General features: G+C 35.9%; 1 pseudogene; it reads left to right on the forward strand.

The window, feature by feature from the left end:
* Positions 33,313-36,050, forward strand: LOC100621466 (annotated as a pseudogene).

Here is a 72,089-nt window from a genome sequence, read left to right on the forward strand (position 1 = left end):
CACGACGGGAACTCCTGTGATTGTCTTTTAATGTTAATCAGACATATTTATGACTGTTATAATAATTTGTTGGCACTTTCCTTGGAAGATGGAGTATTTAATGCCTCTTTCTTTATCCTTGAATCTTATTTATCAAAAGTAAGGCAACCGGAAAAGGTAACATTCAAGATTATATCTCATAGGTATTAGAAGTTGAATCATTAGAGAGGAAAGGCCAGCTGGAAATAGAGCATTCAAATCAAAGGAATAAGTACAGTAAAATTCAGAGTCATAGAAGGACATTGCATGCTGAACAACACAAAATGCTCAGAATTTGGAATGTATGGATGAAAAAGAAGGAAGAAAGTAAACAGAGAAAAATTCTTGGGAAACAGATAAAGAAGTATCTTACATGCATATTTAATGTTTTAAAAAGTATCTATGTTTTAAATTTGCTTTATTAAAACACATTCTAATAACATATAGAAATATTCACGATATGCCTTAAAATATTTTTATACAAATTTTATCAAAATTGAGCCCATTGTCTTTATTGTGATGAACCAATGAGCTTCATATGCATAAAGGGTTAAGTTTATACAGTTTTTTCTTATATTTTATAAATGATTACTTTAAATAGAAAACATTCTCAACATGATTTTTATATATTTTAAATGTCAGCACCAGAATTTGAATAGAGATGTTGAGCACAGTTTAGTTTACAGCTCTGTGGGAAATTCTTGAAAACTGGACCACTGAAACAAATATCTATTCAGGAAGTATTAAAGATGGCTTAACAAAGGCAGACTACTGAACTGTAAATCAGTTACACACACACATATACACACACAGCAATGTAAGTATACTGGGTGTTCTTGAAGCTATAAATTACCCTGAGTTACTCACCTATCTGAAGAATATAATCTCTGTAGGTTTTTAAATGGATATTAAAGGAAGTCTTATTATGCAAAGAGCAGATTTTTATAGCTCTGGAAAGAATATGCCAAATAGTATAAAAATCTGGATGCCTCGTTGAATAACATTATCAGTTTCAAAGGTAAAATAGGAAATTCTAAGAATAAAAGTGTTGTCCATTTTTATGCTGTGAACTCCCATAAAAACAGCCAATGTTTCAAGTGATGACAATAAGTAGAGGCTGAGAAGTCCAGCTTTACTCCATAAATAAACTATATCACATTTTCAAAACCAAGAGTGTATATCAATGAAAATGGACAAATATGTATAAACATGAAAGTGATTCTCTTTAATGATTTAGATTTTGAAATCTAAACATAGTCTAAGAATAGATGTGATTCTTTTTAATGATACATATTCTCAGATGAGAAAAGTCTATTGCCATTTTTGGACTTTTTAGAAAAATATTTTCATTTCAAATTAAATAGATATTATATAAGTGTAAATATTTTAAATACTAAATTAAAAAAGTATTTTGTGGGCTTCAATGTTATTTCCAGAAGGGATGCTAAAAATAATACTTTGGCAGGAAAATGATCAAGGCTCATTTCTTATTTTATAATTTAAAATAAAGGGTTATGTAAAAGATAAGAAACACTAATTTGCAGGTAGGTTTTTCAAGAAAGATGGGTTAATATAAATATGTATATTGATAAAATCTACTCTGAAGACATTGGATTTTCAAATTTTAATATAATAATCCTTTTTCTTTAGGAGGAAGACATGTTTAGGCAAAGACTACAATACTTAATCAATTCTCAAAGAGTCGACAGAAAGCTAGCCTTAATGCTGCCACTAAAGTATAATTTCTGAGTGTATTATACTTTAAGTGAGACTAAGAACATTATTTCTTGGTGGAGAATAACAAAAATGGATAGTCAGTGAAAGGGAGGTGTTTTAAACGAAAAAAACAAAAAGAGGCAAAGTCAAGTCTCTTGGCCATTACGTCACTCAGAAGTCATGCTCTACGGATCTCAAAATTCCTAGTAATGATACAAATCGCTTTTTTTTTTTTTTAAATGATCTCACCTGGGGCCTATGGAAGTTCCCAGGCTAGGGGTTGAATCTGAGCTGTGGCTGCTGGCCATTGCCATGCCACAGCAACACCAGATCCAAGCCACATCTGTGACCTACACCAGTTTGTGGCAACACCAGATCCTTAACCCTCTGAGTGAGGCCAGAGATTGAACCCACATCCTCAGAGACGTCGGGTCCTTAACCCACTGAGCTACAATGGAGACTCCTATACAACACTTTTACTATCACAGAGTTCTCTGTCTCTGCTTTGAGTCTGTGTTGTGTTGATATGAAACTTTCCCCAAAATTGAGTTTTTAATATAACTTTACACACTGAATGTCAACATTTCTAATTATCAAAAATTGCAACTACTTCATTTTGCTCTGTGAACATCTACTAATATTCAGGTCTTTCACTAGCTTGAAACACTTAGGGTAATTCATATAAAGCTACTTCATTGATAAGTTGTATGTATAATCATGGAAAAAGTTTCCAGTAGTGAAAAAATATCTATAATTGCTCCAGTTCTCCACTTTTATTTCCAAGTGGACTTCTGAATACGTAACTTGCCAATGCAATGTGTGCTCTACCTTAACAGAGTATAGTGATATTTTCAATGATTTATTCCCCACAGATACTCACTTTATTTAATTTTAGTTATGACTCAATGTAACTGTCTTTATTGAATCATCCAGCTTGTTGATGTAGAATTTGTTTATAATATATCATATTTTGAGACTATGATGTAAGATAGACATGTGAAAGAATTAAGATTCCAAAATTAATATAAAAACTAATTACTTTCCACAGTGTTATGAGGAAGACAGACACTTATCAGATCATTTTAATAACATGTGAAAAGCACAAGAACGGAGATATTCAAGTAGCATTGTGGATTCACAATGAAAATACTTTACTCAGACTTGGGACATAAGAGATGGTTTTCTAGGTAAGGTGTCCACTAAGCTGGGTCTAAAAGTAGAGCTGGTAGAATAATCTAGTGTTAAGCTGGAAAAATGGGGGGGAAGGGTTTCTATCTGTGAAAACCACATGAACCAAAAGACAGACAGACAGACAGAAAGAAAGAAAAAGAAAATTAGCATAGTATAAGGTGTTCAGTGAATTAAAAGCAGAAGTAGAAAAATAAATTCTAGAGGCAGAAGATTAAGATAATAAAGGAGGAAAGGTGCAGGCATGGAAGTCCTCTCAACTAAAGTGGTTTGGGAAACTGAAGGGAGGGCATGAATTGGTATCTAGGAATCCAGGAATACAGCGAGTGTGAAGAGGGAAATTTTAATCCAAGATTTACCTACTGAGTGCCTGGGTGGCCCATGGAGGTACCAAAAAATACAGCAATATAGGAGAAGGGTAATACTGATGTAGTAGAGACAAGAGCTACAAGCAATAGCAGGCAAACTTGGCTATCCTAGGTGGAAAGGAAATGTACTAAAAGGTGTGGTAGACGGCCTCTAAGATGCTGCAGATGATCTCCTCCCCTTTGCGTCATTCATCCTCTTGAGTGCAGGCTGGATTTGTTGATTCACTTGTCATAAGTACAATAAAGCAGAAATGATGAGAGATTAGGCTATAAAAAGACTATAGTTTTCACCCTAGATACTCTCTCTCTTGCTCCATCTTGGATGATGATCAGTTTCCCCCTGGCAAAAACAAATTGCCATGTTGTGAGAAGATCCCAAGGAGAGATTTGTGGAGCAAGCTTAGAAACAGACATTAAGAGGTCCATCAATAGCCACATGCCTGAACTGGGAATTGGATTTACCTGTCCCAGTTAAGCTTTATGATACACACCCCCTACCCACTGCCAACAACATTATTTGCAATAGGAGACATGCAAATTGGACAGAAACCAGGGAAGGAACTGAGACTGGCAGAATACACAATCATGAAAGAAGGATACAACCATTTATAAATATAGACTTTGGGTTTTCAGTCCTTCCATTACAACTTTCAAAATCAAAGAGAGATAATTCAATTGTCTATTATTTTGGCCATGTACTCATTCTTAAACCACACATGATGGTAAAAGAAATGATCTAGCAAAGACAGCCTTTTATAGTCTCCAAAAATTCCTTTGCCTTCTGCAGAGAGAGAGGGCAGAACCCCTGGCCTGACAAGAACTCACTCAAATGAAACTGAGTATTTCTCCATAGTAAAACTGATATGCTGTCAAGAAGGGCAAATTCATTTTGGGCAGTCAAGATAAATGAATGCTCACTGTCTGAGAAAAGAGGAATTTGGTATTGAACATAATGTTTTTGTGATCTCCAAGTGAAGATGTGCATGTGGTTCAATAGGTGAATATGAAGCTGAAATGAGAGAGCCAGAGACATAGTTGAAAGGTGTCAGCATTTCATGTGTGAGTTCAGGTAATTTTACACAGTCAGCTATGGAGAACAAGATGAATAAAGCCTTTAATTGAAGGAAGAATGCTATGAAATATTAATATTGCAATGAAATTTCAATATTGCAAAGAAAAAGAAGTGCTCATAAAGCTGGATGAGAAATGATGGTCAAAGAGATTTGAGGAGAATAAGCCAAATCCTGGGCACCAAAAATAAGAGACAGAGCATTTCAAAGAGGAAATGACGGACAGGATCTACTGTATTTAATATTTCAGTGAATATCACTGCAAAATGGTCCTCACATTTGAAAATTGAAGTTTATAGATTCTTTTTTCAAAAATCAATCAGTTTAATTGCCATCCTGTTCTAAGCGTTGATGGCCCTCTTTTGCCCTAAGAATCAAGTTCAAAATTCTAAGCCTAAATTTCAAGATTCTCACATAATCTGTCTACTGAATTTATCTACAAATATGGCTTACCTTCCTGACAAGACTATATTTTCCTTGAAGACAAAGATTATATCTTAGTTTTCTGTATATTATCCAGCACATAATATACATAATATATAATAATATAATATAGTGGGCTACCAATAAATCTATTTTAGACAAAAGGAGTGTTTTCATCTATTATTCGATTTAATTTATATCAAATATCCAGAATAAGGAAATACATAGAAACAAAGTGCATTGTTGGTTGTTAGGGGCTGGGGAAAGAGGGCTGAATTCAGAGTAACAGCTAATTAGATAAAAGAAGTTTTTATTGCTCTCATTATATCTATATCTGTCTAAGTATGTATGTATCTATGTATCTATTATCTATACATCTATCTATCATCAATGTATCCATTTATTTTTATGAAACCTAGATTGTTAGTACACTACCTTGGTTATAGTTTAAATTAGAAGGCTGACACTGGACTCTCTTTCTCTCCTGAATATTAGGTTTAGTCACTAAAACAGAATTCCCTACATCTTCCCTCTTTTCACCTTTTTTCTACTAATTAGCAAAGAGGACAGACTAAGTTCAGATACTGAGTTACAGTTCTATCCATATTTTCTTGAAAATTTATCCTTTTCATTATAGAACATAAGCAAATGAAGAAAAATAAAACCAACTAATTGCCACTGTATGGTTTACTCCCTAATTTTTCTTAACCTATATTCAGCACCCTCTTCAAAAAGACAGCTTGTGTCATAAACACAAGAGGTTTTTGTGTAGTCCCCATTATGTGTTTGAAAACAAGCTTTAATACCTGAACAAAGAAAAAGGAAAAAGGAAGCCTGAAATAAAAGTTGATAATATGCTCTCTACACCATCCCATCATTTTATTTATTTATTTATTTATTTATTTATTTATTTACTTACTTATTTTTTAGGGCCACACATATGGCATATGAAGGTTCTCAGGCCAGGGATCAAATTTGAGCTTCTGAGCTATACTACAGTCACAGCAAAGCCAGATCTGAGCCATATCCGCAAACCACATCACACATCCTGGTGATGCCAGATCCTTAACCCACCAAGCGAGGCCAGTGATTGAACCCGCATCCTCTACTAGTAAGGCTCTTAACCCACTGAGCTACAAAGAGAACTCCCATCACATCCTTTTTAAATTTGGGAGTTGTTTACTGCCTGAAGATTTCCCAATCCGTGGTTACAAGAAAGCAAAGTGCAGGAAGAGTTCCTGGAAAACATACAAGCTTCATATTTTTCTCTATTGTTTGAGTCACGTTCCTAATAATGATATAAAGTTTAGGAAAACATTTCATAAACTTGGTTTTAAAACTAAAACTTTTGTTCAGTTTTACTTTGTTTAGTTCAGATATATACTTGGAAGATCTTCTCTGAGGTTAATGGTAATCCTGATTTGTTTCAATGTCTCCTGGCATTAATATTTTATAAGGCTTCCATGCGATTTGTGACATGACTTATTTAGAGTTAGCAGGAGAGCAGCCATCCTCCTTTGGCAATTCCAGTTTGCATACTAAATGCAGGTTTTCTCATGCAGTACAACACCTGCATAAATTTGAAAAATTGAGAATCATGAAAATAGTATTTCAGTAGCAATTCAGTTCAGCAAAGGGACAAAATTTACCATTCAGTATGACACTGTGAACAAGGTTAATGCCCTGTGGAAACTACATTTCCCTGAAGATTTGTTGTTGTTGATGGTGATTTTAAATAAACACATACATAATCCTTCTATTACACGTGCTTTTCTGTGGAATGGATATCAAAATACTGCTAGAATATGTCTGTATCATGAAAAGGAAAATCTAGAGCTACAGCAAAAATAATGCACAAGACACACATAAACAAAAGCACACATACACAACCAAGTGGGAACAAGTCAACATTGATTTTTAAATAATGAGCATCTGATGTAATTTTATTTTATTGAAGGAATAAATATCTGTTAATTTTTAAATTCTCCTTATCCATTCCCAAATTCAAAGGTAACAACAATTTTGAAAAAACAGAAATTTGTGTATGTTTACCTGCATTACACAACAAACTATCATTTTATGGTCTTTCACTTTAACCCAGGAAAACTGTCTCATTGTAGCCCCCCCACCACACCAAAATCATACAGAAAGGGAAAGAGAATACAACAATCTGTCCCCTGTGGTCAAGTTATGAATCATTATAATGGTGAGGAATTTGGAACAGTCAGAGGTTTCTAAAACTTGGATGTTTTATTAAAACTTGAAAAGGTACCATAAATCAAAAAATTTTGTTTGTCCATTATAAATGAATCTTTGAACCAGCTCATGGTTACCACACACATTCCCTCTGTCTCTGCCTCTTGTCTCTGTCTCTCCCTCAATACATATTCACACACACACACACTTTTTTCCCCCACAAGTAATAAAAGCTAATTACTGAAATTCCTTAAAGATCTAGTTTTGTAGCACAGGAAAATAACAAATATTGACAGAAAATCTTAAAGGAAAAACCCTAGGACAACAAATAAATATAGAATAACTTGGTCAATAAAGGTTTGTTAAGTTTCTGTTTTGTTTTATGAAGGTGTTCATATGCTTTAGCTGGCCCACAAGTTTAAGTTCGCAATACACAAAACTACAATCTAAAAATAATTGATGTAATATTCCTCAATTCCTATTTCTAAAATGAGTTTTTCAAGACACATGTTTTAAAAAATGGGCTAGGAGTCCCTGCTGTGGCTCAGCTGGTTAAGAACACAGCTAGAATCCATGAGGATGCATATTTGATCCCTAGCCTCACTCAGTGGGCTGAGGATTCTGGTGCTGTCTCAAGCTGTGATATAGATCACAGATATGGCTTGGTTCCCACATTGCTGTGGCTGTGGCATAGGCTTGCAACTTTAGCTCCCATTTGATCCCTAACCGGGAACTTCCAAATGCCATGGGTGAGTCCATAAGGAGGAAAAAAAAAAAGAAACATAATCAGCTAAAACTACCAGTTTTCAAAGGAAAAGACAATGTTCTTTAAGAGGCTATTACACTATAGTTTTCCAGTTGGAAAATTACCATTTTTCAGCTTGAGAACCAGAAAGAAGGAAAAGAAAAGTCTGAGAAAGTTTTCTGTGGCTCAGATTCAATTTGATTACACAATTATTTAAATCTCCAGAAGTGCTTTTGGAAATATTTTAGGAAATTATAATTGAATTAAAATCCTTTTTTCAAATATTTATCCTTGATAATATACATATTATTAATTAATAATTATACATTTTATTTTAAGAGTTTAAATTTCCTATGGAATCTTGCTTAAGGAATTTCGTGGCATAATTTTCACACATTAAAATGACATTAGAGGAGTTCCCACTGTGGCACAGTGGGTTAAGAACCTGACTGTATTGACTTGGGTCACTGTGGAGGTGCAGGTTTTAATCCCCGGCCAGGCTCAGTGGGTTAAAGGAACAGGCATTGATTACTGCAACTGTGTTGTTGGTCGCAACTGAGGTACAGATTCTATGCCCGGCTTAGGAACTTTCATATGCTGGGAGTGCAGCCATAAAATGAAAAAATATGGCATTAGATTTTCTTTTTAAAAATTTTAGTTGAATATTGTGATATAGAGAGTGTCAGAAGATAATAACATGTTTTTCATATTCAAGCACTAATAAAATAATGGATAATTTTACTACCAGAGCAAAACTGAATATCTATGACACACTAAGAGGTAAATGCATTATTGCTATGAAAGTCTCTATATAGCTATTTATTCTAGTAATGTATAACTAATGTAAGTAAAATCTTAAAGTTGATAGATGTGGAAAAATAATATTTTGCATTGGCAGTACTAAGAAATATGAAAGTCAACAGTAACCTTTTTTAGGGTATCTGTTTCTGGGTCAGACTCTAGGAATACAAAAATCATCAAAACTTTACCTCAAGAAATTCAGTCTTACTTTCACATTCCCTATGCTAATGTCCTTCCCTTACAAACATATATTCCCTACTTGCCACATTTTCACTCTTCTTCCTGGCAACTCACACTGATAGACACACACGCAAACACTTTCTCATACATGTGACATGGTAGGATGCTTATAGAACAATATTCATTGTACCAAGCATGTGAAAGCCAATATGTCCATGGTAGTCCCTTTGATTCTAAGTAATCTAGGTCATTCATTTATAAGAATGAGGGAATTTTTTTTTTTGTCTTTTTTTTTTTGTCTTTTTGCCACATGGAGGTTCCCAGGATTGGGGTCTAGTCAGAGCTGTTGCTGCTGGCCTTCGTCACAGCCACAGCAACACAGGATCCAAGCCTGTCTGCAACATATACCACAGCTCATGGCAAAGCCGGATCCTAACCCACTGAGCAAGGCCAGGGATCGAACCCGCAACCTCATAGTTCCTAGTCGGATTCCTTAACCACTGAGCCATGACAGGAAGTCCAGAATGAGGGAATGTTAACTGATACAAAGAAAAAAAAAAAAAAAGGTTAGAAAACCAGTATAAGAAAATGAAAGGAATTTTGCTGTGGTGCAGTGGAAACAAATCCAACTAGTATCTGGGAAGATGAGGGTTCAATTCCTGGCCTTGCTCAGTGGGTTGGGGATCCTCGTTGCCATGAGCTCTAGTGTAGTTCTCAGACATGGCTAGGATCCTGCTGTGGCTGCGGCTGTGGCTGGCAGCTGTAGCTCCAATTCAACTCAACTTAGCCTGGGAACTTCCATATGCAGCAAAAGGAAAAAAAAAAAGTAGATGAAGAAAAAGAAAATGAAAGAAGAAAAATAGGAGGATATGGCAATCCTTTCTGCAGTGTTGCAAAAAGCTTCTATGAGAGATCAAAACTGAGTTGATTATTTTAGATTGAGTCATAAATTACCAGCTGGTTCTAGGAACTGGGGATAGAAGAAAAGGAACAACTTTTACTAGAGAATATATCGTATGACAAAATGTAGAAGAGAGAAGAGTAAAATTTTGTAGATTTGAAGTATAAAAGTAAAAAGAGGTCATATCAGGAAAAGAGATGTGTTAATAGTAAGATATTCAAATCTTTGAAAATGAGAAGTAGAAAAATATCATCCTTAATTTTAATTTTATATTTAAAATTTAAGTATTTGAATGAACTTCTTAAATTTCCTATCTGTAGTTTGATTCCTTACACCTTGTAGGAACAACACTTAGACTCTAATAAGAACTGTGATCCTCCTGCATGTTATCATAATACACTAATTTAGGTCTATCTTATAATTTGTCACATTTATGATTTAATCCTTATAGTCCTATAATATTCATGCTTTAAGGATAAGAACCATATTTCTGATTCACTTAGGTGGTCCCTAACACTTCAAATAAAATTAAATTTTAACAATTATTTGGAGAATAAATAAATGGATTCTTCACTCTTCCTCTCCTCTTGCTCCTGGGAAATATTTGTTCCTTATCCATTATCTCCTATCTCAGTAAATGTCACCACAGGACATTTGCCTGGGAATTTTCTTTACTCTAATCTCATACAATCAATCTTAATCATGGGAAAATACTCTCAGTTTTTAATTATATCATGAATTTGACACCTTTCCACAACTGAAACATTGTCTGAACTATTGCAATATACTGCTGACTTATTTTTTGAGTTTCTACTTGACAGTTTCCATAAAGCAGCACAAGATGTCTTTTAACAAAGATAAATCAGAACCTGTCACTACAATGCTCAAAATGGCTTTCTCATTCAACATCTTCTAGGATGTGGAAAGCTGGGAAGATCATCACCCCCACTTAGACAACAATAAAAATCCAGATATAGTAAAAAAGCAAAGCTTTTCTTAAGCCTGTAACTCAACTTCCACTGTTCAGCATGAAAAGTTCAAAGACTGAATCACAAGCTATAAAACTCATGAAAGAAATAAGGGGAAAAATAATACCAAAAGACAAAGCATTCAATAGGACCAGACTGTGATGACCCAGAGAGATGATATGAAACAATGATCATTAATATGGTAAACTGCCTAGTGGAATGTGGAAAATAAATGCAGAATTTGGACAGAGGTAGAGAAAAGATAACATGGAAACACTAGGGGGGAAAGAAACACTACTATAGATAGCACTATGGGACAAGAATATATAGTCAACATACATGGAATTCAAATTCAGCTGCATTAATAAAGACAGTGTGGTACTGGTACCAAAACAGATATACAGACCAAAGGAACAGAATAGAGAACCCAGGAATAATCCAGACACCTATAGTCAATTAATCTTCGACAAAGGGAGGCAAGAATATAAAATGGGAAAAAGTCTTTTCAGCACTAGTGCTGGGAAAACTGGACAGCCACATGTAAATCAATGAAACTCAAACCCTCACACCATGCACAAAAATTAAACTCAAAATGGCTTAAAAACTTAAACATAAGATACCATCAAACTCCTAGAAGAGAACATAGGCAAGACATTCTCTGACATCAATCTTAAGAATGTTTTCTCACATCAGTCTCCCAAGGCAACAGAAATAAAAGCAAAAATAAACCAATGGGACCTATTCAAACTGACAAGCTTTTGCACAGCAAAGGAAACCATAAAAAAAAGACAACTTACAGAATGGGAGAAAATAGTTTCAAATGATGCAACTGACAAGGGCTTAATCTCTAGAATATACAAGCAACTTACACAACTCAACAGCAAAAAAAAGCCAACAACCCAATGGAAAAAATGGGTGAAAGACCTGAACAGACATTTCTCCAAGGAAGATATACAGATGGCCAACAAGCACATGAAAAAAAAATGTTCAACATCACTGGTTATTAGATAAATGTAAATCAAAATTACTATGAGGTACCATCTCACACCAGTCAGAATGGCCATCATGAAAAAGTCCACAAATAACAAATTCTGAAGAGGGTATAGAGAAAAGGGAGCCCTCCTGCACTGCTGGTGAGAATGTAAACTGGTACAACCACTATGGAAAACAGCATGGAGGTACCTTAGAAAACTATGCATAGAACTACCATAGGACCCAGCAATCCCACTCTTGGACATATATCTGGACAAAACTTTCCTTGAAAAAGACACATGCACTGGCATGTTCATTGCATCACTATTCACAACAGTCAAGATATGGGAACAACCTAAATGTCCACTGACAGATGAATGGATTAAGAAGATGTGGTACATACACACAATGGAATATTCTCAGTCACAAAAAAGAACAAAACAATGTCATGTGCAACAAAATGAATGTAACTAGAGACTCTCATACTAAGTGAAGTAAGTCAGAAAGAGAAAGACAAATACTGTATGATATCACTTATATCTGTAATCTAATATATGGCACAAATGAACCTTTCCACAGAAAAGAAAATCAAGGACATGGAGAACAGACTTGTTTTTGCCAAGGTGGAGGTGGAGGGCGTGGGATGGACTGGGAATTTTGGGTTAATAGATGAAAACTATTGCCTTTGGAATGGATAAGCAATGAGATCCTGCTCTATAGAACTGGGAACTATATCTAGTCACTTATGATGAAGCATGATAATGTGAGAAAAAAGAATGTATATATGTATGTGTGACTGAGTCAATTTGCTGCACAGTAGAAAATTGATAGAACACTGTAAACCAACTATCATGGAAAAAATAAAAATCATTAAAAGGAAAAAAAAAAGAAATGGACAAATATGCAATTATAGTTGAAGACTTGAATACCTCTCCTTCAGTAATTGATAGAACAAGTAGAAAAAACATCAGTAAGAATACAGAAGATCCACCAAAATTCTCAACCAGTTTGACCTAATGAATATTTATTAAACACTCACTGAAAACATCAAAATATATATTCATTTTAGGTGCACAGATCAGTTTCAACAAGGTAGATGTATTCTTGGCCAAATATTAAGAAGCTTCTAAAATTTGAAAATAATTAAAATAATGTCAAGTAGTAGTCTAATTATAACAGAATTAAACTTGAGATTAAAATCAGAAAGATCTGAAAATTCTTGAAAAAAAATATAAATTGAACAATTCATTGTTAAATTACATGGGTCAGAAAGACAATACTTAGGTTTATATCATTAAGGCCACATAGTTAGAATTTAAATAAAGATTTTTATGTCCACTGTAAGAAATTTTAAGAAGAAAAAATTAAATCTGAATCAAGTGGAAGTATTAAAATAATGTAGAAAAAAGAAGAAATAAAAAAATAGGAAAATAAAAATAGAGAAATGAAAACAAAATTTAGTTATTTGTAAAGAGCAATAAAATTAATAATCATATAATCCAACCGAGAGAAAAGAACATACATAAATTACCAATATCAGGTGTAAAAGAAGCCATTATTACAGGTCATCAAGACATCTAAAGGATTAAAAATAGACTATTAGAATAATTGTTTGGCCCTAACTTTGACAACTAAGGTGGAATGGCAAATTAATTGAAAGGCAAACATTATTCAAGAAGCATATTCAAGAAGAAATAGATGTGGCTGAGTAGTCCTAAATCTATTACAAAATGTGAATAATTATTAACCATTATCTCTAACAAAGATATCTCTAGGCCCAGATGGAATATAAATGCCAAAAAACCCTCCAGAAAATAAAAGCAAAGGAGCCACTGTTCAATTAATTTTTTAATGCCAGAATTAATTTAATAAAAAGCCAAAAGAGTCTACCACAAACATACAACTTACATTACATCTAACAATGAAAGACTAAATCCCTCCCTACAAAGATCAGGAAAAAAGCAAATATTTCCATGCCTAGTGCTCTTATTTAGAAATCATACAGTACAAAATACAGATGAGAGAAATCAAAGAATATCTAAGTAAAACCTTGTTATAGATTGGAAGATTCAATAATGTTAAGAGAGCGATTCTATAGATTAAATGCAAATCCAATAAAAATACAGGTTTGTTCCATTTATTTTTTTCTTTGTTTTTTGAAATCAAAAAAAAAATTTTAACTTTGATCTAGAAAAGGAATGGAACAAGAACAAGCAAAACAAATTTGAAGAGAATAAATATCCTGTCATGACACAGTGGTTAATGAATCTGACTAGGAACCATGATGTTGCAGGTTCGATCCCTGGCCTTGTTCAGTGGTTTAGGGATCTGGTGTAGGTCACAGATGCGGCTCAGATCCTGCATTGCTGTGGCTCTGGTAGGCCAGCGGCTATAGCTCCAATTAGACCCCTAGCCTGGGAACCTCCATATGCCGCAGGAAGCTGCCCTAGAAAAGGCAAAAAGACAAAAATTAAAATAAAATAAAATAAAATAAAATAAAATAAAATAAAATAAAATAAAATAAATAAAATAAAATAAAATGACAGATCATTGACTGGAGGAAAAATACTTATAAAACACTAATCTCATCATGGACTTATATCCAAAATATATCAAATATTCTCAAAACTCTATAATAAGATACAAAATGATCCAGTTTAAAATGGACAAAAGTCTTGAACAGACAATTGATGAAAGAAGACATATAAATGGCAAATGAGTTATAAAAGGAAGTTCAGTCACATTAGCCATAGGAAATTGCAAGTTAAAATTGCAATGATATCATTATACATGCAAATGCACAAAGATTATATCATATGTTTTCTTTTAAAAATTTTAAACTTTCACCATTTAAATTTGTCTATGACCTACTTTGGATTAATGGTTTTATATTTATTTTATTTTATTGTATATGGTATCGAATTGTCTTAGCTCCCTCTGTTGAAAAGATATTGTTTCTCCATTTGCATTGCTTTGTAAAATTGTTGGCTCTGTATGGATGGGCCTATTTATAGAATCTTTATTCTGTTCCATTAATCTAAGTTTTAGTCTTTTTGATAATTCCATGTCTTAATTATTGCAGCTTTATAAGAGTTGGAGTCAATTAATGTGAGTCCAACTTTATTATAGTATTTTTGTTTCTTATACTAAAATACAAAAATCAGAATTGCAAAGTCAATAGAGTCTGTGTCTATTTTGTTCACCATAATTTTTTTCTAGACACTAGAACCATGCTAGACAATTGGCAGATGCCTAATGAATATTTATGGAATGAATAACAACAAATAAAAAGTTTTTCTTCAAGTTCCTGCTGTGGCACGATGGGTTAATTCCAGTGCAAGTCTGCAGGGGCTTGGTGGCTCTGGAGGAGCAGATTCAATCCCCAACCTAGCGCAGTGGGTTAAAGGATCCAGTGTTGCTGCAGTTGGATTCAATCCCTGGCCCAGGAACGTCTATATGCTATGGATGGGGCATTTAAAAAAAAAAAAAAAAAGAGAGAGAGAGAGAGAAAAGTCTTTCGGAACTGGATTCACTATACAAAAAATTGTAATTTACACTACACCTTTTTAAAAGAATATCAAGAATCTAAGTTAGATTCCTTAGACTTTCAAAGTTTTTCCTGGGTGATCATATTTATTTATTTATTTACTTATTTACTTATTTATGAGATCTTTTAAATTGTATGACACTTTCCATTTCTTTCTCAGGACATTTTTAAATCCTTAAAGTAAAATGTTCCAAGCAAAAAGAAACACAGATATGCAGAAATAAAGTTATAAAAGACTTAAAATTGGTGTGCTAAGATGAGTGCCTCATTATTAAATGCATTAATATGTTTTAGCAGGAAGGAATCTAATAATTATGATTACGAAGTAGTGCTGAATGTAAAATTAAACATGTATACAATATCTCTAATGGGAAAGGAAAAGAAAATCATTTGTGATTTCTGTGGATAACAAAGTACTTCAAATACTGCTGTGATTTTTTATCCACACTTCTAAATTAAAAAATAATAATAATAAAGGCTAAATTTCAGTAAAAGACTGATGAAAACAAATGTGTAATATTTTTTATAAGCTCATGGATTTCATATTTCCATGAAGCTCTGGACTGACTGAAGATACAAACTTAAGGATCTCTGCTTTAATAGAAATATATATTTTTTCAAATGCTCCTCATATTTAATAGCAGAGAATATTTTTTTTAAAAAATTAGTCATCAACAATGAATAAATACCTTGACTCTGTCTCTCTGTCTCCCTGTCTCCGTCTCTGTCTCTGTTTTCCTCTGTCACTTTGCAAAAGAATACCAATTAAGAAGAGTAAAATTTATAGAAAAAATTCTTATCATGAGTGAATCAAAGAGGGTTTTCTGCTTTTACACAATGATGCTTGCTTTTCAAATAGGTATCCTGGGAATTTTAGCTATTTCACAGAAAAAAAAAAAAAAAGAAAAGATCTGAAACCATCTAGTGCTCAGGTTCTGAGAGCTGGCTGCAGAATAGTTCTCTTGAAAGCATTTGATAGAATCCAGAGATAAAGAGCCAAAGGTAACAGGGAGGTCTGCTAGAAGAGTCTATAGAATTGTGAGTATTTGCCGAGAAGTGCCCCTCAGGTAATTGATAAAAAGTAGAGGTATAGTCCACCGAGATAAGAAACTACCAAACAAGAGAATAAAAAATTTCTGCTGGGAAATACTGAGCTAATCCATCAAGTTTATTTTTTTTTTTTTTAGTCCTTTTCTATTTCACTTTCCTTCAATAAAGTCTTCATTTTGACAATGGGGAAGGGTTTACACAAAGAGCTTGTAATGGAAAAAGTATAATAATCCCTAAACTCACTTTCTAGGACAAGTTTATTGCAACAAAAGAAGGTAGAAAGTTGGCAATTTTTAGCACATTCGGACTACCTGTAAGCAAACAAGGATTTATAAAAACATCTTGGAAATTTAATTAGTTTGGTTAGCTGAATAGAAATCTGGCTTTTAGTGGGAAAATGTAGAGGTTATATTAAACAGCCAAGATTTATTTCTGCCTCTCACCCCAAATGTATATTATATAATATAAAAACTCCTGTCAATAAAAATTGGCACTTTAAACTATTTTCCTGCTTTTACTGAATGAGTTATGGAATTGTCAGGGAAGAAACCAGCATTTCATGATAACAATATTTTGGTGTAAAAAAAATGTGCCCTAAACCTATTAGCTGAAGGATCACAGAAAAGGCATTTGAATAGTTCGTCCCTCGTTTCTTCGATCACTGGATGTTACCCACCAAAGATAAAAGCCTTAGGTCATTATCTTCCTTGTGATTCTTGGAATCCCCAAAGTAGAAGTGTTTTGCAAAAATCTAAATTACTGCCTGGTGGCCTAGAGGTATCTGACCGAGTTTTTCCCTTACTATGCCTTTGCTTTTTGGTCTGCATCACCTGTAGTATGCATTGACCCACCTGCCATTGTCTGCTGTGTGAATGATGCTTTCCTCTAGCAGTGTTACTTGACCTCTGACAAACCTGGGGAAATAATTCCCTTTACAGTCACTAGTTTGGATTCATTACCATCTCTGCCTACTTCTATAGTTTCTCTCTCTCTCTCTCTCTCTCCTAGGAAGAGAGGAGAATATATTCCTTTGGCAGTCCTGACTCATGTAAAAAAAGATTACAAAGCAGAAATATTTGCACCCCCATTGATTCAGTCTTATGTAGTCTTCTCCTTGCAAAAAGGCCATGGATGAGAATGTTGAGAGGTTAAGTTCATTCAATAGCTTACATTCTACCCAAGATGGCTATTCACCTCTCCCACATAAGCCCTGGTCAGTCTCACCCTCTCACACCAGAGTCATTTCTCATCAATGGGCATATTTTTTCTCTAAGGTATCTCATTATCTTTTCAGCAATCTATGTTTTACGGCATTCTATTCTACCACCATTCTTCCAGATGGATTTGAGTCTCTCTTTTCTATGTTCCATGGGAATCTGTGACTATAAATCTGGGGAAGTGGAGTTCCTGTTATGGCTCAGTGATTAACCAACCCAACTAGTATCCATGAGGACTTGGGTTTGATCCCATGCCCACTCAGTGGGTTAAGGATCTGGCGTTGCTGTGAGCTGTGCTGTAGGTCGCAAACATGGCTTGGATCCCACATTGCTGTGGCTGTGGTGTAGGCTGGAAGCTGCAGCTCCAATTCGGCCCCAGCCTGGGAACTTCCAGATCTGGGGGAAGTGGTTAGATACAAGCTTAGAACAATATTAAGCATTTGATACTGATAAGGAGATTTGCTTGCCCAGAAATCCATTTGATCATCCTTAGGAGACAGTTTAAAAGCATTGACCAGCCTAGCCACATGTCCCAAACTCACTTAAGTCTCAGAGAGGGCAGCATGTTATAGAGCCCCTCACCCATGTACCATCTAATTATCACTATAACTCAATGATGTTGTATAGAATTACTATTTCATATTTTGCAATAAAAGGAATCAAGATAAATTGAAGTCAAATAAGAAGTGGCAAATTTAGAGAAAAACAAGGCATATCTAAACTCCCCAAAATTTGGAAAATTAAATGAGCCATTACCTGTAAAGAACATAACACATTGCCTGGCACTCAGCAGCCATTTAACAAATAAATAGTTATTTTAAATTAAAAATAAAAAAGGCAGAGATAAAATCAGCAAATAAGAGACTGAAGAGTATGTGTTTTAACTTTCACATTTCTGTATCCCAAACATATTTACTAAGTCATTATATAAACAGTAATTGCAAACTATGGTTAGTATCTACTATTAATGGACTAACACTATTTTTTCTAGTACTGTTTTTACTCATAAAATATATTAGGGAAGAGGAGTTGCTTTTGAGTGGAAGCTTAGATGGACTAAGAATATATGGCTGGCTTACAGGACAGCAATCAGGCAGGGCTCCCATGCTATTAGAGGTCTTGAATTTAAAGTTAGGCCAGTTAGCAAGGGAGATTATGCTTTTTCTGCTACATTCAGCTTCATGCTTTTAATTATAATAGCTAATAGAATTTAACCAAAATAGGCCTTTTGCTATTAGGCTGAAGGGAATAGCGAGACCAGATGTATCAGCTGTGCTAGTTTATGCTGCAGAAAATAAAATAAATAATACTCATAGCTTAAAACAATTCAAGTTTATGTCTTGCTTATGTTACAGGTCCGTCATAGTCATTAGCGGGGAAGGATTGCTGGTTGTAGTCAGTCTCTGGAGAGTCTCCATTTGATTAAATACTTCAGCTTCAAAGGACCCACATATCACTTCTACTCAGAATTCGTTGGCCAGCGCTAGGCAAATGGCCCCACCCAGCAAGGAGAGTGAAATCCTACCTGAACAGGAGACAATCAGAATATTTGGTAGCACCACTGATTCTTGTCACACGCAGTGGACGAATCATCTGGATATATACTGATATCAAGGAAGCATGCGATAGGATCAGTGTCAAAGTGAGTTTCAGTGAGTGAAGAGGTCAAATCTTAAAAGAATGGAAAGGTAGATGAAACTATAAATGAGTGGGAAAAAAGGATGAAGAATGAGTGTAAAAACCAGATAAGAAGTGTTTTAAAGCAGAAATGAAGGGGTGGGTTCAATATGAGGAAATGAGGAATAAGATAATTGTCCACCTTCAGATTTAGTTTTCTGAGAGGTGCATGTAAGACAGTGATTTCAGGAGAAAACCCTGTTATTATTTGAAGCAAAAAGGTCGGGAAAATGAGAGGAGAGTTGGGGTCAAAGTCTTTTACTGATAATGGATCAAGTGATTTAGGAGACACAAGAGAAGTATTTTAGAAGTTGGGGAGGATGGCAGATAGGATCAGACGAAACAACGTACAGATCCAGATTGTGATGTGTTTCCAGGAAATGAGGCACGATCTAGGCTCTCTGAGTATCTTAGGATTCCTGATGCACAAAGACAAAGGGCAAAATGAAGTTCATGTCCATGCTCTTCAAGGCTTATTGTAGTTGTGACCTTGTGAAGAAAGAGAAGAAAGAGAATTGCCAGGAGCACAGAGAACTTGCTGGTTTCTTCAAATCTGTACATTTTCACCATCATAAGTGTTGAAGGAGTTGAAAGAGTGCATGGAGTTGTAGGTTAATAGAGTTATTGAAAAGATTTGCACTACGGCAGCAACGCATTCAGATAATAATAGCTTAGAATATATTTATCCATGTAAGGTAGCCTTTCAGTTTACTCAGAAATCTGACCAGAATTTATTTTCTTTTCTATATGGATGAAGAACCTAATAAAAATCCTAGTTAGCTTGACATGCACTTGTGGAAAATAAATAATAGGTGTGTACATAATTAGATGCTGGACTAGAGAAATTACTGGAATATTGTATATGATTCTATTGCTAAAATTTGTTATAGTGATGAGGCTTTTACCTTTGTGTTTTATCTAGCTGAATTGTTGAGCAGGTAATTATTTTAAAAAATAGATCTATTCAACTAAGGTATTAGGATGAAAAGCTATTAAAGAAGATAAAGATACGATTGGTTTCTGACCCAGTAACTGGTAACTGAGGAAATAAAATTTTTTAATCACTTAATTTATCACATACCTGTTTTTCAGTTTCCTGTAATTTAAAAGCATCATTTTCCCCATCTTTACTTTTAATGAACTCCCTACCGATTAGATTATCTGAGTGCTTTCTCTAAATTGAATTAATAGATGTTTATAAAATAAATATGCCCATTGTATATCTCTTATAACCAATTAAAATGTCTAATTTAGAAATAAAAGGTATTGAATTAAGCAACTTATTAAAAAAAACATTTTGTGGTAGTCTTTGAAAAGAAATAATGCATTATCTTAAAATTAAAGGTTTAAAACTTCCCTTATAAATAATAGAAAATGGATATGTTTTATTAATATGCAGAAATGAACTTCAAGGAAGTATGTCTAAAACTAACAGTAAAAGCACAAAACACTGAATAACAACCATTCTAGATTTACAAGAACTTACTTTCTAATTTTATTTTATTTAAGTATAGTTATTTACAGTGTTGTGTTAATTTCTGCTTCACAGCAAGGTGATTCAGTCATATATATGCACTCATCCATTTCCATATAGATTATCACTGAACATTGAGTAGATTTCTCTGTGCTATACAGCAGTTCCCCGTTGACCATCCATTCCTTATACAAATGTGTGGATTTTGCCAACGTCAAACCCCAATTCATCCCTCTTCCACCATCCTTCCTCTTTGCTAACTGGAAGTTGGGTCTTTTTTCTGTTTTGTAACTAAGTTCATTTGCAAAATTTTTGAGTTTACTTTCAAGTCCCTTGGATGACAGTAAAGGATCACTGGGCAACTTCTTTCATTCTTCCAAGGGCAAGATGAACTTATCTAACAGATATTCCTTAAAGTAATTTAATCTGCATTATCACTATGTTCTACCTGTTTCCTATTTTAAGAGAAATGATGAATTAGTTTATTTGATGCGGTGTCTCAACCACTTTTAAGTGCATAATATACAATTCGAGATCTCCTTTCATGAATAGCTCAAATAGTCAAAAGTGTAAGTTACCAACATCCACTATATATGGAAGTCTGTGCTCTATGTTTGTAAATCAGATTCACTGCTAGATGTGGGAAATACATTTAAAATTCAGGAGGTGGGAGCTCCTATTGCGGCTCAGTAGAAATGAACCCAATTAGTATCCATGAGGATGCAGGTTTGTCCCTGGCCCCACTCAGTGTGTTAAGGATCCGGCATTACCCCGAGCTGCGGTGTAGGTTGCAGATGCACTTGGATCTGAGGTTGCTGTGGCTGTGGCATAGCCGGCAGTTGCAGCTCTGATTCGACCCCTAGCCTTGAAACTTCCATATGTCATACCTGTGGCCCTAAATTTTTAAAAATAAAAAGCAAGAGATATTTTGACATCCATGCTCTTAAAAATCATTTTAAGGAAAAATTCAAGGTGATTATGAGATTTACTTTAATATAGGTGTTGGAAATTTTACCGAGTTGGTATGTCAGGTAATTTTGTTAGTTAATACATTTAAAAGCTCTTTGGTCGTGGTTAACATAGGTGCAATTTATTCTGGGACAGCAGATATGAGCCCAATGAACTTGCATATTCAGAGAAAAACTGCTTTGCTGAGCTGGTTTATGGGATTGGCAAGCTTCAATTTTTAGACCTGACTGTTCTGTAGGTAGGTTCAGCTTTTCCTAATTCTCTGTGGCTAAAATGCCTTCAACTCATAAAATCATGACTTCAAGTATTGCTGAGCAATTTGTTGGTGATAATGTCACAATTTCAAAAGTGATTCCTGATTCAGGTGAGCAAAACCTCCTTAGGATATGTGTGAGTTTTAAAGTTTCTCTCCTATATGTGTGCTTTAGATTCAAGTACAGATGATTAAGGGAACATTTTTGCCTCAAAACTGATGGCATATCCTTAAGATTTGGGGGGGGGGGCTTTTGAATTTAAGAACTATCTGAAAAATTTTATAAACAGCTGTGGTCCAATTTTGGGTTCTTTGGCTCTGATTGACCATTGATCACATAAATATATCAGACATATATTACTAACTTAAACTTTCTCAAATTCTTACATACTCAGATTCTTTAATAAAGATTTCACAAATGTCTCTATTTTCATTGGCTTAATGACAACAAAAATCTATCAATAATGAGGACCAGGACTAAAACTGTATCATTATATATAAGCACTAGAAAGATCTACATTTTGAAGAATAAAGGCTACATGTGTTTAACACCGCTTCCCATATGGTTGATTTAAGTGCCAAAACCTGATACTCCACGACCATCATGATCTGTATCTTTCCTTGCTTTCCACACTTATTTATTTTATATCCCACTTTATTCTTCATTTACTGGCAATTCAAATTGATTATAATTCCCAGAATCCATTATGATATTTTATATTTCTTTTTTTTTATAAAATTTTATCTTCCTTGGAATGACTATTCTCTTTTTGCCACTGAACTTTTACTCATCTTTCAAAATATAACTTAGAAATAAATTCCTCGATTAAACTTTCTCTTATTGCCTCAGGCAGGTAACTTTAGGCCAGATCTCCTGGGTTCTCCGTATTATTTTTGTAATATTTCAATTCCATATTTAGCAACCTGATTCACATTTATATTTTGAATTATAAAACTTATTTTATAGATAATTAAACCATGAAATATAAGTACCCTTTTTATCCATATATGATCAATATATTTCATGCACAAAAATATGTTAATAATAATAATTTATTTGAATTAATATGAAAATTTTTACCAATAATAACAAGTCATGTGTGACAAATCACATACATAGGAGTTGGAGTAGGATATGTCATTGAAAAAAATCTGTACAACTCCCCAAACTAAACTTTGAGAGTTCTAGAAGTTTCCCAAGGGCAGTAGAACTGCTCAGAGAATCTTCTATGACTCATAATCTCTCTAATAGACTTTTCTCCAGCTCAAAGCTTTTCTGTAATTCCAAACTAATATTCTCTTATAATAGGAATGCATACAATTGACATTGAGGATAAAATTTGGGGGGCATACAGGTAGCATTTTACATTTTCTTTTCCTCTGTTCTTACAGATATTTATTTTTCTCACATATATTTTCAAACACTTTACAGAATATAGTTTACATCCCCTAAAAAGTAGACTGTTTAAAAAAAAGTAGAATTATTTTTCTTTTAAAAGTGTACATACAAGGCTTATTAAAAAGATAGATTAGCTTTTATTTCACTTCTATTCCTATGGAACTGATAAGTATATAAGTGATTCTAGCATACCAGGAATCAAAATATTTGAGAAACAGTTGTCTACCCCATATATAAGTAGAAATACTGCAGAGGGATTAAACTTACCTACAAATGTGGATGGGTTGATATGGACTCATGATCAATCAATAAATATTGTATCCTCAGAAATATATTGACAGTTGTGATAAAGCAATGTGGTTCTACTGCATAGTATAGGGAACTATGTTCAGTCTCTTGGGATAGACCGTGATGGAATAAAGTATAAGAAAAGGAATATATGTATGTATGTATATATGTATGACTGGGTAACTTTGCTAAACAGCACAAATGGACACAACATTGTAACTCAATTAAAATTTAATTTTAAAAAAGAAAAAAAAGAATTAGCATCACATTGTTTATAATCTATTTGGAAAGTCAATATTTACTAACCTGAAACAAAAGCTTATAAAAAAGAATATGACATGTTAAGGAGTTTAAAGTGATGTCATTAAAGGGAACAGTAATAGGATACGTTGCTTTCCAACTATTTGTTTCCCATCATAACTGCTTTATAGATTCCTTGTTCATCATCAAGAGTTACTCAGAAGTTCTGGTGCTAGAAATTACACCCTTCCTTCATTTTGAACTTGACCATGAAGTATGCTAACATGAGTTAATGTGATATTTATTTTGTCAAAACAAAAACTTTAATGTGATTGCATGGTCTTGCTCAGTCCCTCTCTTATTTTGGTACTTTTGATCCAGGAAAGAATACCATGTTCCAATAGAAGTTGCTTCATTCAGTCCCAGACTGAGAAGGCATGGAGAGCAGAGCAGAGCAAGTCAGCTGCCAACATGTCCTCGTTGTAACATGAGACATACATAATCGTTATTATTATAAAGTACTGATATTTTGACACTGTTGTTATTGTAGGACTTACAGAAAAAAATTAACACTAGAGTCAGAGCACTATTACAGCATAAAAAAAATGAAAATCGTGTGCTACTGAATTCAGGCCAAGTGCCAGCCAGTGTGGACACCAGTAATAACGTTTAGATGAAGGACATGCTAATGTTATTTCAGCTGAAATACTTGGTAAAATGATTTATTTATAGGTACATTACATATAAAAGTAATAAATGTGCACGCTACCTCTGTTATTAACTGTGTTTCCTACAGTGCTACAGTAAAAGATAAGGTCAAGACCAAGTTAGGCTGTTGGCAATCGGAGATGAAACAGACAAAAAGGAATTCACATAATTTTGCACTTGCAGTTTTGAAAGATGCACTCAACTACAATCAGTACAACATAAACTTGAAGAAAGGTGTGAGCCACAAAGGCCAGGGAAGACAAAGCCTTGAGGAAAACACTACATCAAGGAATAGAAGGAGACGTAATCATCAAGCTATTTGCTAATGATGCCTCTTGCTGACTTATGACCAGAGAAAAGAGACCAAGTGTGCAGTTCCCCAAAAGCCTGAGATCAAAATACCTATCAAGAAGTCTAGACGAGAGATGTGTCTCACAAAGAATTGTGGGTGTGACTACTGGCACAAAGGCTCGGTGAAATCATATAGCTAAATGCCAACAAGTTTTATTTCCGTAAGTGCCATCAGCTTGGTGTAAAAGAGACTCATATACAAAACAATCCTTAAGGCTCTCAATTTTCCAATAGCAGAAACAGGACGTTACTCAGCTCTCATGATGCTCACTTTCTCCCATGTACCTTTCCCATGTCTCTGAGGAGGGCGATGGCAACAGAAGGGTCTCCAGGAGGGCAGAGTCCAAATTATGAGAAACAAGTTTTGGTCATCGCTAATCTACATAGGAAGAAGTTAAATTGGAGTTTAACTAGGGGGTATTCCTTAAGTTCTGCGATGATGGACCTTTACTATTGTGACACAGGGATTAATTGCCATGCAGAAGTGACTCTGAATGTCTCCTTTTTTTTTTTTTTTTTTTTTTTTCCGTCTGAATGGGTATGTTTATTTGGTTTAGAGTATCCCTGTTTCACCATAAAATATTGAGTATGGATGGGACTACACTTTTATTATATTGTTCATATGTTTCCAGATCAAAAGGAACTGCATCTGGACCTGATTGTGATCATGAAATGTAGGACTTTGCATTTTATGCCTTAATTGAAGGCATTTGCTTTATTCCTAGGAGAAGTATTGAGTGCATTTTTCACGCAGGAGAAAAGTCAATTATATGCCATCAAGGGCACAGATTGGAATAATTGGTATTATTGTTTGGATATCTGCTCTCTCCCCTCTAAGAGTGTTATATAAACTTGTATCCCAGAAAGTAAATTGTACTTTCCTCCCCAGTGTAAGGCATGTGTAAATGATTTGTTTTAGGCAAGGAAATGAGAGTAGACATGACATGCAAGACAAGAGTTCAAGTGGAATCTTTGGGTACATCTGTGTAATTTATTTCAAATTCTTCCTTAAAAACAACATATCCCAGATGTTAGTTAATCCTTCATAGTGTGTTCTGTGACTAGATGATGCATGGAGCCAATTTGAGTCCAGTCATGTCCAACCTAATTCAGATGAGCTCAATTAACCCAAAAGTGACCTATAGCCTACTTTAGCTAACATAGGGAATCAATTTTACTGTGGTAAAATGAAATTTCCTATTGCAATAAAGAACAAAAATAATCAGGCAAAACTTCATATATGCCAGTGAGATTTAATGCCATATCATAGAGATTTGGCGTCTGGATAACAAGAGGATGAAGCAAAATATATTTGAAGAAAAGATAGAGCAATTGCAAGGTGAGGTATCGGGAATAAAACTAGCTTGTTGGAGAAAGAGCACAGAACCAACTGCTTGAGAAATGGACTGACATTCTGGGCCACTTGATAAGATTCATCATCTCTGGGGCTTTCTGAATGACATAGTGGATTAACACAGCCTATGCTGCTAGGGATCACCTGTTTCTAGCTTCTGCTGACTAAATGCCTTGTGAATATGCTGAGATATGCTTCCTCTCAGAGTGCTCCTAAATGTCCCAAGACAGGAGCTAGGAAAGCAAGTCTATTTCCAGGATTTTCACTTTCATATTATGGTTTGTCGGAACATATTTAAATATTTGATAAGGTAAAATCTTTTAAACTTTCATTGACTCTGAATTCATATCCTTAGGAATTGGTCACAAAACTAATCTGAATTTAGAAAAATAATAAAATGGTAAAAAAATCATTTCATTTATCTCTATAGTTTAACTGAATTTTTAAATATTTGGCTAAACTTTTTTCATAAAAAAATTTTCATAAAATTTTTTAACCGTATGTAACTGTATGTAAATATATATAAATATATACACATATATATATATATATATACATAAAAATAGTGGTATATCATTCAGTAAGAATAAAACTGTCAGCAACTGAGAAAAGTTATCTTTGAACTATGTGACCTAATGTCCTGTGGTCAGGAGGGTAGAGTCTTCCGTGACATTTCTTTCAATCTTAATGTCATCAAAGCCAGCGTTTTGGGGACATGAGTTTATTTCAAAATGACAGATGAGTCTTGTAGCAATTTTTCTTGTTCCCTTTCTGAAAATTGATGATTTTCAGTGATTTTTTTCAATACAGTTCATTTTGTTTTATCTTTCATGGATGGAAAGTGGTCTGCATGGTGAAATTTATGTTAGTTTTATTTAACCAGTGAACTCCCTATGTCAGTAGGTGATTGAACTCATCTTCCAAAAGGGGAATTTTATTCATTGCCACAAAGAAGAGTTTTAACATTATCAGATATTAAAAGTATTTAACAATGTAGTTCAATTGTAATCCAGGATTCATTGATTCAATTTAATGATTTTCTTTATTTTAGTCCCGATTGAGTTACATCCCTTCCTTTCATTAAGATATTACTTTATAGGAAAAGAAGCCATTCATATTTCCTTTCTCTGTGTACACTGTAAATTTGATACTGGCTTAGCAAGCTGTATTTGAAAACCAGCCATAATACTTGAACATTAAATCTCATATTTACATAGTTAGGCATTAAAATTAATTTTAGAATATTTATCTAGACATTGGAAGTTGAAAATATAACCCAACTGGCTTAATTGACTTGGTACTCTAATTTAAAATTTGCATTCCATAATAGCACAACAGAAAAAGTGGGCATTAAAGTTTTCAGGAGACCTGGCTGAAAATAGATATGTTTCCAGAACTAGCCCTATGATTAAGAGAATTCTCTCTGCATCTCCTTAATAACTGCTCACTCCTGTTTTCCTTGTAGGAAGTATATTGAACTCCAAGTATTAGTATCTCTATTTAGTGTCTGCATCCTTGCAAATTTTGAAATTATAACCTTATTAAAACACATGTCAGATACTTTAGTACTTTTTGAGTGTTATTTTTAGACCCTTTAAACTTTTTCCTTGGGTTGTAGCATGTATTATAGCCCCCATATAACCTCAGATTTCCTTTTTTTTTTTTTTTCTTCCTTTTTCTTTTTAGGACCACACTTATGGCATATGGAAGTTCCCAGTTTAGGTGTCAAATCAGCCACAGCTGCTGGCCACAGCCACAGCCACAGCAACACAGGATCCTAGCCACGTCTGAGAACTACACCACAGCTTACGACTGTGGTGGATCCTTAACCCACTGAGCGAGGCCAGGAATCAAACCCACACCCTCATGGATACCAGTTTGTTTCATTATCCCTGAGCCACAACAGGAACTCCTTTAAATTGATATTTAGATCACTCTCCAGATGAAATCCACACCATACATCTATGTTCAGTCCCTTTGATCTTATCTGGGTTCCTTAAAATATTCACACATCACAGAGCTTCTAAATGCTGGAACATTGTTCCCCTATTCCGCTAACATCAGCTGATCTTCTCAGACCAATCATGAATTTTTCTTTCTCAGACTAGCTTAGATGCCCCTGCTATATACTCTCTAAAAAAGATGAGTGTCTCTGTCTAATATTTATACTCTAATCTTAATTTGTGTATTTGTCTTTAAAACTATTATATAGGATAGCATATTATGTTTGCCAGTTCTTTCTTATTTAAATCTGTGAAGAGTAGCATACATATTAATTCCTCTGATAGCAGTTACTAAATTGGAGGAGAGGTGTCTATAGCTGAAATGAAAAGAATGCTAAATTCTAGAATTACAAAAATAAACGTAACTCAGGAGAAGGTCTAGCACATAGAAAAGAAATATGATTAACTCTCCCAAGCATTTTCAGAATTATGTAAATGTCTTACTCCACTTGAGAATGATATTTTCATTGAATGCAAGCTCTTTATTTGCCCACTTTAATTGCCTATCTAGGCAGATATTTGGTAATTGCAATGCATAGGTCAAATAAACTCCCTAATATGTTTTCCAGCTCTTTCAGCAGGCTTTCTGCAAGTTAAATGAAAGTATCAAATAAGAAATTGCAAAATCAGTTTTTTTCTTTCTAATTAGAACAGAACTTTTTTATTACCATTTTGAATGTGCTATTTCATCTGCGATTCTGAAGTAGATACTGCCTGATGAATCTGGTAGAGGAAAAAAAAAGGTCATGGCTAACTAATGTTGTATTGACTGCCTTTGTCTAGTCACAGCAGGAGCCATTGCGCTATGGAATGTTTAAAGAAAAGAAATCTGTGGCTTTTACGATGATTGAGAAACTGTACAATGCCTGGGTAGGGGGTTAATTAGAAATGAAAAGGCTTAAAATTTCTCTCAAAGCAGATCTCTTTAGGGAGGTCATTTTCAGAAAGCATCTCATTTATGCATCTCTGAAGTGCTTTCTATAAAGCATAGTCTTTTAAAAAACGGAGAACCAGCCCAAAATCATAAAGATCAGAACTAGAAGGGATACATTAATGAATAAGAAATAATTGTAAAAAAATCCATTAGGAAAAAAAAAGACCAAAAAACACCAAAAAACAAAACACTCTTTGGAATTCCTGTTGTGGCTCAGCAGAAGTGAATCGGACTAGCATCTATGAGGATGCACGTTTCCACCTCTGGCTTCACTCAGTGGGTTAAGGATCAGGCATTGTTGTGAGCTGTGTTGTAGGTCACAAATGTGGCTCAGACCCTGTGTTGCTAAGGCTGTGGTATAAGCCAGCGGCTACAGGCTACAGCACTGATTCACCCCCTAGCCTGGGAACCTCCATATGCCACAGGTGCAGCACTAAAAAAAAGCAAAGGGACAAAAAAAATCTATTAAGAAATCTAGAAATTTTTTGTCTGTTAAAATAGTGCTATTTGCATGCATCTTGTTGATATGAAAAAATAATACTATTTTATGGCAGGTTTTTTATAATTGATTGTTTCGGTCATTTTTCTATTTACATTAAAGGAGAGATATTATTACATTGGAATTTGTGATTAAATTGTATTCAGAGGAAGGAGAAAATTATATAAATTATCTTCAGGGGAAAACCAGTTCATTTTGTCCTACTTACATCACAAAACATGGACAGGATTGTTGAGACTATGAAATAAAATCTTTTATTTCATTGAATATTCAAACGACTATAGGCTCTTATACTAGCCACAGAGAAAATAAAAAGGAAATATAAATTTACATAAGTTTTTGTTTTTGTTTTTTTTACATTCTGGTAGCTTATAATCTAGTGAGGATAGGTGGTAGATTCAAAAACTAGTATCATGGGTATCACTTGTCATATCCCCAAAAGTGCCATCACCAAGATGAACTGTGGATAAGCCAAAGCCAAGTTCATTACTTCAGTAGGAAAAACACTGTATTGACAGAATCTTAGTAAGGTCTCAGAAGGGAGACATCAATGGCAATACATTCAGAAAGTTTCGGAGATCTCATTTTCTTTGAGCATTTACTTTAGAAATTTGTAATTTTAAGTACTTTCTCCTCTCTTTGAAATGTGTATAAATCCTTTTGAAGACTATATTGGCATTTTGTTAGTTTATGGCTTAGGAAAGTCTTTCTCAAGGACTTAGAGACTATTTCTTTGAAATACAAGTATCAAGAGAGGCAGCACCCCTAACTTCTAGTCTCTGTGGGAGGGTAGAAGCCTAATTCTGTGGGCACTTTCCTCCAAGGTGCAAAACTACTTCCCATGATAAAGATGGAGAAGTTTGGTTTTCCTCTGGATAAAACCAATTAACTCACACAAATGGACACCCTAATAATAAGGTAAAGATGAATTATGTGTGACAAATAATGCTGTTAAATCCTCTGATTGAGGACTGGATATCACCTATTTTGAAAATACATAAGAAATGGGTTTTATCTTCATAGGTGCTAAAAGAGATTTATTTCTGTCTCTGGAATCTCTTAGCAAATTGCTTGTAATGCATATCACATTCTGGTTTAATTAATGTTTATTCAATAATGAAAATGTTCTCTTTCTCTACTAACTTTGTGGAAAGAATTTCTGAGTTGAGAGACCTTGTTTGCAATTATATTTCCAGTACACTTCCATTACAGGGGGCCTGTTTGGGACTGGGGCAAAGTTTGTGCTGTAATAGTTTAGGATTGATGGGCACAGGGAGATTTCTTTCTTTCTTTTGGCTGTGTATTCAGCAGCTTGATTTGGGATCTCCGTTCCCAGATCAGGGGTTGAACCTGGGCCACAGCTGTGAAAATGATGAAAGTATTACAGTAGATAGATAGCCAGGCATGAGCAGAACCATGAACCATGGAACCAAATGGCAGAAAACCATGCATCATTCAAACATCAGGGTCCATGGGCAGATAAAGAAAAGCAGCAACCTCCAAACTGACAGGAAACCACACATTTTGGGGTGATAAGTACCCTGGAGTCAGACAAAGAAAGGTGGAAAAGGGCAGAATCTCCAGTGTTCTATTGTAAACTGTTGCTCATTATTGCCTTCTTTACAATAAAATTATAATAAAATTAGCTATGCAGATAAGAAGTACCCATTACGCAACAGTGCCATGATACTTTCAATCCAAGCTAAATAAGGACAAAAAATCCCTCCTCCCTTTGGGAAAGTGGAGCTGGAAAGAAAATCAGGGAATAAGACCCCCAAATCTCTCCTTCCCAGTGAATATTCTGCCCATGCAGTTGAATGCCCCTTATAACGAGTGTGCCAGAGAAACACAGGGCAGCTGTTTGCCTCTCTGCCTGTCTCTCTTTAAAAGGTAAATACACCTCTTTAATAAGTTTCTCACTTAAGGTAAAGATGAATTATTATTAATTTCTCAAATAAATCCTCACTTTTCTTTCTCAATTTCTGCCTCATTTCTGAATACCTTCTGCGAGGAGATAAGAACCCTCCCTTTGGAGAAAAAGCACTGAGTCCTAACACTAGACCACCAGGAAACTCCCAAGAGAAGGGTTTCAAGTGAGACTTAAAGAGTAAAGATTTGTTTGTTCAGCTGAATCAAACATTATTATTCTGAAAAGGAGCTATGGATAAGTAAAGTAGTCTATGGTTGAGATAAATGATATTCAGTAAGTTCCTAAAATAATGTATAAAGTTATTATAACTTCATTTCTCTGGGTAAAAATTTTCTGGAAAATTAAATTCTTGTTAATTGCAGGCAGTAGAATATTAAATTCATGTTAGTGTAGACAACAAGCTGTGTGGCTGTAAATGGTTTCAATTCTCTTGTGGAAAATTGCCATTTAAATGATATAAGCCAACTGTTGTTGGTGTTCAAAGTAAAGAGGCATCATATTTCAGTTTTGATGAGAGAAAGCATGTTCATAATTCTGTTGGAATCCATGACTGTTCTTAAGGACAAAAAAGAATTTCAATTAAAAGGCATGGGTAGGGAAGATGTTCTAGCTAGAATTGATTGGACAGCACATGAAGCTATAATCTAGGGGAGAGAAAGGGTATTTGAATATGTAGCTACATTCATAAGTAGCCAGAGATGAGGCTGAAAGAAATATAGGGGAGAGATTGTAAGGAATTTTGCCTGTTGACCTTAGGATTTTGGTTTTTGCTGGCTAGGAAATCAAATTGACAACTGATTTCATAAAGAAATTTCAATTCAGTGATATCACTAAAGAAAATATATCAGCTAGAATGTTTTAGGAGTAGAATTATTATTATTGATTTAAGTATTCAGTATTAAAATATGTCTGGAGCAGGTAGTTCAAGGGTTTTATAATTCAGCTTCTCAACCATGCCTAGATTCTAGGTCACATTCCTGCTGTTTGCTTGTTCACCAGATGGCTGTTCTATAGATCCAGCATCACATGCTCACATAACCAGGTCCAAACCAGGACAGAAGAAGGTGGCTTTCTGTCTACTTATCTCTGATGTTTTTCTTTTTTCTTTTGTTTTGTTTTTTTTTTTTTTTTTTTTTTTTTTTTTTTTGTCCTTCTCCTTTTTATTTAATCAGGAAGGTATACCTTTTCAGAAATCCTCTAGAAGGCTTTATTTCAGATAAGAAAATGGACAAGACTGGAACATATACTCACACTCTTGTAAGGGAGGGAATATAAAAGTAAGTGGAAAGAAAAAAAAAGGAAAAATTATTCCCCTATGCTTATCAACTTACATAAAGTTGCAAAAAAAAAAAAAAAAAAAGGCTGCTATTTTGACTTGAGAACTAACAGATTGAATTGGTCGACAATTTAATGGGACAGTCTGAATGAGATAGAAAAAAATGATAATGATTTCCTAAAATGTCAGAGGCTTGACATAACAGGTTAACTACTTAGAAAGCTTAAAATCCAGATATACCCCAGTCTCGTGTTACATTATGGTGTAAATTCCGAAAGATTAATGTGAACACATTAATTGTGAACAATGAAGCTAGATATAAGATAGTCTATTTTTGGGTTTGCGATCAGATTATATCAAAGCATAAAATTGATATCATAAAGGAAAAGAGAGATTATAAAGAAAAAATATATGGTATAAACTACATGACCAAAATAAAGCATCAGAAAAAATTGTAGAAGAAAGTGCTCTCAAAATACTTGTCATTTATTTTATGATTGCTTATACATTATTACTAATTTACAAAGCTTTTACAGATGGATTTTTAAAACACCCATGTTCAAAAAAGAATAAAAACATGCCATGACATTTTTCACAATGCTCCATGCCAAGGTCATATGGTCCAACTCACCCAAGGTCCAAGTTTTCATCTACCTGGCCTCCTTCCTCCAGCTCATCCTCAGAGCCCACCTACTCTGGCTGCTCCAGGTCTACATCAAACACTACCCATATCCTCAGCTCCCCTATAGCAGAAGTCCTCTGCTGGGTAGAAACCGCCCCACCCTCTTCAATCACCTCAAGGGCATGGACCCACCGCAGCCAGAACTACCAATGCAGCCATCATCAGCCACTTCAACTATCATCTATCTATCTATCTATCTATCTATCTATCTATCTATCATCTATCTATCCTCTGAAAGGAAGTAAATGTAACACAGAGACCAGGCAGACAAACAGGCTCAGTATATAAGGCCTTCCTTTAATGACTAAATGACAATACACTTTCTAAATAAAAAACAACACAGAATTAGAACATTGAAATGGAATGTTTTGACTGTCTAGGTAACATAATAAGGACAGTTGAAAGTAGGACATGTAGAAAGTCCAGTGATTTGAACAATCTATCTACCTATAGCCTACCTCCTTGGTACTGCCAAGAATTTGCCAAAATGCTGTTCATTTAAAAAAAAAAAAAAAAAAGCTACAGATCAGACATTTTTGGAACATGAGTTTTGTCATTTACTGAAGATCTCTGAAGTGAAGAACATGAATGTGTTTAATCACCAGCCAGGAGCAAAGAGTAATCACTGCCAATTTAGAGCAATGTAAACATTCTAGGCAAAATTCTCCTGTTCGGACACCTACTTCATAAGAAAGCTTTAACTATTTTAAAAATTGCTTATGCAAATATCTTTTACATATGTCTTTATAGTTCTTTTTATTTGAGTAGGATTATTAAAAGTAGGAAAGCAAACTAACATGATATTTACGTGTGTGAGCTCTGAAGACAGATGTCGTAGATTTGAAATCTGGCCCCAGTGTTTATCAACTGTGTCCTAAGTTTATTTCACTACATGGCACTGCAATTTTTCTCATCTGAAAAAGTGATTAATAATGATTCCTACTCCATAAGCTTGTTGTAAGGAAAACACAGGTTACTATACATAAAGTATGTAGAATAGTACTTTTGCCACCATACTCAACAGCTACAGGCTATAATACTAAGTCAAAAGCATATTTTAATATGTCAGTATATTACCAATCATCTTCTAGTGATGTGGCGTGTTTTCATTTTTTGCTTAATCAAACTAGATATGCCAATTTCTGCTGTATAGCAAAGTGACCTCATCATTTATATTTCTTTTATCTTCCTTCTTGGTCTATCCTAAGAGATTGGACATAGTTCCCTGTGTGGTACAGTAGGACCTCATTGCTTATCCATTAGAGATGGAATAGTTTGCATCTATTAACCCAACTTCCCTGTCTGTCCCACTCCCTCCCTGCTTGCTCTTGGTAATCACCATCTGTACTCTATGTGTGAGTCTGTTTCTGTTTTGTAGATAGGTTCATTTGTGCCATATTTCAGATTCCACATGTAAGTGATATCATATGGTATTTGCATTTCTCTATAAAGAGAAGAAATATTAATGGAAGACACAGCCTGCTTTTTCTTGGCAGAAATCTCCATGGCTTTGGAACATTTACATCAAAAAGTTATCTACAGAGACCTGAAGGTAGACAAAGTCATGCTTAATCACCAAATCATGTGAAACTAACAGATTTTGGGCTTACAAACAATCTATTCCTGATAGAACAGTCACACACACACATTTTGTGAAATAACAGAATACATGGCCCCTGAAATCTTATGTGAAGTGACTTCTAGGGATTGGTGGAGTTGGGAAGCATTACTGTAGGATATGTTGACAGGAGCACCCCCTTTCACTGAGTAGAGAAGAGAAAGAAAACAACTGCCAAAATCCTGTCATGAACTTCATTGCCTCCCTACCTCACACAAGATGCCAGAGAACTTTAAAAAGCTGCTGAAGGAGTTCCCATTGTTGCTCAGCGGTGAACGAATCTGACTAGGAACCATGAGGTTGCAGGTTCAATCCCTGGCCTTGCTCAGTGGGTTAAGGATCCGGCATTGCCATGAGCTGTGGTGTAGCTCGCAGAAGCAGCATGGATCCCGCATTGCTGTGGCTGTGGTATAGGCTGGCAGCTACAGCTCTGATTAGGCCCCTAGCCTGGGAATCGCCATATGCCACAGGTGTGGCCCTCGAAAAGACAAAAAGACAAAAAAATAAAAAAATAAAAAATAAATGAAAAGCTGCTGAAAAGAAATTCTGCTTCTCATCTTGGAGCCAGTCCTGGGGATGCTGGAGAAATTCAAGCTCATCCATTCTTCTGACATATTAACTGAGAAGAGCTACAGGCTTGGAAGGGGGACCTCCCCTTTAAACCTCTGCTGCCATCTGAAGAGGATGTGAGTCACTTTGATACAAAGTTTACATGTCAGACATCTATTTGCAGCCCAGATGACTCATCTCTCAGTGAAATTGCCAACCAGGTCTTTCTGGATGCTGCATGTACAGATCCATCTGTATTAAAAATGTGAAAAAAAAGTTTTTCTTTGAACCAAAAATCTGGGCACCTCTAGTATGTATCAGTAGCCTATGAACACCTGTTAGCCCAGTCAAATTTTCTCCTGTGGATTTCTGGGGAAGAAGTGTTTCTGCCAGGGCAACAAATCCTCAGAGAGCTGTGAGATATCCAATGGAAACTAGTGGACCATGACCATGAGTGGGGCAGCTTCAGCCCCACTTACAATATGACATTCCCAGCCACATAAAAACAAGGTTTGTTGGAGTTCCCGTCGTGGCTCAGCGATTAACGAACACGACTAGCATCCATGATGACATGGGTTCGATCCATGGCCTCGCTCAGTGGGTTAAGGATCCGGCGTTGCCATGAGCTGTGGTGTAGGTTGAAGATGTGGCTCTGGCATAGGCTGGTAGCTACAGCTCTGATTTGACCCCTAGCCTTGGAACCTCCATATGCTGTGGGTGCGGCCCTAAAAAGACAATTAATTAATTAATTAATTAATTAAAATAAAAGCAAGTTTTCTCATGATCTCCAAACAGCCAGAGTACATGCATATGAATCTGTGACAGAGTAATGCTTTGAATGAATTTAAGAAAAAAGGTGGGGAGGGAATGTGTGAGCTTCATACAAGGTAAAATAAGAACACTCACAGTGAGAGTCTTGAAGAGTCAGTGTTGTTACATAAACACTTGGATAGAGGAAAAATAAATGTGGATTTTAAAAAAATCAATCAAAGGTGCAAAAGAACTTAAACAAAATGGTATTTCAAAACTCTTAGGCACATCAATTAATTGATTCCAGCTACTGAGCCTCCCTGCAGGACTTTCCTGAAGAGTTATCACATCCATGTGCACAGTTGTGCCATTTTCCACAATCCCTAAACCTTTATCTTTAGGACAAATTACACCAAACCAAGAGATGGAAGGAAGGAAATAACAATTTTGGTCACTTTACCTTCCCTCTGTCTCTTTGATTTTTTTTTTTTTTCTTAATCCATACCAGAAGGGAAAGGCATTATTTTTTACCATGTCACATAACCCTTTACTAAAGAACCAACATCATTTAGCTTGACTGACTGGCAAAGCCTTCACTCCATGTTACAATTTCATCTCTGAATCCTTCAGACTGGCTCTTTAGGAATTTGAAATATTTCTTTTTTGTCTAAACCTAGATTTCAAACCTGCTGCTTTGCTGAAGGGGTCAACTACCCCAAATGCTCTGGGTGCAACCCTCACGATTCAGGATATGCTTTAAAAGTGAAACAAAAGTGCATTTTAGTCATTTCTGTTATATGGATGTAACAATACTGGACAAAAATCAAGGTAACAACAATAATTTGTGTGCAGCTTTTAAAAATTATGCAAAAATATTTTAAATCAGAATAATGAAAATCTTCAAATATATCAAACTAAGAACACAATGGGTGTTCTAAGAATATAAAAATATTCTACTAATTGCAAAATATTACTTATATAACGATGAAGTGGAAATTTAGATAATAAACTAATTGGCAAATGAGGGGAAGACATGGGTACAGCAAATGTAATAGACTCGGAAGCCAAATTTTGCCTGCATTTCAGCTGCAGACAAGGAGGAATGGCTGTGTAATAGGAACATTGTGCCATATGTTCCAATTTTCCTGAGCCTAAACTAATCACCGCTCCTGCTTTGGTCTATGAGAAAAAAAAAATCAAAAGTATTAGGATTTGTATTACATAAAATAACAGTTCTTTCTAATTCTTATTTTAGTCCTATCACTAAAAGTCAAAGAGATTAGAAATATGCTATTCAAATTTTTAGAGTTAAATGTTACTTTATACAATTATACCAATGTATTTCTTATTTTGGTGAACTTGATATTCACAGTTGAAATGGACTCTGAAGGATATTGAAGAGGAATAAGAATGTGGAAGAAAATCTCCTAAATGGACACCGGCAGTTTAATTTAATTTATTTACATATTTATTGGCTGCACCTGCAGCATGTAGAAGGTTCCTGGCCTCGGATAGCTGGCCCCATAACAGTGAAAATGCCAGATCCTTAACCAGCTAGGCCACCAGGGAACTCCTGCAGTTTAATTTTTTTTACCATTAAATAGTTTATATAGCATAATAAAAAGAATAACTTAACTGGTAAGAATAACAAAAATAATACACCCTCTGAAAATAAGTAAAATATAAAATGCATAAATTGGTTAAAAACCAGTGTAACTATATAAATATGTCCTCACAATTTGTTACATCTAATTGATTCTTCAATATAGGCATTACACCATTCTAGGTGATGTGATAAACAAGACATTACAGACCTTACATTGTACCATGGAGAGAAATGGTTATTAATAATACAATTGTAGAACTGTATTATTTAACTGTACAGTTGCATTGTTTAATTATACTATTATAAATTCTTTGATGGAAAGGAAATCAGAATCAGATCCAAGAATGATGTCAAATGACCCCCTTCATGGTGGATTATGCACGTATTTACTATGAGATATATTTCTTCTCCAGAGATTCCTTGTTTGTGTATCAATTGTAGATTTTTGGTTTGCAGTTATTCTGAAGTTTTGATATGAGTCTATACGTATATGAGATTGTTTTAAGTTCATCTCCAGTGTCCTGCATTTGTACCCACCTCTTCTCAGGATTTCTGATTTTGGTGGTATAATTGTGCATGGATGATTTTGTATCTTTACTGTATATATACCTTTACTGGTGAGCCTTGTCATTTGTGGAATTTTTGTTTTCTGTTGCTGTCTTTTCTTTTCTGCCTAGAGAAGTTCCTTTCGTATTTGTTGTAAGGCTGTTTTAGTGTTGCTGAATTCTCTCAACTTTTGCTTATCTGTGGAGGTTTTGATTTCTCCTTCAAATATGAATGAGAGCCTTGCTGAGTAAAGTAATCTTGGTTGGAGGTTTTTTCCTTTCATCACGTTAAGTATATATCATGCCACTCCCTTCTGGCCTGCAGAGGTTCTACTGAAAAATCTGCCGATAACCTTATTGGGGTTCCCTTGTATGTTACTTGTTTCTTTTCCCTAGCTGCTTTCAAGATTTTCTCTTTGTCTTTAATCTTGGTTAGTTTGATTAATATGTGTCTCAGGGTATTCCTCCTTGGGTTTATTTCATATGGTACTCTTGTGCTTCCTGGATTTGAGTGAGTGGTTCCTTTCCCATGTGAGGGAAGTTTTCGGCTATTATCTCTTGGAATATTTTTTCTGACCCCTTCTCTCTCTTCTCCTTTTGGCACCCCTATAATACGGATGTTGGAGCATTTAGCATTGTCCCAGAGTTCTCTGAGACTCTCTTCATTTGTTTTCAATCTTTTTTCTCTTTTCTGTTCTGCATCCATAATTTCCACTAATCAGTCCTCCACCTCACTTATTGGTTCTTCTGCCTCCTGTATTCTGCTGTTATCTGCCTCTAGTGAATTTTTTATTTCAGTTATTGTATTTTGCATCTCTCTTTGTTTAAGTTTTATATCTTGTATCTCTTTGCTCAGTGTTTCCTGTAAGTTATCCATCTTTTCCTCCAGTTTATTTCCAATGTCTTGCATCATCTTCAGCATCAACAATCTAAAATCTTTTTCCTGGAGGCTAAGAATCTCCTCCTCGCTTAGCTGATTTTCTGGGGTTTTTCCTTTCTCCCTCATCTGAGTTATAGTTCTCTGTCTTTTCATTTTGATAGGTTTTTGGTGTGGTGATCTTTTTACAGATACTAGAGTTGTAGCCTCTCTTACTTCTGGTGTCTGACCCCTTGTGGCTGAAGTTGGGGGCTTGCTGTAGGCTTCCTGATGGGAGGGCCTGATGCCTGCCCACTGGTAGGTGGAGCTGATTCTAATCCCTCTGGTGGGTGGGGCTTAGTCTCTCGATGGGATTAGAGGCAGATGTGTGCCTGAGAGGTCTTTAGGTAGCCTGTTTACTGAGGGGTGTGGCTGTGATCCCACCAGGATTGTTGTTTGCCCTGGGGCTTCTCAGTGCTGACTGATGGGTGGGGCCAGATTTTCCCAAAATGGGCACCTCCAGAGAAAGGCAGGGCTGCTGAATATCCCGAGAGCTTTGCCTTCAATGTCCTTCCCTCACAACAAGCCACACTCACCCCTGTTTTCCCAGGGTGCCTCCAAGAACTGCAGTCAGGTTTGACCCAGACTCCTATGGAGCCCTCACTCTGCCCTGGGACCCAGTGCACGTGAAAGTCCGTGTGCACCTTTTAAGAATGGGGTTTCTGTTTCCCCCATTCCTGTGGAGCTCCTGCATACAAGCCCCACTGGCCTTCAATGCCAGATGCTCCAGGGCTCTTTCTCCCTGTGCCAGATCCCCGCACGTGAGGGTTTGATGTGGGGCTCAGAACTCTCGCTCCTGTAGGTGAGTATCTGTGAACCAGTTAGTTTCCAGTCTGTGGATCTTCCCACCAGGGAAGTATGGGGTTGTTTATATCACAAAATTGCCCCTCCTACCTCTTGATGTGGCCTCCTCTTTTTCTTCTGGAGTAGGGTATCTTTTTTAAGGTTTCTGGTCCATTTCGGTGGAGATTGCTCAGTCTTTAGCTGTGAACTTTGTTGTTTTTAGGAGAGAAGTTGAGCTCCGGTCCTTCTAGTCTGCCGTTTTAATCCCGTCTGGGGTTGGTACAAGATGGTTTCTTTCTGGAGGCTCTGAGGGAGAAGAAATCCATGCTTTCTCCTAGTTTCTTCTGGCTCCTAGCAATCTTTGGCTTTCTTGGCTTGTAGCTACAGCACTATGATCCCTGCCTCTCCTGAAGTTTAATTTTATATTGAAGATTTTCTGAGTCTAGTTTTATTTGTCTGTGTTTTAGTTATAAAGTGGCATTTCATTTTATCCATGTGGAACATTCTTTAGAACAGTACTGTCCTTTAACATGTAAGAGGTGCACAATATTGCATGCAACATTGATATATGAACATGATTAAGGAAATGAAATTGCCCATGCCTAAATAATTCTTTAAAAGTTTGCCATTAGAAAAATCAGAACAGGACAAGTTGTAATTATTGCCTTTTACAAAATATCACTATATTTAGAAAAATAAATATGCTGGGTTGCAATAACCATTAGTTTTGCAGACAAGAAAGAAAAGCTAATGCTAATAAATATATGCTTATTAACTATATTTATATATAAACACACAAAGTATACACTTGGATTTTTTAAACTGGATAATTTCTTAATTACCTTTATTAATGACAAGTTTGGATCACTAGAACTAATCTTTTTATTTTCAAAATATCCTCTTTGATGCATGTCATTTTTTAAGGCTAGAGATAAAGTGTCTTCCTTTGAAATATCAATATCAATAAATACATGTCACAACTTATTAGCATCATTTTAAATGAAAGAAGAAACAGACAAATGGAACATTAAAAATTCAAAGATATCACCCAGCTCCTCTATGCACATTTTCTTGATATGTAGTTAAGGAAACTTGGGCATCAATCCACTCACAAATACTAACAAAAATAGATACAGTCCAAGAGTTGAGAATATATAGATGAGGTTGTGGAGGTGTAGAAGAAAGAAGAATATGATAGTTAGAGGTAATATAAACCCAGGAGTATTTACCTGCCGTTATTGGTCAAATAGAAGTTAAAATGGCAGTTTCCACAGGCTGAGGGGTGGGGGAACCTGAAGGTGATAGATGAAGAGTGCAAACTTTCAGTTATAAGGGAAATAATAGTATGGTGACTAGGATTAATAATATTGTATCCTAAACTCAAAAGTTGCCGTGAGAGTAAACTCTTATTGTTCTCACTGTAACAACAACAACGAAATTGTACAAAATTGTAATTATGTGTGCCAAAAGACCTTAATTAACCTTATTGTGGTAAAATTTGCAGTAAGTGTATCAAATCATCAACTTGTGCACCTTACACAATGTTATATGTTAATTATAGCTTAATAAAGCAGGGGGGTGGGGTGGGAAGGGGAAGAGAACGGAATAGAGGTTACAAATTGATCTCATTAGGTTCTTGGTGGCTAAATTGAAAGAATAAATATGTTTGATTTTGAGATTCTTAATTCATTGAAGCTAAAAAGAAACCACTTGCAAAGGGGGAGTAAAATTTGTTTATTTGCTTGCTTATTTGTTTTCCTGATACTAATATGCCTCTAAAGAGTTTCTTATGATGTAGAGACATATGTCCTCAAAATACCCTGGTGAGTTCTAGTTACCTCTTTATATAAGTTTCTTCAAGGAAAGATTTCCAAGAGACTCTTATCAGAACTCTAACTGTTTGATTTGATTTGAGTAAAATTAAGACTACCTGAAGGAATTATTTGATAAAACCACAAAGCAATTTCAGGACTAACCTAGATCTCTGGAGCCATAAGTAATAATATTTCCAGTATTACATTTGATTTATAATTGGTAATTTCCTGGACATCTCAGTAGATTCAATCTAATTTTTCCCTTATTTTTCTTTATGCATTTATTTTGCAGCATCATCTCTGATAGATTTTTTACTTTGAATATATATTCTTTGTATTCTTAAAAGCTGCCTGTAGAGTTCCCAAGCAACAGGTGTGGAAATAGATGCTGTCTGGAAAATAAATTGACTGAATATTCAATTCAGGTAAGTAACTGCACGTAGACAAAGCTTGAAAAGGATCCATTTGCAGAGAATTTTAAATGTACATGTTCTTTTCAAGTTTACCCATGGCTCAAGTGCACATTGGTGGTAATTTTACAACTTCACTTAATCATGTATTTAGGTAGAGATTATTTCTTTTGTAACCTTTTGTGATTTAAAGTATTTCATGTAATGTGTAACACATGATACAGGTTTAATGGATTTTATAGAAATACATAAGTGATAAAGCAGTCTTAAATCAACCACTGTTTTACTCTTCCATAATTTGATTCCTCCATTAGCTCATTATTAATTTTGCTGGAACTTGGCCTCTGCTCACCAGTGCTGAAAAGAAACATGGAGACAGAGTTTGGGTGAAGGAGAAAAAGTAGCTTTATTGCTTTGCAAGGCAAAGGAGGGTCATAGCAAGATAGTGCCTCAAAGACTGTGCCCCCTTAGGAGAGACTGAGTGGTGGTTTTGTAGTTTTGAGAGTGAAGAATAGGGCTGCAGATAAGGATCAGGGTAGAGGCAAGCCTGCATTGTTTTCAAAGCTGGTATTCAGTGGTCTAGTGGTATTCTTTCCAAAATAAAGAATGCTTCATTAACACCTTCCATTTGTTGGGGAGTCTACTTCTGTATCAGAACTCAAAGATATTGTTATCCATATTCCTTGAGGAGAGACCAAGACCCTGCCCTGAAAGCTGCACTATTGTTTCTTGATTGCTCCTTTTCTCTCTGGTCTCTGCATCCCTGATTAGCAACTGTTTGAACCTGCCCTTTGGAGCCCAGGGAAGGTCATGGAGGCTAAAGTTTATTCCCTAAAAACATGCAATGGGGGACGCAGAAAGGCTTGTGTGCCTAGGAGCCACACAGCACACTAGCTTGGTTACATTAATAAGCCATTCATTGAAGATTTCAGCAGTGGGAACAATAATTTTTCTTAATAGATATGTTTTTATAAATGAAGATGATTTCACATTTACATTACAGAAAAGAAAAACAAAAAAAGTGGATAAAACTGTAAGAAGATAGATATTTCAAGTAACTAGAATGGTCCATGGAAGTGTGGCTTTTCTATTGGTTAGTTTACCTGATCAATGACATTATTAAAGACTTGAGTCCATTTCCTCTTTCTCCTCTGTTATTCCTAGTGTATTTCTGGAATACCTCATGGATATGAGAGAGTTGAGTATCTCCAGATAAAGCATCCTAATATGTAGAATGCCATGATATAACCAATCACTGGCAAATCACTGATCATGATTCACTCCTGGACCTGAAGCTTGATATTGGCTGAATCAAAGAATAATAAGATAGGAGTTCCCATCATGGCTCAGTGGTTAACGAATCCGACTAGGAACCACCAGATTCGATCCCTGGCCTTGCTCAGTGGGTTAAGGATCCAGCATTGTCGGGAGCTATGGTGTAGGTCACAGACCCAGCTTGGATTCCATGTTGCTGTGGCTGAGGTATAGGCCTGCAGCTACAGCTCCAATTAGATCCCTAGCCTGGGAACCTCCATATGCAGCAGGAGTGGCCCTAGAAATGGCAAAAAGACAAAAACAAACAAACAAAAAAATAATAATAAGATAGAAATCTTTTTGTTGGTAAAATTGCTAAAAGAATCTCCTGCATATCTACATTGCACTGAGTTAGGATGTTATTTTAATTTTCATAGAATGATAGGCATGAGAACAACTGAGTATGTTTATTATAAGCAGAAGAGTATGACTTTTGAAATGTTTTCAGTGGTACATTTGAAAGGTAGTTCCAGTTGTACTTCTTTATGAGCATTTAGTTTGGGGTTTTCTAAAATTTATATTTGAGAGTTTCCAAAAAAAATTAGAAAAAAGGTACTTAATTTTTTACCTAGGTTCAGATTTCTGGATTAATGGAGACTGATTACTAGCTTTCTTGAAGTAAGCACATAAATGTTATTCTCCTATCAACTTTTCATAATAATGTATAGGCTTAAAGTAAATCATCACAAAATCTTCAATAAAAGAGAAGAAAAGAAAGAAAGGAAAAAAGAGAAAGGGAGAAAGTAAAAGAAGAGAGAAAAAGAAAGAAACAGAAAAAAAAGTAAAAAGGAAGAAAAGAAAAATATATAACTGGAGAATTTTAATTTTTGCTAAGAAAATGATATTTAAAACAAAAAGTTCAAAGTGTTACAGAAACTATCTGAACATTTTGTTACCTGTTAAGTCATCTAGCAACTATGACCCAGTGGTCCATTATGTGCTTACCTTGTGCCTATCTAGTGTATTAGCTAAAAGATGATTAAGATATATTTACTTCCCAAATCTTGACACATTTTAATGTTTATTTCAGTAGAAGATACATTTGATTTAATGAATATTATTACTTATTTAATGAGAAAGTTCTCCTTAAGCATTTTTTTTTTTAACCATTCCTCTCAATATCTAGGGGAAAAATAACTGATAAAGAGAACACACAAATCTTGTTTTTAGCAGAATCCACCAGCTATAAATCTAAAAAAAAAAAGCTATGAATTTAGAAGACCTATGTTCTATTTAAATAGAATTCGAGGATGTTGTCTCTCTGCCAGCAGAAGTAACTTGTAAGTGGAAAATTAAAAATAAAACTCTTGATACTAGCCAAGTGTTTATCTTTGTTAACATCAAAAATACCCTCAGGGATCCTAGTTAGTTTCCTCCTCCATTTACCCCACCCACAATGGAGTATAATGATGACATAAGGGCACAATCATTGTTAATGCAAATATAAATTTATATGAAGAAGTGACATTGTATTGTGGAAAATAAAAATAACAAAGATATTGATATAACAGAATAATTGCTCACAGTGTGACTGAAAAATGGCAAATGTGGTAGACAGTTGAGGCTAGATAGGATTCCATCAGAATTAGTAAAAAGACTCAATTATGTATTGTCTTTTGTCACTGAGCATTAGAAGAAACACAGATATGTGCAATATAGATTACTTCACAGAGATTTGGAGTGGAAATTAGAAAACTTTTGAATCCTGGTGTACTTCTGCATTTATTTCCTACTCATCTTTTATCCATTATTGTTGTAAATAGGCAACTATTTTAACACATTTTTATGATGGAATATGATCTAATTCTGAGGGGTTTTGGTAGGGCAGATTTTTTTTTAATTTTATTAGTTACTTATCTTTAACAGAATACATTCAGATGATAGCAAAACCTGAGTCTACTAGAGAATAATCATTGTCTCCTTAGGGAACCTTGTTGGGAGCTTTGTTTCCTAATCACAGTGCCTCTTGCCTAAGCACAAAATGTTGCTGATTTTGAGCGACTCACTCACAGAAGAAATGCAGGGCTCTGGATTACCAATTATCCACTGACCCGGGGCTTGAGTTGCGTGTGTAGGTTTACGTGACAGTTTTTGCTCGTTTGTGTTCCAGCTAAAGTGCTGCCTTTGACTACAGCACCCAAGGGTGGCTGAGGAGGTGGCTGAAGCCCTTTACGCTGGGCATTCCCAGCACTGTCAATGAGGACAGTTCAGCCATCCCCACCATGGGCACTTGGACCCCTTCAGGCAGTCCTTGTTGCTCTCCAACACCCATGGGCTCTTTCAAACAAGGTCATATCTTGCTTCTGATCAATATGATGTCATGCTTGGAGTTCCCTTCGTGGCACAGCGGAAATGAATCTGATCAGTAACCATGAGGTTGAGGGTTCAATCCTTGGCCTCGCTCAGTGGGTTGAGGATCTGGCATTGCCATGACTCTGGTGTAGGTTGAAGATGCGTTCCAATCCCATTGCTGTGGCTCTGGTGTAGGACAGCAGCCATTGCTCCAATTGGACCCTTAGCTGGGAACCTCCATATGCCTCCAGTGTGGCCCTAAAGGGCAAAAAAAAAAAAAAAAAAAAAAAATGATGTCATGCTTTCCCAGGTCATAAGCTGAGTTAGAGAAGGACGAAATTACATGGATGAATGGGACCATCTTTTTAGTACTCTGAGTCCCTCATCTAGTCCCTCATCCCCTTCCTCAATGATGTGCTGAAAAGTAGTGTGCATTGTCAGTGCTGAAAGAAGCTATAATTTACAAACATGGTTATTGCCTTAAGTGTTATAAAGAATAGTTAATATATTTATACACTGAACTTCCAGTGATAAATAGAGCATGACCATAAAATTATTTATCATTCAAATTTCCCTACATCTCCTGAACAAGATTGCATTTGTGGTCACTAAAAGTGAAGCACAGACACATCCTTTGAGGAGTCTTTTGAAGTCAGAATTCATGCGTGGTACAATGAACGATGCAGCATTAAATAAATGTTATTAAGGAACCATAAAGCCACAAAGGTCCACATTGTTTCAATTCAAATAGACTGAGAAAAGTCTTATTACTGTGGGTAATAGCAGTACAGCTGCTTTTTTCTCAGGGCGGGAATTATAAAATTAGCAAGAAATGAAATATTTGATGATAAAAAAACAGATTGTCCATGGGCCTGAATAACAAAAACTTCAATATACTATAAAGAATCTTTCTACTATTTTATTTTATTTTATTTTATTTGTAGGGTGGCACCTGTGGCATATGGAAGTTCCCAGGCTAGGGGCCAAACTGGAGCTGTTGCCACTGGCCTACAGCACAGCCACAGCAACACAGGATCCAAGCGGTGCCTGTGACCTACACGGCAGCTCACAGCAATGCTGGATCCTTAGCCCAGTGAGCGAGCCAGGAATCTAACCTATATCCTCATGGATGCTAGTCAGATTGGTCTCTGCTGAGCCATGACAAGAACTCTCCTACTCATTATTTTAATTATTCATGAATAAATCACTCTGCCCCACATAGGCCCATACATTTTTAACACATTTTTAAAAATCAAATTGTTTATGTGTATATAGGGTTTCCACAAGAAATATTTGCTCACAGCTCTGTATACTCTTGGGTAAGCACTGCTCAGATATATGGTAACTGCAATATCGTCAACACAATCACATGATCTGGAATCTGCTTTCTAACTTCCACTCCATGATCCATTGCTATGAGATTTTGGAAAAAGTAATCTCTTTGGACTTCTTTTTTCCTCTTCGAAATGGATATATAAATAATGGGTACCTCATAAGTATGGTGTGAACACTGATCACCCATATGGAATGACTAGTAATTATTTTTATTATTATACTAGTGCTAGTGCTCCATAAATATTGACTATTATTAGTAGAAACTGTACTAATAGTATTGGTGTGAGGTTGGAACTTAAAAGATGTTGGGGAAAATTTCGTAGAGGCAGAAACATTTGAGGGAATTTTAAGAACATATTCTTAAATATTTAGCATTAGATTGTTGCTCTTGATAAACTCCTCTCCTGCCTGCATGTTCAGGAAAGTCTGGCATATACACAGCCTTGAGCCCATGTCCCTGAAAGGAGTGGCTTGCGAGAGAATTGAGAGGATTGACTTCCGAAAAGTGACACCATGTAGAAAACAGACTACAGGTACAGGAGTAAACAAATCCAGAAGAGAGATAGAGAAACAGAAGTAAAACATTAAAGCTCAAGACCCTTAAGAGAAACATGTGGATAGCCCTTCCTGCAAATCTCTGGGAACCTCTAAGGATATTGGAAATACATTCTTTTTCCCACCCTCATTATATATTGACAGTTGATTTAAGCCAGTTTTACCTAAAGAATAAAGAAAGAGGTAATACAAGAAATTTGAGCTTTAGAATACACAGCAAATTAGCATGTTGGCTACACATTGAGTTAGTCCATGTCTTGTAAGAGTAAACAAGTCTTCTTAACTCGTCATCACTTTGAATACAAATGAAGCACATATGAGCTACTCAATTGGAAAACATTGTGATAATGCCAAAAATAGTCATGAGTTCAGTTAAGCTTTTGAAATAATAAACTCTGATATTGACTACATCTTTGTTACATTGGTGTTGATCTGGTTCTCCAACAAAATCTCCCCGAACATTTTTCTGTTGCCCCCATATCCCAGTGAGGCACCTCTGAGGCAGGAAAGCTTGAGCATTTCAAGGTTTTGAAATAATTCATCTCTAGTCTCTCATTATAGAGTCTTCAAGTCAAAACTCTGGGCTCAGCTTCAACAAGTCTTCTGACACCAGCATCTGCACACTTTTCAGCAGCTAACTCTCACAGTCTCTGCATTTCCATATGGTTTCTTACTACCTTTTATTTGATGCTTCATCATTCATTGTTTCTCATCGTGACATCTGGTCCATTTGAAATGTCTTTTCTCCTCCTCTGCAATTCTCTGTACTCCTGTGTTTAAAGTCCATTTCCAGTCTTTGCCAGAGCACATTTCTAATGATTTCTGTGTGCTTATTCATCACAAACTCACATGATTTATTTTCTAAAATGTGACCGGAACTCATAATCAGGTATTTCATAAGGAGACCCTGTCATGCTGACTTGTATCATTTTTATTTATTCACTTATTTTTGTACCTAAATGTATTGTGCTCCTTACTAGATTCTGACCTCAGAAGGATCAGGTCCTTGTATTATATAAATACTCCTTGCTTAGCACGATGTTCAGCACATAATAGCAATAATGGAGGCCTGCTTTGAAATTTTCCAAATAAATTAGTCATATCATGCATATTTAGGATGCAGATAAGCTCTGGTAAGGTCACTGAAGAAATTTTAGTGATATATAATTTAGATCTAATTTTCAGAAAATGAAATATAAATTAGAAGATATGACAGCACAAACTTAACTATATGACACAGCATTAATTTAACTATAAGTTCTTTAAAAATTAAAAACTACATAAACATTCCCTAGATAACTCACAGATGAGATGGTAAATGCCTGGCCAAGTCAATTAATAAATACATAAGCTAATTAAATGCTGATACATAAATATTAATCAATTGGCATATAGATTGGAAAAACACTCATAGTCACTTGACTGGGGGAAAATGCAGTTTTGAGCCTGGAATCTGGAGCTGTTAATGAGGAAGAATTTATGAGATGTAATTATGAGTAACACATTTTTAGGAAAAAATATTTTCCCTATTTGCTAATTCTTATTATGATGACAAAGGGCTCTCAGAAACCTGAAAAGTAGCAATTTTACTTAAACATGCTTTCTTCAGGAGTTCCTGTTGTGGCACAGCAGAAACAAATCTGACTAGGAACCATGAGGTTGCAGGTTCGATCCCTGGCCTCGCTCAGCAGGTTAGGATCCCGTGTTGCTGTGAGCTGTGGTGTAGGCCCGCAGCTGTATCTCTGATTCCTAACCTGGGAACTTCCATATGCCGCAAGTGCGGCCCTAAAAAGCAAAAAAAAAAAAAAAAAAAGTTTTCTTCAATATACAAATAATGCTTTGACAATAACTGAAGAAGAAACATCTCTGAGAGATTTATGCTATAGAGAAGTTATTTTGAAACTAGAATTTGAAAAATTTTCTTTCTATGTATTTCATTATTGAAAATGATTGTGGTAAAAGTATCACTTATTAAAATTGTCATTTATGAGAAGGAAATATTTAAAATCATATCATATAGGCTGCTGGAAATTCTAGTGTTTTAAGAGTGTCAAAGCGTCTTACATGCATTTATAAAAATACAGAACTATAAATGTGAAAGACAAATATGAAATAGTAAAATAATTTATATAATTATCTATTAAGAGTAGCTGGACATTAAGAAAGATGAAAATTTCCTAGTTAAATTACAACCAAAACCTTTGGCAAACTTTTTTATGGTTTAAAAATAAATGTCCTGCTTTACCATGGACAGCCAGCAGTTTAAACGATCATAGATGTTCAGGCAAAATGCCCACATAATCTGAATTTAGAATCTGATTTTTTACTCTCTATATCACAATTTCTTAAACCAGCTTTTACAAATATGCTGGCTATAAAGCATACTTAAATATATTAGTCTCAGAAAAACAGATTATCATCCATTCATTAATTAGCAAATTCATAATTAATATTATGATTTAGTAATATATTTAGAAGAACAAGCTGGTTTTATCACAATTATAAAGTCAAATATTTTGAAGAGAGTATATTTCATATTTACCTGATCCTCTTCCACTTTTTATTTCATTCTCTATTATATGTACATGAGTATACAATAGTTTGTTATGTTACACACATGTAGAAACACACAATGAGCCCCACATTTTTTATTAATCATACGTAATATGAAAATATGTTTAGTACATATTCAGTGTATAACAGAAAATAATTTAATATATACAATGTTTTGTTTATATAACTAGATAAACAAATTTAAAGAAAGCAATTTCTTGTATCTCATTTTACTCAAATTTTGGCTCATTGTGAAGTGCTTGCTTACCTCAGAATCTTGGAGGTTTCCATCCAAAGTTCAGGGACCCCATTAACACATTTTATCCAATTGCATCTAAAAAAAAACTGCGTATATTATTACGGGCAACAATAAAAGGAGCTAAATCATGTGTGATCTTGAAAGAAATATTCTCATTATTTCCAACATGAATGTCTTAAGGAAAAATCTAATATTTAGACATACAACTTAATGGGAAGAATTTTAAAGAATCTGACCTGGTCTTTCACTCACTTGTCTGTGATAATGAGGGCCTGACTATATTGGACCCCATTGTCCTTAGGATTTGACAGAAATCTACTGTCTAAATTATATGCTATCGATTCTAAGATACTAGGAGGTGATTTTAAGAACTAAAGATGCGATGCTTTGACAAAGTAAGAGGATTTTTTTTTTCAATGTCTCAGATGATATATAAATAGAACCACAATCCCTACAAGTGTCTAGCTGGCATCACAGATAATTCAATCACCATGGTAAAATCATTATAGCCTCAGCTAGAGAGAAAAAAGAAATCAAAACAAAAATACAGTTGATCACTGATTGAATATTCATATTAGCAAAATTGAGAGTTAAATCATCTATGGTACCTACTTTAAATAATATTGGTGTTTCATTTAATATACTTTTAACTGCAGGTAACGTAAAGCTTAAGTTGTGTCTTGATGAAAAAGTATAACCTCAGAACAAGAAATACATGTTCAAGGTGCAGTGACAACCATAGGCTGTGGATAGTCCTGAGCAAATATTTTTGGTAGGTACCCTGTCAAAATGAACAATTTGTTTTTTTTAAAAATACGTTAAAATAGGGAGTTCCTTTTGTGGCTCTGTAGTAACGAAAACAACTAATATCCATGAGGATGTGCGTTCGATCCCTTACCTTGTCCAGTGGGTTAAGGATCCAGTGTTGCCATGAGCTGTTGTGTACATTGCAGACATGTCTCGGATACTGCATTGCTGTGGCTGTAGTGTAGACCGGCAGCTACAGCTCCAATTCGACCCCTAGCCTGAGAATTTCCACATGCTGCAGATGAGGCCCTAAAAAAGCAGTAAATAAATAGATAAATAAATTGGTTATAATATCTGGCCAATGTGAGTTATGTGCTTATTGATGAATATTTACACTGAGAGTGAAGGGACATATTTATTTGTTCATTGTCTAAAGACAGCACTTGAAATTTTGTTTTCATGTTTAGGCAAAATCTCTTCTGTGCAAGGCCAGCAACCATCCCTTCATGGACTTTATTGTCGTTTGTGCTATTCCTGGGTGTATTAGTTTTCTATTGCTGCAAAATTGCTACACAACAGCTTGAAACAACTCAAATGTATTATCTCTCAGTTTCCAAAGGTCAGAGGTCAAGACAGTATGACTGGATTCTCTGCTGAAGGTCTCCATGGGCTGAAACAAGGTGTGGTCAGGAACTGTGGTTCTCATCTGGGCCCAAGATCCTCTTCCAAGGAATAATGATGGCAGAATCATGTCTCTGTGGTTGTCAGACTGAGATCCCTGTTTTCCTGCTGAATGTTGGCTACAGAGTACTCCTAGCTCTTAGAGGCCACCTGGATGGAGTTCACTGCCACATGGTTCCCATAGACAAATTATAAAATAGATGTTTTCTTTCTTCCTGAGTAGCCAAAGCACTGCTGCCTGACATCCACTTCTTCCCCCAGCTGGATAAAACATTCAGTTTTTAAAGGATTCACTTATCAAGCCTACCCAGGGCAATTTCCTTCTGCCATATAATGTAACATCATCACAAAATTGATCTCTCTTTACATTCCCAGGCTCCACACACATGCAAAAGGAAAGGGATGGCATTCCTATTGTTTCTCATTGGATTAAGAACCCGACTAATATCTATGAGGATGCAGGTTTGATACCTGGTCTCATTCAATGGGTTAAGGATCCTGTGTTGCCACAAGCTGTAGCATAGGTTGCAGTTGCGGCTCAAATCTGGCATCGCTGTGGCTGTGGTGTAGGCTGGCAGCTGCAGCTCTGATTTGACCCTAGCCTGGAACCCACCATATGCCTCAGGGGCAGCCCTATAAAGAAAGAAAGGGAAGTGATAATTCAAGGGCAGGAGTTTTGGGGGTCTATCTAAGAATGCTGCCCACCACACTGTCTAACTTTATATCTACTACAACAGAAAAAGATAATAAGAAAATGTGACAGCTACTACCCACATTCCTGTGACTCCTTAGAAGTGATTTGTACTGAGACAATATAAATCTTCTTACCCCCGCAGCTCCCTAAAACCATTTACTTACTGTTGGCTTCGCAGGTACGCATGATGCTGCATCATCTGTTGTGCCATCCTTGAGCACTGACCTGAATGACTCCTTCAAAAGCTGCTTATGGGCTTTGAGGATGATGACAAAGAGAAGTCTCACGGAGATTATTCAGGAAAGTGAAAATGACAATTTATTTTTGGGTCATGTTAAGTATACCACACTGAATTTTAGAGCAGTAAATTTAAAGAGCCCATTTTCATCTGTAACTTCTCTTGAACCCTTTAGGCCATAATCAGTGTATTTCCAGAATTTGATCTCTTTCAATATTCACCACATAGGCATCTTCCACTTGCCACCACCAGTGGGGAGGAAAGGCTAGGAGAGGTATCTGACCCTTACCCACATCTGTGACATGTTAGATCCCCTTTACCTTGGTGCAATGGTCTCAAAAATTCAGAGGACATAGATGCAGCCACCCCTGATGAGTGATGCATGACACAACCACACAGGTAAATAGGTGACCAGGAGCTTGTAGCTATAGCAGAGTGACTGCCTGGGTGCCCACAGAGCATGGCACACAGGTAAGGTATGTTTACTACCACCCCTGAAGCTCCCCGTGCTGTAGACCAGAGGCAGTGCTGAGGTAAACACATGCCCTCATCCCCTCACTCACTGCTCACGCCAAAAAACAGGAGTTGAAAGTCTACGGACCAAACCCTGCATTCTGAGTGACCTACATGATCAGAGTCACCCATTTGGGTGACCTCATCTCTACTTATCCTGTGGAAAAATACAGTTCTGATCAGAACAAAAATACAGAGAGAGTGATTGGCAGACTATGCCACGCTCCCGGAACCCAGCCATGCACAGCCGCTCCACACGACTGCATGGAGCTCAGCCCTCTGGGATTCTGGTCTATCCCACTGAGGGGGTTGTACAAGTGTTAGGGAGGCTATGAAAGGAGGAAAAGGACCCTTGACCTATAGAGATCCTCCTCAGGGCTCATGATGCTGCATAGATATAACTTCAGTCCCTGGATGGTCTTGGCCACTGGAGGAGACCACACAGTATTTCAAGGAAGGGGCAAGAGGCTGAGACCAGGGCTGGGGCAGAGCACCTGTGTCCCTGATCCTGTATTATAATTGTTCGGAGTTACTTTTCTTTTCTACCCCTCTTTTTTTTTTTTTGTTCATTTTTGCAGTCAAGTCAACAAATTCTTTCTGACAGTCTGTATACTTTCCTGGCTCCTGGCCCATCAGGGAACATTCAGTTGGGTTAAATTTCTACAATCAAAATGGACCAACAAAATATTTAACTAAACAAAGACTGTCTTTCTCTATAAGAGGAATTTGATTGTCAGTTCCTATTTTTGTCTTCCAGCTACATAAACTTGATCTTTCTCCACAGTATTTCACAAACATCACAGGAATATAATACTCTTTTGTTTTGTACACAGTAGAGATTGAGTGTATTAACATGAAGTAGACAATGATTTCTTTTCATTTTCTTATTCCAAAATATCTCACAATCAAATTTCTTCTCTAGTTGGATTGTATAATGGGGTGTGACTTAAATCTGGTTTTTGTTTGTTTGTTGTATTTTCTAGGGCTGCACCTGCAGCATATGGAGGTTCCCAGGCTAGGGGTCTAATCGGAGCTGTAGCCGCCGGCCTACACCACAGCCACAGCAACCCAGGATCCGAGCCGCATCTGCAACCTACACCACAGCTCACTGCAACGCCAGATCCTTAACCCACTGAGCGAGGCCAGGGATGGAACCCTCAACCTCATGGTCCCTAATCGGATTCGTTAACCACTGAGCCACGACATGAACTCCTTAAATCTGGTTTTATCAAAACCTTCAAAATAAATCTAAAACCCACAGTGTTAGCAAATTCCTTTTGTATTTATCAGACCTGCAATTTTTTTCTCTTTAGTCATAATCTCATCCAGCCATCATCTGTAGAATAGATAGGAAGATACTTCCTGTTAGTAAAGTCCTCCAGCTCTACAAACTCCTTTAGGAGCTGGTTCAGATATTTAACAACCTCTCCTGTCAAGAAATTCATTTTTCTATCCTTTGCTTTGTCAAATCTGTTATTTGCTCCTTAAAAAAAAAAAAATGCTATTAACCTTCAGCTCAGCGGGTTTTTTTTTTAATCCTTTAGTTGAACTGCACATATATTGAACACAGTTGAAGAAGAAATGATCAATTTTAAGTTCCTTGAGATTTGATTTAATGATATTAACCTGCATAGAAATGAACAGATAAGTTCAGAATATATGATAGGATATTAGGAAAGTTTCTGCCCTTTGTTAATTATCCTTCCCCTTGAAAACCAATATCAAATTAAAGAGCTGCAATAATTTTAAATTAAGGTTGCATTGCACTTTTAGATCACATAATTGTTAGGCTATAACAAATTATAAGACTGTATATACTTAAGGTAAGTTTAAATATGTAATTAACTTTCTATGCAGGCAAAAACTTTACATCTCCAACTTTATGTTGATGTTCTAAATAATAACATGTCATAATTTTAATTGATTAAAATTGACACAATCTGTTACAAATAAATAAAAGATTAAGTGACTACAATGGCTGCTTAGGCTTTCATCCACTAAAGCTGGTCAGAAGGAAGTTTCTAACTCCAATGGTCTCATTTTTATAGAAAATGAAATTAAAATCTTGATATGTTATGAGATTGAGCTACCTGAATTTAGGTGCTATTCTTTTCTTTCTTTTTTTTTTTTTTTTTTCTTTTTATGTCTGCACCTGTGGCAAATGGAAGTTCCCAGGCTTGGGACTGAATTCAAGATGCAGTGGCTGGGCTACATCACAGCCACACAGCTCATGACATTGCAGGATCCTTAACCCACTGAGTGAGGCCAGGGATCAAACCCACATTCTCACGGATACTAGCTGAGTTTGTAACCCATTGAGCCACAGCAGGAACATCCTAGATGCTATTCAAATAAGGCAATAAACTAAATGTCTAATGTGTCTGTGCCAACATGATAAGTCCAATTATTTGGCTGAATATGTGCATAGATGGTGAATATATATATATATATGTGTGTGTGTGTGCGTGCGTGTGTGTGTATGTATGTATACATGGATTGCTTTATCATTTTATATATCTTGACAAAAATTAACATTCATGGAGTTAATGGAAAAAGCATGACATTTTCAGCCCCCTTTGGTTCCCCAAGATTTTTACCTATATAACTATAATGACCATGTAATTTTTGTCTCATTCCTAAAATAATAGGTACTAGGTAGGTATATTGGGGTAAGGGGTAGGAAATATAAGTTCTCTGGAGTGAGAATGCAGGGACAGACCACAGGGAGGGATACTAGTGAGGCAAAGGGCTCATGACACCAGAAGACAAGGCTCAGTCCAGCCACATCTACTCCCCAGTGTTGCCCACCGACACCCATGTACATTAAGGAAGATTGGAAATTAAAGCAATGTCCAAATTTAGACTTGTGGGTTGTCAAATCACTAAGAATAATTGTTAGGAATATCACCTATTGATTGTAGCTTTTCCTGACATGAATAAAATATATCTTTCTTTGTAAAAACCAAGAGCTCAGGATAAGCATGTTATATTGCTGTCGTGACTTCTCATTTTGCCTTGGTCCCTATTCCTAATTTTAGCACCACCATCTATGTGCATAAGGAAAAGAAAGAGAAATGAAAACAAAACAGTAGAAAGTCTTAAAGCTTAGGGGAATCTAGAGCATCATATGGTTACACTCAATTTCCTGGAACAAGATAATTACCCAAACAGGAATTGCTATTTTTGCTCTAGAAAGCATGTGAGAGTTAGCTATGAGAGAGAGGGAAGATAATGTAGTTTAAAACCAGATTTGTCTGGATGCTCAGAATCAGGCCTTGCATAGTCACAAGGAGGTGGGGACTCATTAAGCCTGAGTTGGACCAATTTCTGTGTGCTTCATTTTGTGGCCACACCCACAGCATGTGAAGTTCCTGAGCCAGGGATTGAACCCGTGCTACAGCAGCAACCCAAGAAGCTTCAGTGACAATGCTGGAAGCTTAACCCACTGTGCCACAAGAGAACTGCTTCCTTTATCACTGTGGTGGTGGATAAGTCTGCCTTTTATTGTTGCTGTTGTTAGTGTTAGGTTTTTTTTTTTTTTTTCTTTTCTTTAGTACATAATGCTCTTCTCGCTTCACTTGACTATCTTGACTGTAAAGGTCTGGACAACGGGGAAGCAGAGAGAGAATGTAAACAGAAAGCGAAGTGTTTGCAGAGGAGTGGGGATAGAGTTAGACAGATAGGTGATTCGGAGGGTGTCTACAGAAATTTATAAGGACATTGCTAAACAAATAAAATGTTTCAAGTTATTATATTAAGTCACCAGTGATACCAAAGCTACAACAAAGACAAATAACAATGAAATGGGTAGATAAAGCCTAAAGAAAATAAAAGAACAAAGTCTGGACTCTCTTCTCAAAGGACTGCCTTCCTGAGGAGAAAGAAGAAAAGATGTGTGTGTGGGGAAGTGCAGGGACATTGTCAGCTTGGCTCCATTGGTGATGTGACGTGTTGGACATCTGAGCAAGAGAGCCAGGAAACTGGCAAATCAACCAGGAGTTCCTTTTTAGCAGGGAGATAAAGACAGTTAAGTATAATTCATTGTTCAAGCTGGGATGATTTTGAGACTAAAGGGGTGCTATATGCAGAGATAAGAGGGTAAGACTAAAGGGGTGCTATATGCAGAGATAAGGTAAGACTAAAGGGGTGCTATATGCAGAGATAAGAAGGCAGGACTAAAGGGGTGCTATATGCAGAGATAATGAGGGGGAATTGTTTGTGCAAACTGGTACCTTAGAGGAGAAGAGCATCTGGGCCTCAGCAGTGGTGCTAGCAATGAAAGTTACACCAGCCATAATCTCATCATCACATCATTATCTTCATCATGTCTTATGTTTCTTGAATTCAGTTTTGGAGTAATTTGTTTCATATTTTATATACTTTAATCTTCAAAACTTCCCTATGAATTAGGCCTCACTATTATTATTATTGTTGTTATTATTATTATCATTAGTCTCATTTTACTGGGAAGAAAATAGTAACTTAGAGAGATTGACTGAATTGATAAATGCTGTACAGCCAGGAAGTGGTACAGAGGTTCAGAATCCAGGTTTCTTTTACCCCAAAGCTCTAGCAAACACTCTGTCATATAACACAACTCTATCAAGGGAGTCAGCTGAAACTTGTTCATGAATTCCATGTTACAATGCCTAGAGGCAGGAGGGAAACTGCTTTGGAGTGGGACACCGGAAAATGACAACAGATAAATCTAATGCAGGCACCTGGACTGGATTCTCCTTAGGAGGAGAGCATAGGAAAAACATAAAAGGCATTTTGAAAAAAAAAACTGAGGAAAATTAGACATGGTCTCTGTGTAATTTTAAATTTGCAGTGTGATACTGCTCTTCTGTTCTGAAAAGAAACTATCCTTGTGCTTGGGAAAGTCATACTGAAGTACTTAGGAAAGAAGTACTCCAATGACTACATCCCATATATTATATTTATATAAATCTCTGTCTATATACCTTTGTCCCTATCGATCACAGACAGAGTGAATGATAAAATGCTAATAGTTGATGAATCAAAGTGAATGGTAAACAGGTATTTATCAACCTCTTTTATTAACATAATGCATACTTAATGTTAGGAACTCAGGATTTTCCACCTTTTTTTTCCCCTTTGAGTTCTCAATTTTTTTTTTCCATCTAACCTGTTTAATTGGGAGTTCCTGTTGTGGCTCAGTGGTTCAAGGACACAACGTTGTCTCCATGAGGATGCAGGTTTGATCCCTAGCCTTGCTCACTGGGTTAAATACTGACATCGCTGCAAGCTGTGGCATAAGTCACAGATGCAGCTGGGACCCGGTGTCGTCATGGCTGTGGTGTGGACCTCAGCTGTGACTCATATTCAAACATTAGCCTGGGAACTCCATATGCCACAGGTATGGCCATAAAAAGATACATTTTTTAAAAAGTGAGAATAATGAGAGTTCACTGGTGGCTCAATGGCTTAAGGATCCAGCATTGTCACTGTGGCTTGGGTTTGATTGCTAGCCCCAGAACTTCTACGTGCCGCAGGAATGGCAAAAAAAAAAAAAAAAAGAAAGAGAGAGAGAGAGTTAAGAATCAGGTGAGAGAGTTTTTATGATCTAGACTTGAAAGTGTCACGGTTCATATTCCATTCCCCACACCTAATTTCATGTGAGGTTAAAAGAAGTAAATGAGCTGTGCACCTATTTCAACCACTGCTTTCATAGCGTCAGATATTTTTTTCTCAACTGAATCATTTCAAGAGCCTCCATCCCCTCCTTCTTTCCTCCTCCCTTGCCCTCTGCAATCTCATCTCCATAGAATAAGAAGGATGGGAATCCTGAATGCTGGCCAGTGATGCCTCCCCTCTGCTCTCCCTTTCATTTATTTATTTTTTTAGGCCTCGACCAAGGCATGTGGAAGTTTAAACCCAAGCCACTGCTGCAACCAACCAGGGCCACAGCAGTAGTAATGCCAGATCCTTAACTCACTGAACCACAAGGGAATTCCTGTGTTCTCCCTTTTAATCTCTCCTCTTATAATATTTCCCTTGCTCTCCATTCCCTAGGACCCTGTCTCCTGTCTCATAAACTCTCTCCCAGTCCAAGTCCTTCACTTCATTCTTTAACCCACAATAATCTACAAATCATAGCAAGTAATAATCATAGCACTGAAATTATTAAAAATAGTAATTTTCTACTACATGCCAGTCCTAAGGAATTTACAAAAATTGACTCATTAGCTTCCCATTATAAAGCCTTGATAAACACTATCATTCTCTGAATTTGATTCATGAGGGACCTGAGGCTCAGTGAGGTTAAGCAACTTCCCAGATCACTCTTCCGCCTTGGAGCAAAGTCATGATTTGAACCCAGGCACCCTGGCCCCTGATTCCACACTTGCGATTGTTATGCTGTCCAAAGGACATTTCTTTGTGTAAATCTCGTGATGCCCTAATCTAGGCCAAATTTCCATGTTACATGTTCTTGTAATGCTATGTACTTTTCATCTGTTGCAGTAGGGCAAGTTAAAATTTTACCTTTATGTTCAGCTGTTTGTTTAATGTCTGTCTCTCCTCCTGGATAGTAATCTCCATAAAGCTAAAACCATTAACACTTTGGCTCACTGGTATTTTCCTGACACACTAGACCAGTGGTTGATAGATGCTGCACTGCTCAATAAACTCTCTGAGGAACCTGTAGCTCCATTCCCCAGGTTCCATATGAGTTTGGTTTCACTGATTCCCAAAGTCCAGAGGAGAGATTTAAATAACATAGAAGTCAATCACCAAACATCCACGTATTAGTTGAAAACCATGTCTGGAAAACTTTGGGAAACAGGCCTAAGCACTTTTTAGTTAAGAACACAAGTGCGCATTTTACTGATAGCTTTCATTGTGTGACAGGTGCTTTGTTACATGGATATTTCTTATTTAATTTTCATGTGGAACTATGATATAGATTCATTCTCTTATTAACTCCTTTTTACTCATGAGGAAATACAGTTAGTCTGGATAATTAAATTACCTAAATTCACACAGACACTAAGGTATAACAGACAGCTCAAGCCATGCAATCAATTAGCTAAATCAATTAGCTCTTTTCATCACATCAGCCCTTATTATGCAAAGATCCTGGGAGAGAAGACAGAGACCTTGGGTGCAGTTAAGACACCAAGAGGGATGCGAGTGAAGGGCTGGGAGGTGGGGTAAGAGGGTAGACTCTTTTCATTCAGAGCCTAAGTTAAGCCTTCTCTTCACCCATCCAGGTATCCCCACTCCCTGCCTGTGGAGCATCCTTACTGAGGAGAAGGTAGAAACTGGTCTTTGGCAGAGCTGGGATAAGAGCAGATACCCTGTCTTTGAGATTTGGGAGGCTCTTGTAAGTTTCCTAGTAATTAGTCTTTTCACTTACTTTCAACTTTTGGTCAAATTCAAGCCAAAACAAGGAGGCTATTTCCAGGCCTAGTAGAAGGTGCAAGGAAAACATAAAGATTTTTCACACCCTCTGGGCAATGTGCAGTTTTTGAGGACTCTATTCTCACTCAAAGTCTGGGTGGAGAGACTCCTCTGAAAAGACGTTTAACAGCTCAGATATACTATCCATTCTGGATGTATTAATCACCCACACATGCTTAGAACATGACTGACCATCCAGGACAGGCAGACTGGTCCCAGGAAGACTGATTTGTACTGAAGCCTGGCTGTTTCCTGATACTCTGAATGTCCTGCTTCTGTTTTACACACGTCATGGACTTCATACATAACACCAGAACTATAGCAGGAGTATCAACATCGCTGGCACATTGAGTTCTCTCAGTCTCAACAGTCTGCATGGTGGAGGCATGAGGGAAATTTCATATGGGCAATTTACAAATGTTGAAGTAGTTACCAGTCCTAATTATGAGAAGTACCATGTATATAGTTTTTTTTTTTTTTTTTTTTGTCTTTTTCTCTTTTGAGTGCCGCACTTGTGGCATATGGAAGTTCCCAGGCTAGGGGTTGAATAAGAGCTGTAGCTGCCGGTCTACACCACAGCCACAACAATGTGGGGTCCAAGATGCGTCTGCAACTTGCACCATGGTTCACAGCATTGCCAGATCCTTAACACACTGAGCGAGGCCAGGGATCGAGCCTGCGTCCTCATGGATACCACTGAGCCACAAGGGGAAACCCCTCAGGTATATATTTTAGTTCATTTACACATAGTAAAACAAAACAACAACAGCAAAAAGCACCAAAATCTAAAATTTCTAACTCAAATTTTTTTCCACTTGATTTTGTATTTTTCTGTTACGAGATATTTAAGGTACATTTGTTTGTTTTATTTTCCTCTCCAATTCAAAGAGTTAGAAATTTTGGCTAATGGCAAAGATGTATAGTCTACACATCCCATCAGAACAGATTTTTTATACCATTCTATAAGAATATTAATTCAGTGAAAACTCACAGTCTAATATTTTTCAGATTTTTAAATGATATATTTGACATAGAAAATATTTTATTTTCTTTAAATATGGCTTTAACACTCATATTACTTTTAGAATAGGATCACTTCTTAAAATAACTAGACAATTTAGTCATTCGATGTATAGCCAACAGCTCTCTAACATGAGTTAGATATTGAAATTGTGTGGATTTGCCTAATCTTTACAAAATACTCACTGGATAGCTGTGAGAAATTTACAGTATCTCAGTTCAAGTGAATACAAGTTCTAGGTCTTTAATAGGAATCCTAAATCTACCTACTTAAATGTACAAATTCATTGAAAATTAACTTAGCAACACAAGAACAGCAGTTAATTTAATGTTAAAATATTACAAATGTTAAAATTATGCCCCATTTGAGAACTAATTTAAAAAGTTTACCGAAAAATACAGAAACCACATTTTCTCTCCTGTAGCTCTTCTAGGATGGTAGATGGTAGAAACATCTAGGATGTTCCTTGTGTTTGATCACACTGATCCTGGCAAAAAAAACCACCCCCACTGTGTTCAAAATTAAGAACTGAAGAAGCGAGGATAGAGGTACAATTTTCAGGTCCTCAGAAGTAATAATTTTTACTGAACTCTACAATGAGTTTTTTTTTTTTTTTCCCAAAATAAAGAAAACTCATGAAAAGTTTTCTTAAAAAAAAAAAAAAAAAAAAAAAAAGAAAAGAAACAAAAAGATAGTCCAAGTAACACAAGACATTATTTTGGGCAAAGGCCCAGCGTATCTGGTATCTGCAAAAAGCCTTACTTGAAACTTGATACTGTCTTTCAATCACAGAGATCTCAACTATCACAGTAATATTACTACCCAACTACTGATTTTCCCAAATGCTTTTCGAATGCTTCTTTCTAGCCAAAGTAATGTATTAAAAGTTTCCCAAAAAATTCTATTCATTGTATTCCTCAATGTGCTTGTATACAGTGTTTTATCTGCCTGAAATACGGTTTCTCAAACCCCCTGCCTTCTCTCATCCCTGTCATTTTTCTATTTAGCATCTGTGTCCACCCTCACAGGCCTTTTCTGAACACTTATGCTTATATGTCCTCAAATTCTCTTACATATGATTATAATTTTAACCTCATGCATCCTTGTTGCATTCCTTATGCTCTTTTCCAATTTAAATCTCGTTTGCATTTTTATATTCACTTAAATGTGTTAAATGTTTGCAACATTGGAAATATTTTAACCATCTTTATACTCTCCCTTCACACCCCCACCAAACCCAAACATATAAAGCACAGAGTAGTCACTCAGTACATACTTCTTTTCATTTGTGAGTGAAAATGGCAGTTCCTCGAATATTATTTATTTTCTGAAGCTTTCTTTTCTATCTCTTGTCACTATACTATACTTATTCTTTTTTTTTTCCTAATAAATGCTATATTTAAGCAATGCAAATGGGCTAAGGACTCTTTGTAGCAGGAGTACTAACCATTAACAGGAAAGTTTCTGAGGCAGTGATGGAGTATATTACCCTAAGGGAACATGGCTGGATTTACAAGTAGCAGTTTACCTCTCATCTTGGTCAGATTCACATTTACATGGTATGACCTTGGAAATCTGGTAGGAATAATTTCCTGTTCGTTGCATCCCTTTCATTCAGGTCCATTCACTACAACTCTGCAGAGATCTCGATTAAGCTTTGCTTTTGGAACCAACAACTCCCACTGTAAAAGCTCCAGTGGATGGATATTCTGAACCTTCTGAACCAACATTTTTCCTGAAAAGATCAATGGCATATTGTGCTATACAGAGAAGGATCTAAGTGCATTCTGGTTTTTAAGAAGCCATGGGAAAATTACAAGCTGAATCAATATGTCCAACAGAACGCCTGTTCACTCTCTACTGATTCAGGCTATTCGTGGAGATTCTTTCATGCAGCTGCTTTTTTTTTTTTTTTTTTTCCCTATACTTTGTTTTTGGGACTGAAACATGGAAACTTAAGGACTGAAGTACTAAGACTTCAAAGTTCCCACTCTGTGTGGGAAGCAACTTGCACTAGCATCAGGGATGTCAGAGCCACTTTCATCACTGGGTTGAATAATCAGCCTTCCTCCACAGGCCAACTCTGGGGAGGAAACTCCCAGCACCCACTATATCATACTGTAATTTAGCAACTTGAGAGAGCGTGGATGACTTGCACATAAGGCATTCGTGTCATACTCAGGCTTTGATCCAAATAGTAATCATTGGGTATATTTTGAGATATTTTTAAAACATCATTAGCTCAGATTTGACCCCTAGCCTGAGAACTTCCATATGCTGTGGGAGCACCCCTACCAAAAAAGAGAAAAAATAAAAATCCTATAATAACCTGCAATGGAAAAGAATCTCAGAAAAGAATTATGTGTGTGTGTGTAACTGAATCACTTTGCTGTACACCTGAAACTAACACAACACTGTAAATCAACTATATTTCAATAAAATTTTTTTAAAAAAGTAATTACAAAAAAAATTTCTTTTCTGGACACTTTTAAAACACTCTGAGTCCTACAAAATGATATTAACTGTTTTAGGGCAAAATTATTACTTTTTTATAATTTTTTTATTTTCCCACTGTACAGCAAGGGGGTCAGGTTATCCTTACATGTATACATTACAATTACATTTTTCCCCCACCCTTTCTTCTGTTGCAACATGAGTATCTAGACATAGTTCTCAATGCTATTCAGCAGGATCTCCTTGTAAATCTATTCTAAGTTGTGTCTGATAACCCCAAGCTCCCAATCCTCCCACTCCCTCCCCCTCCCATCAGGCAGCCACAAGTCTTTTCTCCAAGTCCATGATTTTCCTTTCTGAGGAGATGTTCATTTGTGCTGGATATTAGATTCCAGTTATAAGTGATATCATATGTATTTGTCTTTGTCTTTCTGGCTCATTTCACTCAGTATGAGATTCTCTAGTTCCATCCATGTTGCTGCAAATGGCATGATGTCGTTCTTTTTTATGGCTGAGTAGTATTCCATTGTGTACATATACCACATCTTCCGAATCCAATCATCTGTCGATGGACATTTGGGTTGTTTCCATGTCCTGGCTATTGTGAATAGTGCTGCAATGAACATGCGGGTGCACGTGTCTCTTTTAAGTAGAGTACTTTTAATACAAGTTTTCCTACAGAGACTAGAACAGCCGTAGAAAAAAACAATACTGTCTCAAGCATTTGAAATTGAAAGAAAAGCTTCAATTTTTGTTTTTAGTTTAATCAAATGGAAAAACAAAGAGAATACTGCTCTTAAACACTTATATTTACCTCAAAAATAGCAATTGCAGTAATAAGAGGAGTTCTAGATGTATTATATTCACAATTTTGGATTATACAAATATAGGTATTGCTTTTAAACAGCTACTTCCAAATATATTATTAGCTAAACTTCTCAATAATGTCTTTTACTGATGTTATGGTAAATGCTTGCGTTTAAACAGTTTTCAGTCTATTTGTAGCATCAAAGTCTTGCACAAGCCTAAATCACTAAGAGAATGACTTCTGTTACTTTCTTGTCATGTTATCTTTCTGCCTACAAACTTATTAAATCATTAATAAAGGATTGAATGTATAACCTAAAATTGCTACATACAGCCAGTTTCCTCATGAGGCCAGGGTAGACATAGCCTGCTCTGCACAAGTCTTTCTAAAAGGCTTCCTTATGGATGCCTTGATTGGATTTTCCATCATAATAGTAGGTTCCCATTGGCTATGTCTATGGATGGCACTGGGGCTTCTCTGCAACAAATGCAAGAATTCTCTGACTACCGAGAGATGAGGGGAATGCCTATTACTTTAGTGACATAGAAACATTTGATATATTAAGAGATATCCTTTTAAAAAACTACAGCAGACATTCCCATCGTGGCTCAGTGGAAATGAATATCTCTAGTGTCCATGAGGATGCAGGTTTGATCCCTGGTCTCATTCAGCGTGTTAAGGATCCAGCATTGCCATGAGCTGTGGTGTAGGTCACAGACACAGCTCGAATCTGGCATTGCTTTGGCTGTGGCATAGGACGGCGGCTACAGCTTCGATTCAACCCCTAGCCTGGGAACCTCCATATGCTGTAGGAGCGGCCCTAAAAAGCAAATAATAGTAATAAAAATAAAATTAAAAAAACAGATCACCATTTCAAAACTTTGTTCAACTAGAGAAGCTTGAAGGAACAGAAACTATAGTAAAATTGTACGTGGAAGCAAAGAAACTACTTATTCACTATCCAGGATGAACGAATGGATATTTTGATGGTAAAACAATGTATAAAAAGGTTAAAATAATAATAATAATTTATATATTTGCAGTTGTTGAAGCTGACACTTAAAAGTGACATAATTGGGATTGAGTTGATATATAGGTTGAATTTTTGGCTGCCATATGTTGTGGTACTAATAATAATGTCATAGCAATAATAAAAATCATAATTAAAATTTCTTTTTCTGCTAGTATTACCATTACCAGTATCTTCATCACCACAACCAAACTGAAGAAATTTTCCACAAGCAGATGACATAAGAAAATCTTAATATTTTAAAATTCGTTATTTTATTTTGTTTGTGGCCACACCTGAGACATATGGAAGTTCCTGGGTGAGGGTTGAATCATAGGTCCAGCTGCTGGCTTACGCCACAGACATGGCACTAATATCAGATCAAGCCTCATCTGCCACCTACTCTGCAGCTTACAGCAATGCTGGATCCTTTAGCCTTGAGCAAGAAATCGAACCCACATCCTGATGGACACTATGTCAGGTTCTTAAACCACTGAGCCACAATGGGAACTCCTGAATATTTTTAAGGTCTCATAATATTAAGAACACTCAGAGTGAACATTAGATTCCAAACTGTTAAGTGCTCAGTGGCTGGTAGTGATCGAAGTGAATTAGCTAAGAGCATGAAGTGACAATGAAGGGAAAAGCCATGAAAAACTTTAAAATTTTGCCTGGAATTTTAGCTTAAAATTTGGATCCGATCTCTGGGTCTTCTCCTTTGTGTGATTACCATGTCTTACTCTGCTGGCTTCCAATGCACCTGATCTTTTTGCTTTTAGATTATGCAAATTTTGTGAGACTGTTGTAATTAAACGATTTATGCATATACACATACATATATACCTGTACGCATGTATTGTGAAATGATAGAAATGATGAAATAAAAAATACTTTGAAGGTTCTTTTCCGTTTATATAAATACCATTGAAGTGAAACTGTATGAAAGTACAAAGTCCAAAATTTGATGCAATAAAAGATCTGTTGAGGTAATTTCTTCACGATATGTCCAGTTACAGTGTCCATATTATCAATAAATAAGAAGAACCTGCTTTCACAGTCTATAGTCCATTATCTACTGCTGTATGCTCAGCACCTCGAACACCACCTGATGTATAATAGGTTCAGTGTATAGCTGTTTAATGAATAAATAGATGCATCCATTTCCTTTTATTTTGACAAATACTTGTATAGTATTTCTGGGCATAGCTCTAAACACTTTATCACTATATTCTTATTTAATTCTTATAACAGCCTTATGGGATAAATGCTGATATGAACCAACCTTGCTAACACCTTGCATTCAGACTTCTGGTCTCCTCAATTGTGAGAGAATGAATTTCTTTTATTTTTAGTCACCCATTTGTGGTAGTTTATTACAGCAATCCTAGGACACTAACAGTATATAAGCGAGGTTTACTTTAAAAATAATAAGTCTAACACATTACTTAGATATAAACACATTTTAAAATAAATTAAAAACACAAAACATAGATAAAAACAAAATTTGTATATTAAACATAAAAAATACATAAATAATTTTGAAAAATATACCTGCTCATAGTGATCACCAAAATTCATGACTCAGTAATATAGTAAAATTTCACTCGCTGTTGTTGTTTTCTCTTTTTAACAATGATCATTTGCAATATATTGCTTAAGTTTCATCAGTCCAAGAATAAAAAGTTATTCCAATCCTAAAACATGGTGTTTGATGATGGTGATGTTTTTATAGGCATTGAATTTTGGAGTTAGTATGGCACTTCATAGCCTATCAATTCCAGACCCTAATTTGAGAGAAAGTTCAATGGTGTGTTTTAAAACCACATATCTAGATGGTTATAATATCTGGTTAAGAAAGCACACCCCCCAATTCCCAGGCCTATTACCATCCACTAAAGTAAACTTGGAAAATTAATAAAGCCCAATTAGTACCTTATGACTCTTGTTCTATTTGCATATTAGAAAAGAACTTTTTTTTCTTTTTTTTAAACTTTTGGAAAAATAGCTTCCTGGAATTTTTTTTCCCAGTGTTCGGTTGCTTTTCCTCCTCCTCCTCTCTCTCTCTCTCTCTCTCTCTCTCTCTCTCTCTCTCTCTCTCTCTCTATTTCTATCTCTCTCTCTCTCTCCTCCTTTTTCTCATTCATATTTTACCTTTTACTCCCTACTCCGTGGACACAATATTCCCCATATTTTCAAGACTGTGAAGACTCTGGATTATTTGCCTGAGCAGTGGCCCTTCAATCTCAGGGATTTGGGCAGTATAAGGAAACAGCAGGAAGTGTTCAAAAGCAAGGGTATCAGCTGCATCTTGGATGGTTACCAGTGAGCTGAGAGCCTTAACTCACAATTTCTGTTTTTGAAACTCTATAGATAGTGCTCCAATAAGATACAGAATCTGAATTCTGTAGATGTTATCATAGACTCTCATTCTCATCCTAATTGAAAATATGTGTATATTTAACACAACTTCTATAAAGTTTGATATTCAACACAGAAGCAAAGATAAATGAAATCATGTAATGTTTTCTACTCATCATATTTGTGGATGATTTCCCTGCTTTTAGCTCCGTCTCAAAGATGCTTTATAGTTTTCTTGGGGGGGCCACACCTGCGTCACATGGAGATTCCCAGGCTAGGGGTCCGGTCAGAGCTACAGCTGCCGGCCTATGCCACAGCCAGAGCAACGCACGATCCAAGCCATGTCTGCAACCTACACCACAACTCACGGCAAATCCAGATGGCTTAACCCACTGAGCAAGGCCAGGGATCAAACCTACAACCTCATGGTTCCTAGTTGGATTCGTTTCTGCTGCTCCATGATGGAAACTCCTTTATAGCTTCTTTATTCATCATATTGTTCAGAAATTCCATTGAATGCTGTTTTGAGTCAATAACTATTTTAGAAAATATTATTATGTATGAACAATATTCAAATTTAATGTTTTAGATAAGCTTCATTTTGTCTGAGAGCTGATAACTAGGAAAGTTATAATTAGAATATTAGGAAAAAAACCATCTTATAATTAAGGTTGAGCTGTCCTTTAAATTCATCTTCACAATATTCACATACATTCATTAACCTCAAATATAATTGGGAGGCACATAATTAATGCAATGCTTCTGAATGTTTATCAAAGAACGACCAATTGTCATAGTGTCTTGATTATGCTTGACAACACAGTGAGTGCATGGACATCAATAAAATACTAATTATGAATTACTAATTGTAGTGACTCCACAAGGCCTAAAAAACAGCATCATGTTTAAATTGAATTTAGTTTTATTGACTTAATTATTGAAGGATGAGCTATTTCAAGCTGTAAAATTTTGAACTGATATTTTAAATTCCTTCTCCTATTAATGCCCTTTCTTATGAAAGTAGAAATCACAACCAAAGGATGCTAAGGATAAGAGGTTACGCGAATTAACACATGCCTTACATATGAGGTCCCGTGAGAGGAGAGAACTGTTAAAACATATTCATTTTATTTTATTTTACTCTTCATTAAAAAAAAATTGAACACACATGGAAATGTAGAAGCAATGATCTTTCAATAATTTCTAAGCCCAACTTTCTTACATTCTGTGAATATAAATGCATCTAAAATGCATAAAAAAGACAGCAAAGACCACCACTAATTTTCTGTGGGTATTATGTACAACTCTGCTAGGATCATTCTGCTTTTTGAGGTCCCTGCTAGGCATCAGCAAGGTGATCATTATCTAATAAGTCTTTTCATATTATAAGCTCTGCAAGGGTAATCTTTTAATCAATTAAATTATGTATTTAAGGAACTATCAAACAATTAATTTCTGAACTCATCAGATTGAAACTTGGTTCAGAAATACAGACAAACCCAAATTGTTTCCAACTTCAAAATATTCCCTTTAGTTAGAAACATGTTAATGACTTACATACACAAAATTAATATCTTTTTCACAATCACAGTGAATCACAAGCACAAGTACAGTACATTTGGAAATGAAGACTGTATTAAAAGGCACTTCTATCAGTATTTTATACATTCTGCTTTCTTTGGGGTAATTAGCTCAGGGGACATCCAGCTGTGAGACCCTGCAAGTGTGGCGAAAAAAGCAAAGTGAAACAAAACGACTTCAGTAAGAATGATCTTTCCTGATTTAATTGTTGGTAATTTTACCACTATCAAATTTAAGTAAACATTTTCTAGAACTTATGAAACTAAATGAAATCTGCCGGTGCCCTTCTTCATCAACTACATTGTTCTAAAATTATAACAGGAGTTCCCGTCGTGGCGCAGCAGAAACTAATCCAACTAGGAACCATGAGGTTGCAGGTTCGATCCCTGGCCTCGCTCAGTGGGTTAAGATCCGGTGTTCCTGTGAGCTGTGGTCCAGGTCTCAGACGTGGTTTGGATCAGGTGTTGCTGTGGCTGTCGCATAGGCTGGTGGCTACAGCTCTCATTAGACCCCTAGCCTGTGAACCTCCGTATTCTGCAGGTGCAGCCCTAAAAGACAAAAGCCAAAAAAAAAAAAAAGAAAAAAAATAGTACATGAACATACAGACACATGAGTACAGTCCACCAATACTTAGGGAGTACCTACTATGATCCAAGCACTGTCATTGCACAAAATATATAAAAATTCAAGAAAAATAAAATAATAGCAAAAGCTGCATTATCTACTGCCTGTTTATGCTCTTATTGATGAAATTAGCCAAAACTTAATAGTGTTTTACAATTGTGATTGAAGTAAACTAGCCCTAAAACTGAATTCATTTGAATTCCAGATCATAATCTTGGTGATTTCCTAAAGCTTTTATTGTAAATGTTTAAGGCAACTACTTTGTCCATAATTGATGCCAGCTGGTATCACCTTTCAAAGTACAAATTGCTCCAGTTTCTCAAATAGCATCAGTCCTTTGTAATCCCTATTGCCCCATTTCCTAGTTTGTTTCCTTTCTTTTTTATTGGATCAGTAGCTTAGGGAAGGGAGTTTTAACCCAATAAATATCCTGTGGACAATTGATACCATCATTCCCCTTCTCTTCTTCCTCCCTGATTTAAGGAAGACAAATAGGTAAGTCAATGCTTTAAACATAATGGTTCAAAATTACCCAAACAAACATTGGCTAGTTGTTCTCTCAACATGTACCATTCCCTAATGGTCCTTAAACTGGTCCTTGAGTTGATAAGCTTATGCTTATTGTTTCTTCTTACTATTCTTTTTTTTTCTCTGTTATTGTTGCTTTTTTGTTGTTGTTGTTTTAAAACTGAAGTGGTTTGGGTTTTAACTGGATGTAATGGCCTTTGTCTGAATGCTAGCTAGTGAAAACATTATCTTGGTGGAGTGATAAAATCTTTCAAAATCCATCATACCACCAAGTATTCCAGTCTACCTTAGGGAACCCAGTAATACCTGTATTGATTTATCCAAGGAAGATGTGGAATTGGCACTTATTTCTAAGAGCTCTAACTGCTATGAGCTTTTGGAATATCTTACCCTAAATGGAAAAAAAGTGTTTTTTTTTCTATTTTCTATTATGATTTATTACAGGCTATTGAATATGATTCCCCATGCTATGCAATAGGACCTTGTTGGTTATATGTTTATACATAGAGTTTGTAGCTGCTAAGCCCAAACTCCTAATGTATCCCTCCCCCACTCTCTTTCCCCTTTGCTAACAATGATTTTGCTTTCTATGTCTTTAAGTCTGTTTCTGTTTTGTGAATAAGTGCATTTGTATTATATTTTAGATTTCACTCATAAGTGATAACATAGGATATTTGTCTTTCTCTGTCTGACTTACTTCACTTAGTATGAT

This window comes from Sus scrofa, chromosome 13 (assembly GCF_000003025.6).
Source record: "Sus scrofa isolate TJ Tabasco breed Duroc chromosome 13, Sscrofa11.1, whole genome shotgun sequence".
Taxonomy (NCBI): Eukaryota; Metazoa; Chordata; class Mammalia; order Artiodactyla; family Suidae; genus Sus; species Sus scrofa.